Below are 72,089 nucleotides of genomic sequence, written 5' to 3' on the forward strand. Positions count from 1 at the left end.
AGTCGGTGAGGATATAGTTTATTCCCGCGGTGCGACGACCATCGTTGTTGCCTGGGTGCATGTTCCGGGGTAGCGGGGCAACTTTAATGCAAGCGCGTAGTAGGGGGCAAGACGTGCCAGGTGGTGATGCTGAGTCGGGGTCGGATAGGCGAGGCGAGCTAAGGTACTACAGCCAGCGGGTGTAAGCTTGAGGCGTTGGAGTTGCGAAGTTCGTTGAGCTCGGCACAGCTCTGTCCAAGTATTATGTATTCCCAAGCGTAAAAAGAAGTCAGTAGAGGTGTTAGTCGGGAGGCCGAGTGTAGTTTTGTATGCTTGCCTAATTAAAATGTCAAGTTCCTTGTGCTCTACTGGTTTGAGGGACAGAAAAGGAGCTCCGTACGTAAGGCGACAGACGAGGAAAGCTTGAACCAGACTGGCAGTTTCAGCTTCTTTGAGACCAGTACTTGGTGGGTGATGCGCCTAACTAGTTGTGCCAATTGAGTAACTCTGCATTGAAGTGCGAGGATGGTGTTTGAGCCATTGCCATCTCTTGGGATTGTGAGTTCGAGTACCCTGAAATGGGTTACTACAGGAACGGGGCGAGTCTCAATAGTAAGATCCGGGTCTGGCGTCTGCGCCGTGTGTCTTCCACGAGTTCTCTGCTGAAGTGTTAGCAATGCGGATTTTTCCGGGGAGCAGGTCAGACCACCTTTAGCGAGATATATGGTAGTGATGTCGATGGCTCGTTGAAGCGATTCTTGTTGTTCGCCCATGGAACCTGAGTTGGTCCATATCGTTGGTCCATGTCTGAGTTGGTACATATCTATAGCGAGGTACTCGGTCGTGAGCGGGATTCGTTTGGTGTTTTTTTCACGTTTAATTGTGGCCGTCCATTCATCGAGGTTCGAATTGGCGGGTAGGTTAGCTTCGAGAGTATCGAGGAAGGCTTTCCAATCTGTGAGGCGTGCGACGCCTAGTTGGGTCTTGATTATGCCCGAAATGGTGAGGTGAACGATGCTGTGATCACTTCCGAGAGTATGGTGGAGGCATTGCCATGTGCATTGGGAGACGTTACGAAGAAATGTTAGGTCTGGGGTGGTATACCGGGTAACGCTGGAGCCGAAGCGGGTCGGGATGAGGGGCATGTTGCAAAGAGTAAAGCTGTGAGGGTGTGCTTCATCACAGAGGGTAGTTCCTGATTTCGCATGGCGCACATAAGCCCATGCAGTGTGCGGTACATTAAAGTCGCCGAGGAGTACTAATCGGTGGTACTTAGCTATATTATTGACTCCAGAGGAGTAGACGAAGTTCCTGGAGGCTGCCAGAGGGAGGGGAATAGACGTTGAGGATAAAAACACTTGGCTTCTTCTTGCTGGTTGGTAAGAGTTAAACTAGTATGCAGTCAATTGCAGTGCTCTGCGGATGATGTTGAGCGGCGTAGATATTGTGCACGAACGTGGCGGTCCGCGTCGAGTTGGGAATTTGAAATGTGGTGGTCTCAGAGAGAGGGATTAGTAAATTCTACTTCTTGTAAGGCGAGTACTGCTGGTGGTTAGGGGTGATAAGCTGGTCGAGGGACGATTTCTTCAATTCCAATGCCAAACTTGAAGGGACGCGGAGGTGGTACATTTAAGCATTGTAAACCGTTAGAGTCTTCCTCGATCGCTTCATCAAGTGGAGCGTTGGTAGGTGGAGGAAAGGTAGAACTGGGCAGGCGGTTTTTTTGCGTTTTAATTTTTCAGCTTTGCGGTCTTCTATAACCTTGATGCTGCCCGAGAGCAAGGTGACTTCTTCCTGCAGGGCCGTGAAATTGGTTTGAAAAAGTCGCTTGATGTCATCCAGGGCACAGAAAAGGTGTGGCAGTGCCGAATTGTTGCGCTTTGGTGGATTTCTGGTGGTGAGGGTGGGACGAAGAGATTGGGTGATTGTGGCAGAAGAGTCTTAGGCTCCGAGAGCTGTTGCTGGATGCTAGCAATTTTCTTGACGTTTTCGGCTAATTGTGCTCTTAGTTGTGCATTTTCTTGTTTTATGCTTTATGCTTGTGGATTTAGGAATCCCGCTCAATGTTTTAGGTACTGTGCCTGCAGCCGAGAAAAATAATAACCTTTTGAGCCTATATAATGATGTTAAAGCACAGTTCTGTTAGGCAGATTGCAAAGACTATTTTTGGTTTTCTTTTCTCGTGTGTGGAGGGTAATGAAGCCACAGCAATGAATTGTTTAGTACACTATGGCAATTGTAGACTTCACCCTTTCAAACACTCCGGCGTCAGCGTGCACAGTGATTTCAAGGTTTGGGAGCTTTCCATTTAACAATTTTATACTACCTTTTTGCCTGTTCTTGTGTAGGCCTGGGTCTATATTTTTCCACATTAGGCGGGCTTTTATGTACATCCGCAAGATTGGTCACATGTTCTTAATATGTTGAAGCCCTTTTCTCTCTTTAGGTGCGGCATATATTCCATAGGATGGCTGGTACTATTTTTTCCGCAGAGTCTATCTTTTTCCTGGGATTGTGCCCTGGCAGATAAATTCAAAGTTATTTCAAGATAATGTCGGATTTGTGCAGTGATATAAAAGTTTAAGTGCAGGCGCAGCGGCTGCCCTAAATGTGATATTGGTTCTTATTTGGCTTTCTTCTGTGCGGGTATGTTTCCGTCACTGCAGCCTGTCGGATATCCCAGTCGTGATGTCTGCGGACAAGTTTTTTCGTTTCTTATTTTATTCCTGCGGTCTCCTAAATCGACGTTATACAATGTAAGCCTAATGTTTCAACAATAATAATTGTATTTTTGCAAATGTGTGATCCGCTGGCCCACTCCTCTCTATGGGCATGCCAATGAGTCTTGAGTGACTGTTTTATGAGATCACATGCGCACCCAATAACATTCAATCAATTGCTTTGTATTTCAAGACACTGGCCTTATGACGCTGCTCTAGTTTAAACTATACAGTCCTGACATTTGTTCCTGTGACATGTGATCTGTGAAAAGCATTTTCAGGACACTTTTGTTTGTGCATTTAGGTAGATTGCCCAGGGTGTTAGTAAAGCATGGTGTTGTAAATAATGCAGCACAAAACGCAATATTTTGAGAGATATGGACGCAGGTGCGTTGATTTACAAGCCCGGGTGTATCACTGCAGCTACCGCCCTGTGACGTGTATGGCGGGTACCCAGACGGCTACACTTCAACCAACACTTGCTACACAAACTGCACTGCACGGAACAATTGCTAGTAAGCGTGCTTTTCAGATCACAGATAACTCCAATATCACCTCTGCTGCCTAAACAAGGGTACACAGCAGGTGCAAACAAGTTGATTTTCGGTCGGGCACTTCGAATAGAGAAACATATATTTGCGAGCGATGAAACATGCCAAACATTTTACTAATATATAGACCTTCTCAAAAAGGTAGAGTATTTTCATGCATCTTTACGAATGTTTGCGTCCCTGGAAAAGAAGTAAAAATTGGGTGTATCCTGTTGCACCAAATTGTTTGGTGGGCCCATTGAAACAGAGCGGCGGGACAGAACGTCAATTATAAGCAAAAAATACGAGACGGGATTAGGCGCGCTGGCCCGTTGCATGTGTTTATATAGTTGTCTCCGTGCTACCCGCCTGAACAAATAACACTGCGCGGATCCCTCACTCAAAGATTCTACCAAGCCCAGTGACCGGTTGACATCTTAAACACAGGCTTCCTCTGTTTAAGCCATAATTCGCGCGGCCGCCTTTATAGCCCACATCATTGCAGTATATTTCAGAAAAAGGCAATGACCCTAATGGAGAAGTTGCAGTACCGAAATCTTCTCACTCATTAAGATAAGTGCTCCGATAGAGAAGAGCAAATGAAGTAAAGCATTACGTTGTGCACGGCAGTCAACTGCACAAATTCCAGAGCCACGCAGATGCACCTCGATACCATGCTGCTCTGGTCCCAGGCAACACAGACCATGGCAGACTCTGTGGTCCTGCCCTCGCCAACATCACTCAGCATAAAGCTGCAATCCGTGGCTCCAATGCCCCTCTAGCTCCAGCCTGCATGCGCCTCATCGCCTGTGCTAGCCAATCACAGAGACTCTGTCAGAGCAAATACCGAGTCTGAAGGTGAGCTGCAGCAGCTGAGCTAGCTCATCATCTTTAAAAGCTGATCTACATCTTTAGAGTTGCTTCTTTGGATACTTAACCTTATTGCCCCTACACACAATACCCCCCCAGAAAAAAATTACGAATCAATGGCAAGCCCCCAAACTACTCGAAAATATTAACATTTTTACGGACACCAGACTTCTGGGAACGATAAGGCACATGCCATTAAATTATTTATCTGCAGCCTTTACCATGCAGACACAGAATTTTTTTGCTCTAAGCTGGGGGCTCGGGGAATCCTTCGTCATCTTGTCCTGATGTCTTGTGCAAGACTGCCACGTTGTGCAGAATGAGGAAACACTCTGTGGCAGCGTTTTTGAGTTCGTGCCATAAATTCCTTAATAAATAAATGCATCGAGCACTGTTTCCGTGGGCGCACATTGTGCCGATAAAAGCGATAAGTGTGAGGTTTTATTCTTGTTCTGTGCTTACGATTTTAATTACTTCGTACTCCAGGGCAGTAATACGCTAGAAGTATTGGCAGTGCTGGTAAGAGAAACCGCCAGGTGAAGTTTCTCTGTTCAAAGTTGTGGAGTTGCCTATACTAAAGAGATATGTGGTGTGCCTGCCCAGCCGGCCATACTGCTTATTCTCCAGCCCTGTCTATACCATACCACAAAGAGGCCCTCAACACTGCACATTGCCTGCTACTTGCATTGACCATTCTCCAGAGCAGGCCTTCGAAGCTCACAACAAGCGCAAGCTGATTGTGTTCGATAGCAAGCTCTGCCACCTGTGCTCCCTGCCAGGGCTGCCTCTAGCCTTTGCTGGTCCTATTCAACGTGAAGGAATCGATACAGCAAGTGAACGGCCGTGTTTTGGTACCCATATGATCATCTCAAAGAGCTATCCACTTCTCAATCAAACACCGCCTGGAAACGCACTCCTGGCAGCAGCACTGAGATTTGCTGTGTGCAGTGTGGCCTCCTGTTTCCAAGCTTCCCAGAGAATTCACCTGCTAGCTATTTCTAGGACCACTGTCTACAATTACCCGTAGACTAGTTTGGTGCCTGCTGTATGAAGGCAAACTTTTGCATGTAATTTGAGGATATTTACACAATTGATTGCTATTATAAGAACTCGACAGAGGCTCCAGACGAACTTTAAAATACCGAGACTCCAGTTAGTTCAAAAAAATATTAAAAACATTGCCATTCTCACGCAACGCATCTCCCACCTTGATTTCTTTCAGAAGGAAGAGGAACTCAAAAGAGAATTGCAGATGTTGGTGGGGATCTCAAACAGCATGCCAATTTAGAAACTGTTTACTTAGGTCGCAATGGCGCCGACGTCAGTACAGAACGCGGTCGTGTTCTTGGCCTTAAAATTTAAATTTTATTGACGAATGAGGACCACGTACAAAGTTTTTTTCAAAAATACTGAATTAATTTGTATAATAAATTTTCTCTTTGAATGATCCGGCAATTTTTGGCGGTAATTTTCTGTAAATTTACGAGGACCGGCACACCCCTGCTAATTTACTGGAAATTTCCGTTGAGCGACCTAAATATAGAGAGAGTGGAGCCACTGGAGTGTACACATTTTACTAGCACCTGCCATTTCTATATGCACACAATTCAGCCATTGTGAAAAGAGTAGCATGTACTTTAGCAATGCACGTGCAGGTTTGGCTATTGCTGCAGCTATGAATACTGGAACTCAATGTTGTCGTTTCGTTTTTTTAGCCTGAAAGCATGGACGAGAAGTTCTATGATCCATACATTGAAGTATAGCCAATGTATGACGTGCATACACCAAAAGGTGGGTAGTCGAATAAAAAATTCTGCACTGTCGTAGTTGCGGACCTGTGGCCACTGCCGAAAGTGTTGCGGTGATGGTGCTGATTGAACACAAGACTAAAAAGTTAGTTCAGAAACGTAAGGCATGCACGAGATATACAAACCTACCAAGATTACTAAATATGCTGCACTTACCAGTCCTATTAATAACTAGAACACCCACCGCCCAATGTGCATTTAGTGCAATTAGATAGCACAGGACCTGGCGACGGTAATATTCACGTCTGTCTTCAAGGCAGGTGGTACTAAGTTAGGGGGGTAGATATATTAAAGCATGCTTCAGAAGTTATCTATGTGCCCATAGTCTCTTGAACGAGCTCACTGAAATTTGGAGTGTATCTTAGATGCAAAGCAGCTGATGGTCGAGCCTCTGCCCTACGCCGTTGTGTGGGAGCCGTTGTGCGGAGGTCTTGCAGCAGCACACCGTGCTGCGACGCCACCCACCCACCGGGAAAGTTGCGCGCAGAGGTCTATGTGCGCGCCACCCTCAACAGTACTCCTGTTGACCTGGCCCCAGTTGCTGACGGCCCAATGGAGTGTGCCGCGGTGACAGTACGCATGGGGACAACGGACACTACCGTGCCCAGCGTCTACATCTGGCCGCAGAAACCATGGGACGCCGTGGCGCTGTGCCGGCTGCGCGCAAACCTGTGCTCGGACGCTGTACTGTGCGGCGACGTGAATGCACATCACCCTCCCTGGTGGAGTCATCGAGCCACCCGAAGGGGACGAGAGCTGTTAGACGCCATCACCACCTGTGGACTGCACGTGGCCAACTTTCGTCCGTCCTACTTTCGTCCGTCCTACTTTCGTCCTACTTTTGTCCGTCCTTGTCGTCGCAGTGGCACGGTCCAGCAATCATGCATCGACCTAACCCTGGTGACGCGGCGGAGCGCCTATTCCTGGGAGACCGCCGCCAGCACATGGGGTTCTGACCACTACCCCATACTGGTCACCCCCGGGAACCACCGCAATTGAGACGACACAAGGGCTTACGCAGTCACCAGCTGGGTCGACTTCCGCAAGGAAATGACCAAATGCACCGAGGATCCTGAATTCGACTTCCTCGCAGCAGTCGTGCGGAGCGCCAACAAGGCAACGGTACGGGGATAGGTACCTCTCTGCACGCCACTCCGGGACATGCAGCTGCTACGGCTTCGGGCCCGCCGCAACCAGCTATCGAGGAAGGCTTTGCGAAGCAAGCGCCCAGAGGATTGGACGAAGTACCGGCGGGCGGATGCCCAATGCCGCCGACGGGCATGGCAGCCTCGCAGACAGGGCTGGGAGTCGCTGTGTTCGTCCATGGACTCTCACAAGGACCCGGGCAGATCCTGGCGTATCCTTAAGGCTCTGCTGGGGCCTACCACCACCAGCCGTCGTCCCCTGCATGCGGTCGCTATATCCCTGGGCATCACAGAAGGGGCCCTGGTGGAGCTGTTCGCTGACCAGTTTGCCAAGGCCGCTCAAACCCCGCCTCCAGTTCCTGTGGCATCACCCGACGCGGCGCCAGCCGCACCACACGACCAGAAAGTTGTGACCCTCTGCTCCACGGACATCATGCTCCGTGAGCCACAGGCCATACTGAATCGATGCCCCAAGTGGCGGAGCGCTCCTGGTATGGACGGGGTTACGTACCAGATGCTGCGGAACCTGGACGTGACTCAGAGCCGCTTCTGCGACTGTTCAATCGTGTCTGGCGGACTAGTGTCCTCCCGCCACCCTGGCTTGTGGGGCTCATCTCGCCAATTCTCAAGGTCGGCAAGCCTCCGACGGTGCCAGAGTCCTACCGTCCCGTGTCCCTGACGTCGGATGCTGGTAAGGTCATGGAGAGTGCAGCCCTGGCCCGTCTCGAGTGGATTGCGGAACACAGCGGCGTCTTCCGGAAGCAACAAAGCGGCTTCCGGCGGCACTGCTGCATGGCTGACGTCATCTTCATGCTGGAACAGTCCCGCCATGACAAGGAGGTGGCCTTCCTGCTCCTGCTGGACATACGGTCATCATTCGACACGGTTGCCCACGGGGCCATCCTGGAGACCCTGGACGGCATGGGCGTTGTGGGGCGCCTAGGAGGCTTCATCTGGGCGTTCCTGCGTGACCGGACCCTGCGGTGGAAGGTATGCCGGGCGACCAGCAGTCCTCGAAACGTCCGCTCCGGGGTGCCCAAGGGAAGCGTGCTGAGCCCGTTTCTTTTCAACTTGGTGCTGGCTCCTCTCCCCGACTGCATCCCTCCAAGCTTGCGACACCCAGTAGAGGTGGCGGTGTTTGCTGACGACGTGGCACTCTGTACCCATGGCCCCACCAAAGACTGCCACATAGTCAAGGCGTGCCTCCAGGATGCTCTGGGCGCAGTTGCAGTCTTTCTCGAGAGCAGTGGCCTGCAGCTCTCGGAGGCCAAAACGCAGGCCCGTATGCTGCCCTCCGGAGGATACAGGGCTCGACGTGCAACACCGCCCATCACATTCAACGGGCGACCTCTTCCCTGGCGGGTGACCGTGAAGTACCTGGGGCTGCTCATTGACTGCCGGCTTACATGGATGCCAGCTGTCAAGGCCATCCGGGCACGCAGCGCACAAGTGCTCCAAGGGGTGCGGCATCTTCTGTCACGAGGCAATGGCTGCTCACACCAAGTGGCGCAGCGCGTGTTCCACGGCATGGCCTCCGCAGCTGTGATGTGCGCGCTTCCACTCACCTACCTGGGACCACGACGCTTGCCGGAGCTTGAGATCGACCAACGCCACGCCATCCGCCTCTGCCTGGGCCTTCCCTCCACGTCACCAGTTGCGGGAACTTACACCGAGGCTGGCACCTGGCCCATCGAGATGCGGGCCTTGCAGACGGGGCTGCGCCCCATCCAGCGTCTGCTGGCCGTACGTGATGGGGCTCCGCTCCTGCAGAGATTTCGTAGCCGGCCCAACTCACACATGGGAGCGCTGGTCACTATCTTCAAGAAGGGTATCGAGGTTCCGAACCGACCCTGTCTGGAGCCACCACAACCAGACACCGGGGAAGCCCTGCAGATCACCACGACCCTCCGCGGTGACCGCAACAAGAGGACCACACCACCCCACGCCATCCGCCAAGAGGCGGCCGTCCTGCGGCAGGAAGAGCCGAACAGCTACCTGCATCTCTTCTCGGAGGGCTCCGTCAAGCACTGCAAGTGCGAGGGGGCGGCTGCGTGCGTGGTGCCTGAGCTGGGAGCCAGCCAGAGCTGCCGCCTGCCCTTCCCTACTTCCTCCACACGGGCGGAGCTGGCAGCGCTGCACCTGGCCGCCGACCTCCTCCTCGAGAGGGGGCCCCATAACCACCCCGGGGCGCTCATCCTCACGGACTCCAGGACTGCCCTGCTGCGGCGGCACGCGGCCGATCAACCCACCAACAAAAGCCGCTACCCTGAGCACTCCCTTGAAACCAAGCTGCGCACGGTGGCCTCCCGAGGCTGCGACCTGCGGCTCCACTGGCTGCCGGGCCACAGTGGCATCCGGGGCAACGAAGACGCCCCCGCCCACGCCAGGGAGGCCCACCAGGAGGGCACCCCAGTCTACCAAGACGTCACCGCATTTGACGAGGCCCGCACTGCCCTGGCCCGCATGGTGCAGACGATGCACCCCGACCCTCGGGTCGTGAGCGGCCTGGAGCCCAGACCGTTGCCCACACGCATCAGCAGGGACACCCGCTGCCTGATTCTCCGCATGCGGCTCAATTGCTGCAATGTGGCGGAGCGTCTGCACTGACACTGGCGCAAGGACTCCCCTACATGTGCAGACTGTTCCGAACTGGAGACGCTCGAGCACCTACTCTGCTTCTGCCCCCACCACGTGGGCCCGAGAGCAGAGCTCCACCGAGCGCTGCAGCGTCGAGGCCTTCCCAGCGCCGACATGGAGGACCTTCTGTTCGAGAAGGAACCTGCGGCAACCCAACGGGAAGTCTTCACTTATCTGCTTCATTTCCTGCAGACGACGGGCCTTACACAGTGGCTGTAGCCCGGAGTGCAGTGATTAACCTGGGTGCCCGGACGGACAGCGTTCTAGGACTGACAGCTCTCTTTATACCTTTCTCTCTCTCTTTCTACTTTATCCTATCACTCCCCCTCTACTTCCCTTCCCGTGCACTGGGTTGTATGCAGGTGAGCTTCCTGCCGAGCTCAAAATATCCCCAGAGAATTTTCTTCCATTTTCCCGTCGCAAACCACAACCCCCAAACCCCCAACTGCGCATGCCTGGCCAGGCACCGTTGATGATGATTGTGGCAGGATGCCCCTAGGGATTGGCCAACCGAAGAATTCATCGCGAGATAGCTTCGCTTTGAACCACCATCGTCATCTTCGTAGGGTAACCCTGAGTAGTATGCGAGGCATTCCTCTTCTCCTCTCCGACGCTCCTCTCCTCTCTGGCATTCCTTCTGTCCTCTCCATAGCTGCCGTCCGCTCCGTGATTCTGTGACAAATGGCGGCACCTGCGGCTCCGCACTCGATACTGCGAAGCAGCTTAGGGTTACAGACGCGACGGTAGCCGCTACGTACTCAGTTGGAGGGCCACTGTAGCTCCGCGGTATATATGACAGGCGCGCGCGCTCCGCTCCTCTCATTCTTCTCCGGCAACGCCGCGATCGAAATGAAAACTAATGGGAACTTGAGTCGAACACATGGCTGCTTCGCATACTACTCAGGGTTGCCCTACCGGAAGATGGTGAGTTTTTTAGGTGCGAAGCATCTCAAGCTTGGGGCTGTGTCTGTCCCTCCGTCGTTGTCGTTGTGTTGTCCGCCGTCCGCACTCTACTGCGCATGCGCGTCTCTTCAGTGTCCATCACGGTTTCGGCTGACGTCAGCGCAGTCCACTATCAAAAGAAATAGTTAGGCGGCGCCCGCTTTCGATCCCGCGATTCTCTGGCCGCAACGGGAGGTACGTGGCGCTCTTCCCAATGAGCTACAAACCGAGACGGCAGCTTGTGCTACGAACGCGTCTTATGTCCTTCACTCATTCAAACTAAGTTAACAAGCTACTGATACAACGAAGGCACACGAAGCTGAACGTCAACGGAAACGACGAACTAAAAACTAATGTGAACTTCAGTCGACCTCATGGATGCTTCGCAACCTATTCAGGGTTCCGGTACGGGAAGATTGTGTAATTTTTTGTTACTCATTTTTTTTGTTTTTTTTTGCGGGGAGTGATTTTATTAGATGGCATGTTCCCATAAAAAACAGGGGAACAATGTTAAAGAAGCTAAATGAAGTAAAACATGACAAGAAGATAAAAATTCCAAACAAGGACGCAGTAAAAAGATATAAAATTAACAGCTGTCAATACTCTGTGAACCAGAAAGGCATACCAAGTATCTGAGAAGACCATCGTGTAACTTTACACGGCAAAAAAGGGCTGTACCTTGTGCTATAAGGAGCACATGTTTTGTTCATCCGTCCCTAAATTACTATGGGAATACATCTCAGCTGATGAAAAATTCTGATGTAGCAGTCACAAGTGCAGGTATAGACAGTTTTGTATAGCAAACTCGACACCTCGTTGAACAAGACTAAAATGATTTTCGAAAAGAAAAAAATGCAAGGAAACATTGCACAGAGCATTTTGGCAGAACAAATGGATTCGACTGCTTTCCTTACGACAGCCTGTCCACTGTGTGCTCAGCTTTTCCAGGAGATGCAAGCCAAGCCTATGCAAAGTGTGGTGGGAACTGCGGTGGCATTGGCTGTGGATGGACGGTACGACTCGCCAGGGCACAGTGTAAAATATATCCCGTGTGCGCTCTAAGCGGCGCAGGTGGGCTGCATTCGGCACTTTGAGAATGCCACAGTAAACCAAGTAAGCAGTACAAGAATGCTTGAAATGACTCAAACACGAACTGCAAGCTATAACTGGCAAATTTTTATGCGGTCATCTGTAGTACCCAACAGTGTAGCTATGGAGTAAGAGGGTCTTTCCAATTTTATTGAAGCTTCGAAGCAGCAGGGCATCAGTGTACAACCCCTGACGACAGGAAGAGTGCGACATAACAGTTCGCGAAATTTCCTGGCCATGAGCAAACCTTTTTCTAGATGTAAAGATTGCAATTCCTGCGTGTTTTTGCCTTTTGTCTTTGAAGGCGTCGCTATACAATGTCACAATTTTTCCTTGTTTTGGTGCTACAGACCATAATCCCGCCATCAGGAGATTCTGCAGGAAAAAGAGGCCCAGCATGAAGCCCTATTTTAACACCTGGCATACAAAAGGTAAGTGCAGACATACACCTTCACGTTACCCGCATTTCACTTTCTTGACACTGTCTTGCTCAGGTATGTCAAAGCAGTATAGGGATGCCTGCTAGAGCCACAGCTGTGCAACCATACAGGCCTGGATTCATTGCATCAAAAACCCCCTCCACTGCGTTTTTACAATGGGCGAAGGCGATGCAGACCTCATCGTGAGTGTGTCAATGAGCGTGGTCAACCGCATCCGCGACAAGAATGATGGCCACGAGGGAACATTCGCCGAGTTCCTGCATTAGCCGCTTGGGGAACGAAAACGGCTGACAGAGGGCGACGTGTTTGTGGCAGTGATGTAGAATTATGCAATCACCGCGTTGTACATAAGCTTTTTGTATTCCACAACTAAAGCAAGAAAACCATGTCGCATCTTTTCTCCAATTTAACGAAATACGTACCAACTTCGAAGAAGCATTTGCCGGTGGTTCAAGCAATTGATTACGTAAAAATTACCCTTTATTGGGGCTGATCTAATTGCATAAAATAAATCAACTGCTCGGATAAGCTGACTTAGGTTAAAGTCTAACACTCGAAAGTGGAAGCACAAAAAATCTTCTTATTTAACCCCCTATGCCACCTCTGTGCCGCATCCACGCTTTCTTTTCACCATGGTGTATGCTACAACTAGAAATGCGGGATTGGAAAGGGGCTGCTGTAGGTTAAGCAAGAGCCACCTTCAATTCTGGAAACCATGTTGTCGGCGTAAACGATGATATTTATCCTAACAACTCCTACACATTTCCAGATATTTTAATGGGAATGTGTTAGTGCAGAATTTATTTTAACAGGTTCTCTAGCCATTTTCAACTCCAGTCCATCGTTGAGAACCCTAGCCTGCTGCGTGATATTTGTCAGCTGTATCCGAAGGTGCAGACATACTCACTAGATTCCTTCAACCGCTTGTTGATCCGCTTTACTCCTAAATCCACCACCTTTAGGGGCAGCAATGAAAGCTAGGTAGAGCTGTCATGGCAAGCAACAATGGCAGGCTGAGCCCTACTTTGTTCATTCTTATGGATAAGTTACTGTCATGCATTCTCATAATAAATTCTTGAAGGGAGCGACCAGTGACCAAGTCAGGAAACGGGCAGTACAGGGTGAAAGTGACCCAAACCAAGGAAGTGTGTCGTTTGCCCGAACACGACACCCCCAACTTTTGGTAAGCACACAAGCGTACTAAAATTAGAACTCTCTCATTCATTATGATTAACCTAACCAATCCCAGGACTGAAAATATATGCCTCCAGGGAGGCCTGTAGGGGCGCCACTGAAATCCTTCTAGTGGCCCGTTTTGGAAGCAGGCGCGGGACTTTTCGGCCCGCTCCCCATTGTGGCCGCTGCAATCGCTCAACATTCACGAATGAGATTTTTTGTCAGCGTGCGTTCGAAATACATACTAATGTGGATCAGTCACTCTGTACAAATGTGGTGTGTGAAAAATAGAGTAAGCGTTTAAGACGGAATCTTAGTGGTTGCCACATGTGTCAACCAGCAGCGCAAACGGAAACGGGGCAGGCTTACCAAATAGAATAATGACAAAGCAAAGACAACCTCGAAATAGAAAAAAAACGAGCAAACAAATTACGCACAAGGAAAAGAGGGGTAATAAAAAATAGAGAACCATGTTCTGAGGTCTTTTGAATAGTCGCATCTCATATTACACAAGGGCCCACACCAAGAGTCCATAAACAAGCCTTCCCAATGGAAAGCGTTCAGTGGCTGTGAAGAGGTTTAAAAGGTAGTCGTTTTGTCGTCTCGATATCGTGCGAACGGCGGGGTGCGACTGGGGTGATGAGCGTTGCCGTATTGGAGTTTTGAGGTGCCTCCGTAGAGGAGCACGACGATGGGATGCCGGTTCCCGAATACACGCGTAAGTCGACGCTTCAGTTGGCAAGGCGTGGGCTGGCAGAGCGTCGGGAGACCAGAGCCGATGCGTAGTCGGGCCGTTTCCGCCCAAGCTTGTCTGGCGACGTCGGTGCCTTGGGTGGCGTCAGTCTTGGCTGTTCCCGAGCCCATGGTCCTCCCGCTGCACCTGCATTGATCTCTATCCTTCCTTTTCTTCTACCTCATCCTGGGCGAAATGTCGGGAATAGCCCTTGATTCTCTACAGTGAGGTACATTTCTCACATCGCCAGAGAGCAGTGTTGCGAAGCGCGCATGTGCATGCAGCTGATTGTTATTCAACCGCCCTAAAGTTTGCTCACAGAGTTTCCTCAAGCAGTGTTTCATCTTATGTTCGCCCTACCGTGATGCTATGGTGTAAATCAGCTTTGTGCGCCAGCGAACACTTCTTCAAAACATTACCATATCACACAGGGATCCTGTAGAATCTAGGACGAATTAAAATCAAATGGCCTTATCAGATACGACTCCTCTCACACCTTTTTTCATTTGTGAACTGCCTACCCTGCCTACTTGGAAATGAATCCGCTGAAGTCGAGTGAATTGGAAGTCAATTAACAAAACAAAAACTGATAAACAAAAGGATTAACAAAAAAAACAAGTGTGAAGGTGGTTGGAACGCAAAACTTTAAACGACACCCAGAACAACTGCCCATGGGACGTCACTTGAATTCACACACATGGCTCTACAAAGAGTGAAGCAGAGATTCTCCCTCGCGCACCCTAAAATTCGCAGGGGCGGCGGCGAGGAGCGTCATTTGAAGGTTCCCACAAAGAACCTTCGCCATCCTGATGTGCTAGCTTGGTTTTATATCACCTTGGGGCACAAGCGCGGACACCGAAACAATTCTGTATGTGAGGTTATTGGATCTAATTTATACTGATTTAAACTGGTTAATTTAGTAACTGAGAGAAAGTTGAAAGAACTTTTAAAATCGCCTTTTATCAGAACAAGTTGCTCCTCTCGCCTTTTGCAATGCCTGTTAAAACACAACCGAATTGGTATTGACCAATTTTGAAAAAGGATTCCGATTCGTGGCAAGCAGTCTGTTTCTCTAGCGTTTCTCTACCAGCCAGATGTCTGTATGCTGGCTATATATATTGTTTTCCCGCCGTGGAAACCAACCCTTAACGTTGCTTTGCTGTTACACCATATACTCCGTCCGGGCGGGATGGCTCAGGAGGTGCTGTCGAACAAGTTAATCAAGCCGTGCGAAGGAAGTGGGCGACGTACTCCACGCTGCTCCACAACAGGACTAAAACCACCGTCCCTAAAGAAGACGACGAAGCCGACTGAATGGTCCTGCCGACGCGACCGCCGAAGTGAGCAGCTCCGGCGCGTAGGGAACGCTGGGTAAACAAATTTGCAGTGGCATCTACATTGTGCTAAGTAACTGAAACACTTCGCTACCCCCTCCCAAGTCCCACCCCCCTACCCCGAAGAGCAAAATCCGCCGCGTTGGGCGTTGGAAGGATTGCTTTAAAATGAAGTCGCCAAACAAAAAAAGTGAATGCACAGATTGTGTGTGAATAATAAAATGATGATTCCTTGATGTAATTCTGCATTCGGACACAATTTTAGTTAACGTGCCGCTCCCCTCCGCATGTCTTGTGGAATGGCAGTGTGTGTTTCGCATCTAGTTGGGTCTGCGGAGTCCTGTCGGGCTTAACTTTAGACGAAAGTCTTTACACTGCCGAAGCTGCACTGTATTTTTGTTCATTTCCGTGAGAGCTATTCTGTTTCCTCCCGACTTCAAAACCGTTTAATATGACATGGTTTCTTGAAGTTTCTATTGTACTTGCTATATGTGTCAGTTTGCACATATTTCCCGACGCAGAGCCTTGCACTATGCACAACGTTATCGCGGGGCTTTAATTTCCTCAAGAGAAACAAGTTGTTTCCAGACATTGAGAAAATCGGATCCCCGAGGCAGGTTTTGTATGACGTGGGTGTCCCAGCTATCCTGCACCAAGATTTAAAAAAAGAGCAATTGCCTTACTCGAAGAAAACCTAGTGCATAATGTTTCTAGAGCAGTGTACTAGTGGGCAGTAATTTTTTCGTTAATGAGATTTCGATAATTAATTTTAATTAATTATCTAACTCGACAAATACTGTCCTAATCATCAAGGTGTCAATGAGGCACTTGTGGTTACGGACGAGAAGAATCTAACTGCGGTATTTTCAGCGACGAACTAATTGCGTACTCATTTATTCTGACTGATAAAGAAACCCCGCGAAATATGAAAAATACCACGTGACGGCGCTCCCACCTGCATCGTAAAGTAGCGCCCTCGAACAACGTTTCTCTTAGTTAGCCAAGCCAGAATGAAATAAATGAAAGAAAGAAAGAAAGAAAAAATCGCGAACGAGTGTTTGCTTTATCTGCCTCATCTGCCCCAGCGGAAGCAACGCGTCGCGTATAATGCTATTTTAAAATGAGATGTGATAACGGTTATCTTAGCGTAGGTTGAGTGCACGGATGGTTCGTTTTTTCGCCCCAGAACCTGTTCCAACAAAAAAGAATTGAAGAAATCAGCTCGAAAGTTTAAAGGGGCGTTTTGCATTGCCCCAGTCGCGATGCGTTTTTCTAATGAGCAGAAGGCCAACATGATCCTTGCCTTGGGAGCGGCAAATGGCAATAAGAGAAAGGCCTCAAAGATTTATCAGTCGTGGAAGTTTGGCGGTAAACCCAACGCATCGACCATCATCAGAAATTATGAAATCTTGAGACAAACCGGATCTTTTGAACAACAGCGGCAGAGGACTCCGTCTGTGAGTACAAGCCTACGCACGGATGTTCTTGCATTTATGGCTGCAAACCCTCAAGCTAGCGTGCGAGACGTGGCCGCCCAGGCACCAATTTCCAAGTCGACAGTCTGGAGGATTCTGAGGGACTCGGACTTTCACCCGTACCACGTTAGCCTGCACCAATGCTTGGAAGACAGGGACTTTCAGAATCGTCTAGATTTTTCAAATTGGATCCTGACAAAATCTGAAGAGTCACCAGATTTTCTTAGCAACGTAATGTGGACAGATGAAGCCAATTTTTGCAGAAACGGCCAGGTAAATCTGCACAATGCACACTATTGGAGCGACTCCAATCCACACTGGGTAAAACGCACTCGGCACCAGTACCAGTGGTCATTTAATGTGTGGTGCGGAATTTACGCCGGTACTATAATAGGCCCAATCTTCTTCGACCAGACGTTGACTGGACAGCGGTACGTGAACGAAATTCTGGAAGGAACGGTTGATCGCTGCCTCAGCGAAGTCCCGCTGTCACGTCTTCCACTGATGTGGTATCAGCAAGACGGGGCACCAGCACACAGCAGCAGCCGAGCACGAAACTGGCTTGATGCGACTTTCCAAGCACAATGGATTGGACGGCACGGGCCTGTAAATTGGCCGGCTAGGTCACCCGATCTTTCTCCACTGGATTTCTTTCTTTGGGGCTTTGTGAAAGATCGTGTTTACACGAGCGAGACGAAGACATCTGATGAGCTCAAAGCCAAGATAACGGATGTCTGCAGCACAATTCCTCCATCCATCATCAAGAAAGCCACTGAAGATGTGATTAAGCGGGCTCAGTACTGCGTAGCTGCAGAAGGAGACCTGTTCGAACACGCCCTCTAGGAGGTAGCGAACGACAACCAGTGCAAACGCATGCACCAGTTATGAAGAAACACTAAAATCTGATGTATTGCCTTGTTTTGTGCAGGCCTCCCTATGGCCAAATCGGCACGTTTTTAAGTGGTATGCATTAAATTTATTCAACACAATGTTTTTTGCCTTTTCTCTAGAGTGTACGTGGGTGGATTCCCCGTCTGTTTATTTTGTTTTATTTTTGTCGTAAAAGTGTTTTACAGCACGCATACCCGAAACATAAGGCCCTCGTTGTAGTTTGGCTTTGGGCTGAAGCATGTTACTGCCACGAAATATTAGCGCGCGTGCACTCTTTCTATGTGGTGGGAGCAGAGCCGGGATAAATATTGTATGTCTATTTCATTGCTTTTCGCGTTTCCACTTTGGTTACAGCAGCGCGTCGACTGCTTTAGCGAGGGCCTTTTTTTATCAAGAGGATCTCGGCCTTAAGAAAGAGAAGAGCGGTGCATAATTGATAAGAACAAACCGCTCCTAAGCCGCCAAAACTTGATGTTGCTACACCTTCCACGCCACTATCAAGGGGATGCGCTGTCCTTTCGGGTATGTGACAGGCAAAACAGTTGCTTTCAATTAGCTAGTTTGAGGGCGATACTTTACGATGCAGGTGGGAGCGCTGTCACGTGGTATTTTTCATATTTCGCGGGGTTTCTTTATCAGTGAGAATAAATGAATACGCGATTAGTTCGTCGCTGAAAATACCGCAGTTAGATTCCTCTCGTCCGTACCCACAAGTGCCTCATTGACACCTTGATGATTAGGACAGTATTTGTCGAGTTATATAATTAATTAAAATTAATTATCTTAATCTCATTACGAAAAAATTACTGCCCAGTAGTACACTGCACTAGAAACATTATGCACTAGGTTTCCTTCGAGTAAGGCAATTGCTCTTTTTTTAAATCTTGGTGCATGATAGCTGGGACACCCTGTATATTCGGAACAAAGCCGCATTCGTTGTCAGCGCAGCAAGATGACCTCAAACTCTCACTCTGCCAGTATCACATCTAAACAAGGCTGCACCTAGCTGTGGCTCACGTATACTGCGTGACCCGGGTGATATGCTGCTGCCGTCGCCGATGCCTGCAACATTATCCAAGAAGGGCACGGAACTGCACCACCGGATATCTCTTGTTGGCGATCAAGCTCTCTGGCAATACGCTTCAGTTTTCGGAAGTGCCTTAAAATACCTTTTTGATTTCAGACATCAGAAGAATGAGTTGTTTAGGGTGTTGAAAGGTTAAAACAAGTAAACGAGAACAAAACCATTGCCTTAGCGCCTATACGCAAGTCACTGCTCATCCCATTTTAGCCGCGAAAAGAAAGCGGCAGGCGACACAGCCATCGCGAAGCACGAGGCATATGCACAGGCCTGCTATGCCCCAGCCTTGACAGTGCTGAAAATAGGAGAGCGAAACGTGTGGAAGATAATTAATGACATGGTCGTAAGTGATAGTTATGCAAGGCCGGTCGAGAAGCACGAGAAAAATCAGTAGTCTCCGTCCACCTGCACAGGCGGTAGGGGGATAGCTACAAAAGCTGGCACAACTGGGTTTCGGCGCATACAGCTTGGAAGTGTTTGCTCGATCCGTAGATTCCTTGCCAGGGGGTCGAAATAGCTTCTAAAAATGCTTCTAAACACTGACCTGCTAATGCAGAATTTCCAGTGTGTCAAACAACACAGCATTTTTCCAAGGTTGTCGACCATGTGATGTGAGTAGACGACGCGAGGCCTGCTCGCACAGAGAGAGACTTACCATGGCCAATAGTGTACCTTAGCCAAAACACCACATGATTTTAAACTGCCCCCAGCCACCCTAGGAACCGCTCATTCAAGACCCGCAGTCGCGGTTCCGTTTGCCGCACCACCTCTGAACCAAGTGGCACAATGCCTGGCAGTCTCCACGCAAGCACCAAGACCAACAAGAAGGAACAATAAAGACCTTTAATGGCTACCCCAAGCTTTTCATTCACCCAAAATTTGATCAGCCAGTAGTCTCCTTGTATGCCGCTTTCAAGAGCGCTTGTGCTCATTCAGTTGTTTTACCTATTGTTCGGTGGCTCCGTAAATAATGTAAAATAACCATTTAGATGCATGTTCTCTTCTCAGATATTTTTACCTCTAAAACAAGTGTAGGAAAAAGGTTTACATCACAGATGTAGCCGCGGAAGGACTACTGACAGGACTAAGAAAAAATTACGTCCACCTCCCCTCGCGGGAAGCTTAGTGTGATGCGACGCTGAGGGGGTTCAATCGCAAGCGCAGAGCAACCGTCTACTGCAAGGCCGCGGGAGAGCGACACACCGGTTATATTCGCAGCGCGCCCGAAGAAGAGGAGACCACGGAAGAGAGAGTACTGCACATGCGCCAGCGCCAGTGTCTCTGCCGGGGCTATGACGCAACACAATCCAACACAATCCGCTTTATTCCAATCCAATCCAAGTCTAATCCAATCCAAGCCAAGCCATGCCAAGCCAATTCATTCGAATCTGTAGGCGGCCGATGAGGCGGAGCGGCCGAGCCCACGTTTATTGCGGTTGCGCTGGCTGCGCCATGGTCGGAATCGAGCGAGTAGAACCAGAGTGCCGTTCCAGAGGGGTCCGGGTGCCGAGTGTGTTCCGTGCCAGCTGGCTAGACTCCGATGATCATGGTGGCGCTGAAGGCGATGATGATAGTGGCGCTACAGGTGGCTGTGCCATGGACACGACGAGGTGCGTAGAACGCGGGTGCCGTTCCACAGGTGTGCCGGGTGCCGAGTGTGTTCCGTGCCAGCTGGCTAGACTCCGATGATCATGGTGGCGCTGAAGACGATGATGATAGTGGCGCTACAAATCTAATCCAATGCCCCTCGCGAGAGAGGAGCATCGGAGAGGAGAGGGGGGCGGCGGAGATCACAGCTCGCGCGGCGAGGAGAATGGGGGATGGGCGGACGCCGACAACGCCGACGACGCTGCATGGGCAAGGCCAGTGAATGAGATGCAGTCGCATCTAAAACTTGACCTCATTACAATTGGCAAAGACGAGGCATCAAGACCGGAACACCTCTACATCCGAACATACAATGACAACCCATCTGCAGGTATCCCAAAATATCGCATTGTAAGAAATACCGAACCCTCATATACGGTCAGATATGTTTTTGCTACCGCCGATAATCAAAGAAACTAGAGGCGCCTAAGAAAGCTTTTTATGGTGAACAAATTGATTAGGCACACCTTGCACTGGCATAAAATGCCCTTTTATGGACGCTTGTCCTAATTTTAGACGTTATTGTACAATAAAACAAAATTTTGAGATTCGCAGAAACTATAAGTACTAGAAACATCTCCGTGCCTACCCAACGACGACAAAACATGCCATCTGATTTCCCGCCTCCAACTGTATAACCCCTATTCAAAAAATTTACCATTGGTGTCAAACTATCTGAAACCATTGTGTCTCAAACCACTGTTCTCTCCGGAGCTTACTCAGCAATCATAGATTTCTGCATAATAATTTTCAGGCCCACGGTTGTACTCCGCTTGCACAGCGTGGTAAGTATGGTTAGAGTTCATCCCCCGAGTTATTTAGTAAGGCCATGTCATAAGCAAATCGTAGGTTACTCAGGTAATCGACATCAAACCTTACACCCACCTCTTCTCAATTCAATGTTCCGAATAACCCGTGTAAACATGTTGTGCATAACATTGGAGAGGTTGTGTCTCCCTGTCTGACACTCTTCCTTATAGGTATTTTAATTATATTATTATGCAGGACAATAGCAGCTGTGGACGCATTGTAGATACCTCTAGTATTCGTACGTGATGGTGGTCTACACTATGGCACCGCAATGCCTGAAGGACTCCTAAGGTTTTGACCACGTCAAATGCTTTCTCATTCTCTATCAAGAATATATATAGGGGTTCAGTATACTCCGGGTAAACATCCGTCAGTTCATTGATCGTGTGTATACGGTACATTGTTGAATAGCGTTTACGAAACGCCGTTTGTTCAGTAGGTTGACTGAAACCTACGCTGGCAGAAATTGTGTTAGCGATTACCTTGGGAAGTACCTTGTACACGACTGAGAGTAACCTGAACAGCCTATATTTTTTCAATCCTTTATATATCCGCTCCTATGAATTAGGATGATGATCGCGTTCTTCAAATACTCCGGTACGCTTGTGGTCGTTTGGAATTGCGTATACAGCTTTCCAAGTTTTTCTAGTACACTTTGCCCGCCATCATTCAAGAGGTCTGCTGTTATGTGATCCTCACTACGTGTTTTCCGCCTGGCATTTCTTTCAAGCCTTCTTTACTTCTAGTTACTGGTTTGGTAAGTATTTCCTCTGAACTACTTCCGCGTTCAGTATTACCCTGGACGTTGCGGCTGCTGTTCATATCAATATTTACTGCTCGGCTTCCTTAACTATTTTATCCGTATTTGGGATGACGTTTGATCTTTTGATACGTCTCTTAACTGCTTTCTTGCTCTCTCCACTAAAGAGCATGCTCGATACACTCCAAAAACGCGCCCGATCATCTCTATATTATACTTCCGTATCTCCGCTGTCCTACGTTATTAACTTGAAAAGCTCTGCTAGTTGCATTCTGTCAGCTGCGGTGGAGGTTGCCATGCTTTGCCAATTCCTAATTAAAGCTTTCCTCTTCTGGGAAAGTTTACCAGTATCCTGTCTAGCCAACGTACCTCCGAATTCTATTGCATACTCCGTGATAATTCGTACAAGATTGTCGCTGGCTTCCTCAGTCCTAAACTCTGCTTCCCCGGTTAGAGCTAAATATTACTTCAGCCACGCGATCCTGAATTCTCAACCTTCCGTCTTACTTCTACCTCATTGATCGCCTTCTTTCGTACTAGCTTGTTGTGATTACACCTCAAATCTAACCCAATTCGAGGTCTTACCGTATACGGTGGTCAATACACGTCATCTTTTCGAGCACTTCTACATCGTCAACGACGGCAAGGGTTATTGCACAGCTTGAAGTATATTTTCAAGCTGTGCTTGAAGCACAGCTTGAAGTATATCCCCTTCTCGCTCTTCCATGTCCACTTCGAGCTTTCCAGTTGCCAAAAGTATTCATAATGCGTAGATTACTCCGTTCTGCGATCTCGACTAATCGCCCCCTGTGTTATTTCTGCAACCCAGACCGTTGTTCTAAACTTCCACGTCTACAGCCTGGTTATTGCTTATTCTAACATTGAAGTCTCCCATAACTACAGTATACTGTGTTGTTACTTTAACCATTGCCGATTCTACATCTTCATAAAAGCGTTCAACTTCCAGGTCGTCGTGGCTCGATGTAGGCACGTAGCTGTGTACCACCTTGGATTTGTACCTCACCTTCATTATAGTTCATTAAAGTTCACCTTGAATATAGCTACGGTATTCCTCTATGTTGTCAGCTATATTTTCATTGACTACAATTACCACTCTCATTTCACTTCGGTTCACTATGCCGCGGTAATATAAGACGTGTCCATTTTTTAGCACTGTAAAGACTTCATCTCTCTTTCTATCCTCGCTACGCCCTTGTACATCCGATTCAATGCCATTTAACTACGCGAACAAGGTCTCTATACTCGGCTCAGCAATACTATAAAGCTGAATTACCTGAATACTCTGCTTTCCGGTCAAGCCCCTGGTTGATACCAACAGGTCATATACTCGGGTACAAGTTAAGAACTGCAAAAGCTCGTGTAGTATTACTCCGTAGAAGTGAAGGGCACTGATGTCAACTCGCGTTCACGTTGGAACGAGTATTCTTTTTCACCTCTAGACTTTTTGCAGTCGACGCGGCGATTGAAACGCAGTTTAGATATAGGAAGTCACGCAAATTACTCGATCCAAGTTAAAATACTTGCAGTAGGTTCTTTTGCCGCGCGCGGAGTAATAGCCAACTGCGGTGATTGTGATCAAGCGCATAAGCAGCTTCCCTTGTCCTTTTTATGTTGTCCCGACTATACAACCCTGGCATACCCTGCTGTACAACACACCTTCGGATGTCGTGCTCCTGCGGCGGGGGCAGCTGATGACCGTGGTGTTTCAGAATGTCAAATCTAACACGAGCTGCAACAAGCATTGAAAAAGTTTTATCCGGTACTCAATGGTTGAACGCAATCAAAGTGACTTTTTCATCGCAGTCAATTCCACTGTGCGATAGATATTGAGCCGCCCTCAATCTGTCATTTTTTATTCTATTGGCCACACTAAGTTATAAATATAGGTTACATGTGTGCATTTTGGAAAGCACATGTAATATCCAAATTGTCATAAAATGTCTGTTTAGGGCGTCGTAGACTCTTTTCTTCTACCTCACAAAGCGGCCCCAACAACACGAACACTTGGTGGTTTACCCCTACGTATCAACCAGCAAGCAAAATATTACACTTAATTTAAAAAGTGCATTACATGTGAGGGAACAATATGCCACTAAACTTCAATTCCAGGTGGTTGGGTCCGTGTTGGTCCAGTCAACGACTATAGAAAAAAAAACAATGCCAACCATGCCATGCATGACAAGCAAGTGCCCATTGGTACCATCTGAGTATGTTGTTAAGCACTGCTCAGGCATTTAGCTAGCAACGACTGTTATTGAAGTTAGTGATTCAATCAACAATGCACCGCCCAGTAACATGCATTGGTACTTTTGCAGAAGTCAGAGTCGGGTACTGGAATCTTACGTAGCGTACCGACGGTACTCCTTGCGGATCCGTGGAATAGCGCAGGCAGGCAGCGGAACCCTGTCCCTTACCAGTAAAGAGCCGGTAGGCCGTATGCAGGTACTAACTGAAACTATTGTTAGGAAATAACAAAGCACGGCAGCCTTGAAAATCACTAGGTATTTTTATACAGTGGCCAGTAATTTGGTATTCTTGCCACCTTGACTTTCTGGGGCAAATAGTGTTGAAACAATAACTGGTATATTGGTCCTCTGGTGTTGTGGTACCCTACCTGCTTTCAAATGGGAAGACACGTGTTTGAATCGAGCACAGGGCAGCTATTTTGTTTTAAACTTCTTAAACTTTACTAGTTTTTATTCATGGGTCCTTTGCTAGCGACTTCCTTAAGTTCGGTGAGTGAAATCATAAAGGGCTCGCAGTACGTGGCCATCCATGCAAAACAGAGTTTTTATGCATGGGTCCTTTGCTAGTGACTTCCTTAAGTTCGGTGAATCAAATCATAAAGGGCTCGCAGTACGTGGCCATCCATGCAAAACAGAGGTAATTTCAGGCGTGCATGGTTTACCTGAGGTAATCTCCGCAAGCCAATTTGCCGCGTGAGGGTCATTTGTGCTAGCTCGTGAGAAATTTCCGACTCACATTGTCATTGGTTTTGTAAGTTTCTAATTGGATAGTCACAACTTGTATTAGGTGGGTCTACGCCGAGCTCGGAGGAAAGGAGACACGCTGAGGCGGGCGAAACACATTAAGAATTAGTTTAATAGGGTGCCTCAGTGGTGCCGGCTTCCTCACCAGGTTGGGCGGAATCATTCGGGTTGCAGGGGTGGTCCATCGAAGACGGGACGCTGACGGGCCAAGTGAGTCTAGGGGCCGGGAGAAGGAGGCAGTGCGGGGCCGGTGGCCCGAAAGGTCTGCGTGGTGAACCCGAGGGCAGGAACGGGAGGCAGTAACGGACCGGTAGTTCGGTGAGCTCGGACTGCAGGCTGCGGTCAGGAAGGGGAGTCAGGGCGGGACCGGTAGCTCTGCGGGCTCGAGAAGTAGACCGGGGCAGGAAGCGCAGGTGGCGTGCCGGCTCTTGGGAGGAACACGCTTTCGGATTGCACCTACGGCTGCGTCCGAATGGCAACAGACGGTCGCCCCAAGTCTAATCTCAATTCCGTCCGTTCGCTCCTCTTTATCTCCTCGTCCTCCTACGTCCGAGTACCGGGGGGGGGGGTAAACGGGGGAAAAGGGCCGGCGGCATCAAGGGGCGGTGGACGACGTGGCTGTATACCCACCCGCCAATAACGCGTCGAGCGAAGGGAAGCCTGGGTTGCCCCGAGGCAAAGAGGAACCATGTGTCCTTTGCGAAGCGGCTGCGCGTTCCCACGGGCAAACGTCCTGCGGCCAAAGTTCTTCCATCTGGTTCGGAGTAGCCAGGGCACACACACGACATCACATCCGCCCACTCTAGGAGAAGAGTTTTGCCACTGCTAAAGTCTTGAATTGCACCCGTGTAGGCATACACATTATCAAACCGCAAAGTCCAGTAGTGGAGCACGGCACAGTTTGCAGGTTGGGCAATTAAGACACGGCAAGAGGCACACCTAAAGCACATAACAAGGCGCATTGTCGCCTCTATAAACTTGACCAAGCGATCGTTGCGGAAACTTCAACTGTACAAGCACAAAAAAATAACGGGTCGCATGAGCTCGGAAATCTGCCCCAGAAGCATCACCCACCATCGCGTGTTAGGGAGGGTACGGTGCACCACTCTGCTTGGCAAGGCATAATCGTGCAATGGCCGAGGGCGGCCGCCTCCCGCGGCAGGAAGGAACGATTTGATGTAATTCTTAAAATTTTCACCGATAACAGCTTCTGGCAGCATGTCCCCGAACAGGCTCGCAGTTGGGCTACTGCATTCAGGGGACGGGAGTCGTGGCCGGTCTCCGTCAGCCACTGTTCACGGCTCTTGCTCATTTCCGGTTTCACACACAGCAATTTTGATTTTGTTTACGTTCACAATTTTCCCCTCTCTTGTTTAGATCCCACGGATTCGGCACGTGACGTCAGAGAGCTTCTCGACCACGCGGAATGGACCCTTCCATTTCGGCGAAAGATTTTTGGTCAGTCCGGGCGTCCGGAATTCTACCTTCACGAAAACTTTGTTGCCTACCTCAAAACAGCTCAGTTGGCTTTTTAGGTCTAAGCGCGCCTTTCTCTTTTCTGCTGTTTTGATGAGAGCCTCGACCGCCAGCCGGTGTGATATCAAGACTCGTGGAGCCAGTTCCGCGCGGTAGTCCTTTATGGTGCTGTAATGAACCTTAGCCGCCTCATCCTCGACGCTCGGCGTCATTGCATCGCGCCCTGGAGGAGGAAAAGGGGGGTTTCGCTGGTGCCCTCATGGACTACGGTGTTTTAAGCGAACATCACGAAAGAAAGCCCATGATCCCAATCTCGTTGGTCATGAGTGAAAAAATGAGGCAACATGCCCACCGACCTTTCGTTCAACCTTTCTATGGCGCCATTACATTCAGGATGATACGCCGTCGCTTGTAGCTTCTTTATACCTAAGAGATCGTAGACCTCTTTCTTACCCGGGAGACCAAGTTTGTACCCTAATCGGGTAGGAGCTGTTCAGGCACACCGTGTCGTAGTGCTACCTTTTCTACAAATGCTCTGTTCTCGCGACCGTTTCAGCTTTCTGGTCAAATAAAGCAACACGTTGGGCGTAGCGGCCCGAATGGTCTGCGAAAACGAATATGTACTTGCTCCCCGCTGAGGTAATCGGCAGTGGACCCACTATGTTCATCGCCATGCGCTTAAATTTGTTTCTAAGCCTCTCAAACACCTGTAAAGGAGAACGCTTCTGATTCTTGGGGGTTTTGTGAACAGCGCAGAAGAGGCATTTACGACAGTACTCCACAACGTCTCGTCGCATCCCGGGCAAAAAATACGCCCTGCTAATCTTTTGACGCGTCTTACAGGCCTCTTGGTGACCCGTGCACGGAGCATCATGGTGAAGTCGTAACAGCTCGCCTCTCTTGGAGGAGGGTACGACAAGACGCCCTTTAGTATCGTCTGGTTTGTCTCTGAACCGGAGTAGTCCTCTGTCATCCACATTGTACCCAGACACACTCATCCCGCTCGCTGCCTTCGCCAGATGCCAGTCTCGTGAGCTCGGCTTCTGCATACGTAACAAGGTATTTCCACCGGCTGTACTGTCGATGTTTGGAGGCCTTCCTACATCACGGAAGATTGGTTTCACTGTGTGTGCAACCGCCACAGCCGAGTGGCAGGAGAGAAGCCGCTTCTTCAAAGAGTACCTGTTCCAGCGCCTGCACAGAGGAGGGGAAGGTCACCGTGCCTCAGCTCGGTGGCGAGAAAATGTGCGTATCCTGGACACTACAACTGAGTGTTGGTTCAGCGCTTGTCCTGTCTTCTCTTCCTTGTGTCGTCATGTTTATGCGCTGTCAACCCTTTATGATGCGACACCAACTACCCACCAAGCCATCCTCGTGAACTATATTTCGACTTCTTTGCGCTCTTCCAACAGTTCGTCAACGACCCAGACACACTCATCTCGCTCACTGCCTTCGCCAGATGCCAGTCTAGTAAGCTCGGCTTCTGCACACGTAACACGGCACTTCCACCGGCTGTACTGTCGATGTTTGGAGGCTTTCCTACATCACGGAAGAGTGGTTTCATTGTCTGTGCAACTGCCAGAGCGGAGTGGCAGGAGAGGAGCCGCTTCTTCAAAGAGTGCCTGTTCCAGCGCCTGCACAGAGGAGTGGAGGCTCACCGCGCCTAAGCTCGGTGGCGAGAATGTGTGGGTATCCTGGACACTACAGCTGAGTGCTGGTTCAGCGTTTATCCTGTCTTCTCTTCCTTGTGTCGCGGTGTTTATGCGCTGTCAAGCCTTTATGATGCTACACCAACTAGCCCACCAAGCCATCCTCGATACTAGGTTCGCTTTCTGTTCTACCCGCCTAAGTTTCTGCTTCCAGTCCGGCATAGCTTCATGAGATCGCTATGTCTTAAAAGGCTGACCTTGGAAACAGTGTCTATTAGGCATTTCAACATAGCTTCATTCAAGCCGCTATCTACAACCGGGCTTACCTCCAAACAAATTTTTATAACAGCAGTCTGAGCGCCCCCTTCGTTTTCCGCCGCCACGTGTTTATTTAAAGAAGGGGGCCCAAAAGTTTCCCTGCTTAGTATTGGAAGCGCTTGTGTTTGGGTTCCCGCCGGCTCGGGTGCCACCGTCGGCGCGCCTGTTACCTTTATAGTTCCTGTTAAAGTGCCCGTACTTCCCGCAGTTGTAACAGGCCCCCCGTCGCGGAGCACTCCCCCTCCGACTGTCGCAGTTCGCGCATTTGTTTATTTTGAAGTTCGACCCTAGCCTCCAAAAGGTGCTCAACCCTTTCAAGGCGCGCACGCAGCTCGTCCGTCACCCTTTCGCCTTCCCGAACGCTGCGTTCGGGCGCATGACCGCTATTCACCGCTCTTGCATTCCTCTCCTCTCGTACGGCTGCTTCGACCGCCTCATCCAGGGTCTTGGGGTCTCAGGAGAGCGTTAACATTTTATACGAATCTGTTAGCCCGTTCAAGAACTGGGTTCGGAGTTCCTCGTACGCCCATAGCCGCGGCACCCAACGTGCAGAGCCTCGCCTTGAACGGTTGCACGTCCTCAGCACCTTTTTTGCTGGCGCACATAAATTTGCGCAACTTTACGTACTCGGGCTCAGTGTCGACCACTTTTGGGCCCGTTCCTTGAACTCAGGGTAGGATATAGCCGTGGCCGCGGCCTCATCATGCCATGCAAAGTCATATGCTGCGCCAACCATTTTACAGCGTGCAATTCCTACCAAGTGCGTGTCAGACCACCCGCCAAGACGTTCCACTGCCTCCAGGACATGCAAAAAGTCGACGATGTTGACCCCGTGTCCATCGCCCGTGAAAACCGGAACCATGCCACCCAATGCCATAAACTTGCGCCTATCATGCTCGCGTGGGTCATACTAGCCTCGGTTATGGTGCCTGGTTTCCTCCTAGCGTGAGGGTGAGATCTCACGTTTAAGCTCTGCGATTTAGCTCACGTGAATCCCAGCGCTGCCGCCATGTGTGGCGCTCGTTAATTGGTTAGTCACAACTTATGTCAAGGTGGGTCGACGCAGAACTTGGAGGAAAGGAGACACACTTAGGCGGGCGAAAAGCATAAAAAATTAGCTTAATGGTGTGCCCCAGTGGTACCGGCTTCCTCACCAGGTTGGGCGGAATCGTTCAGGTTTCAGGGGAGCTCAATCGACGACGGGATGCCGACGGGCCAAGTGGGTCTCGAGGCGAGGAGATGGAGGCAGTGCGGGGCCGCTGGCTCAAAAAGTCTGCGTGGTGAACCCGAGGGCAGGAATGGGAGGCAGTACCGGACCGGTAGTTCGGAAAGCGCGGACTGCAGGCTGCGGTCAAGAAGGGGAGGCCGGGCAGGACCTGTAGCTCGGCGGGCTTGAGAAGTAGACAGGGGCAGGAAACGCAGGCAACGTGCGGGATCTTGGGAGGGACGCGCTTTCGGGTTGCTCCTACTACAGTGGCTAGAATAGAAGAGTGTTATTAGCGGCATGCAGCCCCTATGAGGCGCCTTGAAGCCGCCGATAGGGATCCGCGAGGGGTCGGGCGCGGTTGTTTACACGGTGCCTGGTGAGGCGCGCCCGGATCGTCTGCAATGCGATTGCTGCTTTGACCAGAGAGGAGCACCTCTTATTTCCTGTGCCATAGCAGGATTAACTGCCTCCAAAGCAGAGCCAGAATTTTGTGACGGGCCGCTTTACGGTGTACAAGTCCTGCAAAAAGAAATTGTCGTTGTTTGGCGTTCCGCAAAACGAGTGTCTATATTGGCGCAGTGGCGACGAGCAATACCACGTACTGAGAAGCGGCTCGAGGAAAACACCACTATGTGCGAGCTACACTTCGACGTAAGGTAAATCTCACGGCACATTGAATATACCGTGAACGGAGAAGTTGTCTCAATCTACAGGGGCAGGCATCGCTTGCCCACGGAAGCCGTGCCCACGCAATTTCCCAATCTTCCGATGTACCAACCGAAGCAAGTTCCCCTAGCCAAATGTGTCAAGCGAGTACGGCCCCACCCAGAGATAAAAATGCTAAAGATGGTGACTCCTGTGTGAGTGCAGAGTTTGAAGAACCCCATGCTCCTTTTCTGTGAAGAACTTGACCTTCGGCAACATGGGAGAAACTAGTGTCACTAAATGAGGTTTTATTTAGTGACGCTAGGGGAAACTACACGCTGGTCGAGTGTTTCGCACTTCACAGTGGCTTACAGCGTGTGTCGCATTGCGCAGGATAAAGCCAAAGCCCGTACACGTACCCTACCAAACATTAGAAGCATTTACGAAGCAATTGACATACTGAAGAAGTCTGCCACTCTCCCCGTCCATGGTTATCAAATTCCTTTTGGTCCTCTAACTGAACTTTATTGACACGTAGACATTGAAAAAGGAGATGGCATGCGTTGTCGTGAAAGAAAGAAGCTATTAAAGCTCAACTGCCTCACGTAACAGCAAAATCGAAGGTAGAAAACACTTTTCCGAAGACAATTCGAGATAAAATGCTTGGATTTGTTCACACACAAAAAGAAGAACTACATGGTGACTAAACAGCGCAGAAGACGAAACACAGAGAAGAGCAAAAACAGGACGAGTTGGTGTTGCGACATGGTGTTTAGTCACCATGTCGCAACACCAACTCGCCCAACTTTCCATCCTGCTGCAGTTCATTTCTTTTTCAACGGGCTCTTTTCAGTGTTTAACCTTCGATCCCTCTAACAGCGCTCGTCCTGTTTTTGCTCTTCTCTGTGTTTCGTCTTCTGCGCTGTTTAGTCACCATGTCGCAACACCAACTCGCCCAACTTTCCATCCTGCCAAAGAAGAACTAGCAGCGAAAGGCAAGGCCCATTGATCAAAGAATGTTGATGGATTCGAGACATTGTATTTTAAACAAATCATGAGCAATTCATCAAAAGTGAGAAGTTTTTGTCTGTCTGTAACGAGCACGTGGAAAATAAAATGCGTATTTACCAGTTACCAGTCCCCAATTGTCTGATTTGCGTTTCATAAGTGTCCAAGCCAGCCGGCTATATTCGGCTGTCAAAGCGCTTCCAGTCGGTTGTAAATTTCGATTGTAGTAGTCCTTAAAGAAACGACATTCATTGCATCTCAAATTTCGCGAGCACGTTGAAAAGCTCTCAAAGAGGCATTCTCGGTGTGGTGCTGCACGCGAATACATTAGTACTCTATATTCCGCCACCGTCGCGACGAACGTGTAAGCGTGTGACAGCGCCACCTGGAATATCCTCCAAAAGCGGCACGCGATAGTGGGCACGGTCATCACACTTTCTTATTCTAGCCACTGTACTCCTACGGCTGTGTCCGAATGGCAAGACGGTCACCCCAAGTCTAACCTCGATCCCCTCCGTTCACTCCTCGTTATCTCCTGCTTCTCCTACGTCCGAGCAGCAGCGGTGAACAGGGGAGAAGGGCCGGCTTCAAGCGGCGGTGGACGACGTGGCTGTCTGCCCACCCGCCAATGACGCGTCGAGCGGAAGGAAGCCTGGCTAGCCCCGAGACAAAGGGGAACCATGTGTCCTTAGGGAAACGGGCGCGTGTTCTTACGGGAAAATTTCCTGCAGCCAAAGTCCTTCCATCAGGTTTGGAGTAGCCGGGGCACACACAGGACCGTCACACCACCATGACAACACAAGGAGAAAGGTAATTATATCAAACCTTTGCGATCCACATTGATTGTTCCTTGGTGCATTACTTCTGCTCCGCTGTCCACCAGTTCCGCTTCACCACCTCGAAGACGGCGGTGTTCAGGCACAGGCTCGTAAAGTGCTGGTGATTTTTATATAGGAGTTATGTCTTTGGCAACAGCTTCGGATATAGACACGCACCAGTTGTTTTTCAGTGCTATTTCGCTGGCCACGCACAGTCTACACCGGCACCTGCGTTCACAGCGGAAAAGAGATGTATGAAGGCCGTGTAAAAGATCCCCCACGCGACAAGCGTGGCCGTCTGATCCTGCCACGGGGATACCCGCACTTATTGGGCGAAGCAATGTGCAAAGAATGGTAAGAAAGAAATAAAAAAAAGTGCTGTGTAGTTGTGAAGACTTTGAGAAACTATCTACACTGTTAATGTAACAGGATAACGTCCACAACAATTCGTATCCGAATCCAACGCTTAAGGCATTGGAAAGAATAGAAGGACTCTCCATGTTCGGAGCGCCTGGGACTAACGAGACTAACGGCGTATACATTTATTCTTAATGCGTCGCTCGGTAACTACGTTCATTGGTTGCCCAAAGTACGTATTCGTAACGCATTACGGATGTGCACGCTGAAACTAGTTGAGTAACCTTGCATTGCTCGCATGCCTTCGTCGCACGAGTGAACCGAAGACGGTTGTCAATACGTACCAACTATTGTCACCCCCGCCTGCTCGGGATGGAGACGGTGGTGGCTGAGGCGGATTGCAGTCGCCGCGATCCCTGCGTCCCCTTTTCCTCAGTGGCGCGTAGTTACAGTGATTTATGCCAATGTCGGCCATCTTTTTCACCAGATGAATACGGAGATTCGGGTTCATGATGGCGAAGGCGATAGCAAAGAACCCCCCCGAAGCACAGCGACTCCAGCATAGTGCTTCCAGTGCTGGTGGGAGTACGTAGGAGCCGGAAGCTGGTGGGAGGAGAATCCGCACCGAGTGCTAAAAAATTGGCTGCGTATCAGCTCCTTTTGTTGCAAATGTCTACAGAACAGGATTGTCTTTATCGTCTTTGGCCAACAAAATGCCTCCCTTGGCTTTCCCGCTCAGCTCTAATATTGTTTCTGTTGCGTCGCGCTCCTTCCAAGGTAAAGACGCCAAAGGTTTGCTTAAATCATTTTATATTTACAACGTTTTTATATTATATTAAATCATTTTATATTTACCCGATGCCAATGCCTTCATACGGCGAAGACGCGCGTGAATCGAGGTGTCCTACTAGGGAAAACCACGTTTCCCTACTACACGTGCGTTCCAAGCAGAACGTGGAACCTATCTAGTGAACCTTTCGTAACTGTTGCCGGTTGATTTCTTAAAATGTCGCCAAAAGCTATAGTGGCGTGGGCGACAGCAGGCGATGGCGGAGGGAAAATTTTCTGCGGTTGACGAAGTATTTTATATCACAGAAATCAAGCACGTACGATTTTTATAAATAAACACTAGAAATATCACTCCTGTATTAGTTTTGCGTCCTATATTTGTGTAATGTTTTGTTCTTCGTCAACAATGTTGACAAGTATGAACATTACACCAGACTCAGACGGACACATTTAGCTGTGAATATATAACACAATTGCGCAGGCCGTGTCTTACTTTGACCGGGTGGCTGTATCGAGTCACAGACAGACATACCGAGATACAGACAGACCAAACTTTCTGGAATTAGGTAACCCAAGAAAGACTATAGCCTTTCAAATGCGCGCGCACTGCTAGGCGCAGCCAACGACTGCGCGTATATCAAGGAGGGTGAAGCCGTGTCCTCTTTCTCTAGATGTTCTTGCATCGGGTTGATGAATTGTTAGCGTTCACCGTGTTTTGGAGGGTGATTAGATGACAGGGGTTTTACGTCTTATGGCTGGCCCTTTTTATTGAGCTACAACTCGGCAAGTACTTAACGCACTTAAGCACGTTTGGCGGGAGGGAGTAGCTTGGGTAGTACTCCAGCGATTGGGCACGCAAGATTGCAATATTCGGCTGCCGATTTAGGGTCGCTTTAAGATGAGGTTATAGTTACAGATGATCATGAAATGCCCCATCAAAAACATGTTTTTTTTCTTTCTTGCCTGAAAATACTGATTTCTTCACTTTTGCATACGCTTATCGGAAAAGATAAGTGGCGGACCAAGAAAGAAAGCATTCTAGAATATCTGGAACGTTGTCTTGACAACTTCAGTGAATCCGGTACTTCTGAATAATGGCATATATTCAATAGTATATGCCGCTATTGTTTAGATCAGATCGCTCTCACCAGAATAAAAACAGCTGCTAAGGTGAATCTCTGAACTACACGAGTATTTCGCACCTGGAAAGTACGGAGTAAGTACCATTAAGGCAGCTAAGCGGGCCTTACAACGTGCTCTGCCTAACGACAGTATTTTCAGCTTACTCAGATTACCCTTTAGAACACCAAGTGTGTCTACTAATGAAGCAGAAAAAAAGGTGTGCTTCTTGCCTCTTCTCTTCCTAAGCTTATTTTATCCAGTTCTTAGGTATAATATAAACCCTTAGTTTGAATAAACGAGTGAAAAATAATGCTCGTCCGCCATCCGTAACACATTTTTTGAGACGTAGACGGCATTGAGCACATGATTACGCTAGGCTGCTTGCTTTTATCTCAAAATACCGCCAAAAATAGATTACAAGGGTTCAGTATGAGTCCTTACAAATCATAATATTAATCCCCTTTACATGATCCAACATAATGCACTCCGGTTCATATATTCAATATATTGTGCAATTACCTGATGAAAAAAAAAACAAAATTTCTGCACTCTAAACTTGAAGGAAAATGCTCAAGCCAAAGTTTCTCGTTTTAACTAAAAAAAAAACAACCTATTTCTACAATATGACTCCTACATCATGCCATCCACAGTTGGGCTCCTCAAATCACCCACCATCCTCTACGCGAGAACATATATCTCCAAATACTCATTTTTTTCATGAACCAGAACCGATTGCATCCAGATAGCACTTTCTAACATTGCAACCTTAACTAATATCCACGAAAATGTTTGCTGAGATATATTGCTATTCACATGTGGATGTTTGTGCGCCTCCCGGCTGCCCATACATATAAGACCACAGCATGTTTAAAATAATATTTAGAAAATAAAGTAAAGAAATAAACAAAAATAAATAAAAAATAAGTGTATAATAATACCAAAATAAATAACTAAGTAAACAAATAAATAAATAACGAGGGTGCCTCGCTCGACGTGCGCACGCAGCGCACCTGTTACGAGATAACGCCACAGGATCGCGGGCCATCGTATGTTCTCTAATGACGTGGCCACTTCCGTAGACAAGTGCGGCACGAGCATAAGCCCAGTTCCGGAGGCGGCAACTTTAATAGGTTGGCGCCGCCGTAGCAAAGGCTATGCACCGTCTCCGTAGAACATTCTGCAGTTGGCTGTAGAGACAAAGGTTCTATTCCAAATATTGCGTTTTCAGCTAAATAATTACAAAAGCGAAGCTTTCTATGCCACACTAGTTTGTCCAAAGTTACCCCAAAGGTACTCAAGGGAAGCAAACATATACAAGCACTTTAAAAAAGCTGCGGAATCAAACCAGGCAAGAGGGCGGGTGAATTCTTGGTCGTGTTAGTCTTGAAAATTTATGTTCTCTATTTATTGTGACGGTTTGGGTGGTGCAAAGCCTCTTACCAACGACGTACACAGATGGCAACGTGATACCTCAATCGTGCATTATAACGTTTCTCTTGTTCAAACGGTACACTTTGGGACGAGCATCAATTGGAGAAAACTGGGAACAGCACTCCTGGGTCTCACGCGTTTTTAATCCGATGTCTATCCGACTGAACAATTACAAAATGGTCGAAGCAGTCTAAAATATCTACTTCGACTTTGACTCAGCATGCAAGACAGAAGATTTCGCATCGTAAACATCATTCTCCCGAGAAGCTGACTTTGATTTTTTTATTAGGGGGCTTTTATTCACTCTAAAATAACAATGTTTCACTAAGCTGCCCCCTGTCGACCGGGACGAAAGCCTTTGTTAGAAGAAGAGAATAAGTAGAGGGAAGATACAATAGCTTTGACTGTTGGTAATTAACTTAACGTGTGGAACCTAAAGTACCACCGGTAATTCATCGAACATACGTAAGCTAACATACGTAAGCCCGCTATTGGCCTTACCTACCTAAGATTGGAAGTGGTGGTAATTAGGATTACCTATATGTGCATGTAATATCAAGATAGAGGGAGATTGGGCAACAGTTGTTGAATGCTCAGCTAACGGATGCAAAGTTTGGCTTCACGAATGTGTTTCAAATAAATCGATTGTTCTAGTATAGGTGGACACCACACGGCGAGTGATGTGGAAGTATCTTTGAATGCATTCGGCGCTCGGCCTCTTAGCTTCGCAAAGCTAACATTTTATCAGGACGGAGACACTTGAAGGAGTCTTTTATAAGGTCTAAATGAAGGGTGATAAGCAACAAATTTCCTAGTACATATACGCAGTGGGTAATACTCAGGTGTCAAAGAAAGGGATCTATCTATGTTACGGCAACCCATTCCCTTCACCATTTTTTGTATCCCAGTAGACGTGACCTTTTTCACTATTAACAATTCGTCAGCTAAGACAAACATCTTTACGAGCTTTTTTGCTTTTCAGCAGTGGTCCTTATCTACACAAAGTCTTAAGCATCTTCACCTATTAGGTGATTTGTCTTTGTCATAAAGAGCTCAGATTTATGTAATTATGTTGCTGCCCTGTTGAATTGGAAGTCCTTATTTGAACCGAAGAGCTGGTTCATGCACAACACACATAGTCGCCCAATAACCTTCTCAAGTGGTCGTGTTTTAATAAGAGATCGATCCCTAAATACCTAAAATACCCAACACAAGTAAAGGTAAGCCTTTCGAGCTTTTTTTGCAGCATCGATACTGCAGAAATACCATTTACTTGTTCCGTTCAAGACAATGATTACTTATATAGTTTCATTTCAACTGAGCCACTCACACGTAACTTAAAACTCTCTAACTTTGCTTCTGAGTGCTTGTATAAGTTACTCTGGAAAATAGCTTTGAATATTGTGCGGGCTTATCGGGTCGACAATACACAGGCGATGATGCACGCCAGAGCAGAGGGCTTAAGAATATTTTGACTGACTGGGGTTGATTACACTCCGCCAAAACCTGGGAAACACAGTCGGTTTTGCTTTTCGCCATCACGAGAAAGGCGGCCGCTGGAGCCTGGTATTGAACCTGCATTCTTCGACCCAGTCAAACGACGCCACAGCCCCCCAGTCCCCCCAGAACGCACGTAAATAACGTCGGCAATAAATTGCGCGCACACGTCTGGCTCCTCGTTTGCACGTTGTCATTTGTGGGCGTGTTTTATGCACACCCGGCCACACACAATTAAGTCATTACACACACGAACGTCCACAGCATTAAGATACCGGTAAAATTCGGTAGATGGCTCCAGTTTTAACAAACTCTCTGGATGCTTCTTTTAGCAAACTGAGGCAGTCCACTGTAAGGTTACAATGCATGACACATGAATATGTATTTCCTGTGCGGGCTGGTAAAATGTACAGCTTCGCACGTTCATCGTTCCCAACAAGTAAGGTTAACATTGCCTCAGAGAAACCTCGAAAAATTCCGTCAGAAAATAAAACGATGTACGAAGTGTTTAAAAACACATAGGCTGAGCAACGATCCCATGACAAAATAGTGTACGTGTTACTGAAGTGGTGAGCGAATGTATCTACTTATGCGAAGTAGTAAACCAAGATCTCCACCATAAGTCAGATATAATTAAAACGATAGGAAAGGGGTTGAGCGCATTCGCCTGGAATTTTCAGATAATGAATGACAGCCTGCCATTGTACTCCAAGAAGAAATTGTGACAGCTGCATCTACCGGTACTGACATACGGGGCAGAAATTTCGAGGCTCACTAAAAGGGGGTAACTGAAATGGAGCACGACTCAGAGAGCAATTGAACGGAAAATGGTAGGCGTAACATTAAGAGACGAGAAGAGATGCGGTCGTCATAGAACAAACGCGTGTTAAGGACACGTCAACCGAAAATAAGAAAAAAAATGGTGTGTGCCTGGCATGCTATATAAACGCAAGGTAACCGTTGGTCATTAGCGGCACAGAGTACATCCTTGGAGAAGGCAAGCCTTGCCGGTCGGGAACACCACTGTCCTAACGAAACAGCTGCTGAAATATTCAAGAAGTTTGTTACATTCCTTGGGTGAATGACGTGGTTATCAGACAAAGTAGTTTATACAAATCACTGCCCAAATCACTTCAGACTTGGGCAAATGTTTAATATTGTGTTCCTTCACGAGTTTTGCTTAATAAACTTTGCTTCACTATCATCGAAGTTCTCTTCCAATCGGCCTGAACTGCACAGCTTATGAATTCCTTAGTCTTAATGCAGCGAAAAAGTTTGCGTGTTTGTGGTCAAACGCTTTTGTGTTTCCGTCCATGCGCCGAAATTACCTCAGAAAATCTATGCGCAATCTGCAAACACTCTTTAAACTGTTTACGCAGCATACAACATGGTATTCGTTTTCAAACAAGAGTATTCAATAAAGCACCGGACCTACGTAGCTACTTAGGCGCTCCCGCTGCTTGTGATAACGTTGCTGACCACGTAGCTCACAACGCCAGCCTTTTCCTGTGTAATCATCAAAGTACCATTAGTATGCGAAAGACATGGTGTTCTGTGCATGCCTAATGTGGACAATATTTCTGTTACGCGGTTGCGGTAGTGGCAGCAGAGGAAAGGAGTGACTTCAGAAGTACTAAATACATAATAAAACACCGGAGACTACTACAATCACGTGAATTGGGATTTAAGCAGGAAAGCGTGCGACAGTGGGCATTGTTGAATTTGTGCATTTATAGCAACATAGTGAAGAAGATGACGACTTGGTTTTGATACGTTACGGTTCGTAGATGAGATTTTTGGTGAACCTTGTGGTTCGTCTTGGAACACTGATCGCGACAGTGTTATTTGGCCCAGTTTACATCACATGACAACTTTCGCATGTGCAAACAGTCCGCTCTTTCTTGCGCTGCATCGATTGAGGAATCTGTCGCGTTCTTTTAGGTCTGCGTTCTCCAGAACCGCAGAATAATTGAAACTGCGGGAAAAACAAAACACTCTGTGGTGTTCTTGTTTTCTGAAGTGTGCTCAACGCCACTGACTGCTCACGGCACTGCTACCGCTTCAGTGCGCTCACAAGCGATGTATTTCCAGGTGCTGTTGCTTACCCTTCTTGGTCGACCTTCTTCAACTACGTTGGTGCCGGTGGTGGCGCTTCCCCTCACGAAACGCAGCGCCATCCCCTTCAAGTTCGTGGGTTTATGCAGCTGGTCTTCGGCATTTTTGGACGCGCCGGACGATTTCCCCTCAAAGCTGGATCCTTCCAGATTCGGCATCTGGCAACCTGGTGTGACATCAGCGCTATCTACCCGGTCAACCGCTGAAAAGCACGCCCACTTCGTCGACGCTTCGGGCCACGGCACTGCTGCCGTTTCAGTGCGCTCACAAGCGATGTATTTCCAGGTTAGTTATTACAAGTGTCATTCTTACCGTAGTGATAATGTTTGCCTCGTGGCAGTGTCGTGGCCCACTGGTTTTGGCTGTTTTGACCGTTTGAAGCGCACCTGTGATGTCGCATTATACCTTTGTGGTATCCTGCTACTTAGCGGTGACATAGAAGACAGCCCGGGACCTATCACCAAGGCTTAAGAAGACAAGTTAAACTTCGTGTCTGATTCAGTTACACGACTCGAATCAAACCTTACAGCCCTCCTTGAATCTCTTAATAAAATCTTGCAGAATCATATCACTATGAAGAATGACATAGAATTACTAAGTAAGGGAGTTCTGGCGCTCGAGTCAAGAACTGGAGCAGATGCGTCCACGCATCAAACACAAAACTATGACCAAAACCTTTCCTTTATGCAGTCTAAAACTGACGACTTGGAGAACCGGTCACGGCGCACTAATGTGTTATTCTTCAGCATTCATTTATTCATTTATTTATTTATTCACAATACCCCTAAAGGCCCCCGTGAGGGGGTATTACATAGGGGGGCTACATAGCACACGTGTTGTATTAGCGCAGTAAAGCGGAAAAAGTAAACAAAAAGAAGCATGAATGTTCACACTGCAAACGCAAATAAATACACATTGTAAACTTGAAAATAGTGATAACGCAGTAATCAAATCATTATAGCAAACAAAAAAGACAGGAATATAATACAGATGATTCAAATTCGAGCACGACACGATGTACAACCTATCAGAACAACAAGAACAAAAATAAAATACAGAGCAAAAATAAAAATGTTCAGTGCACAATTTCAAATACGGAAAAAAATCCCAAAAGGAGAGGAAAGTGTTAGGTTAGCTGTTGAATTATTTCCTGAAATTTCGTGTTGTCTTTTTGAGAAGCGATATGAGATGGTACATTATTCCATTCGACTATGGTACGTGGAATGAAAGACCGGGCAAAAGCAGATGAGTGGCAATTTGTGCGTTTAACTTTGGAGGAGTATCATTGTCATTGTCAGTGTCATTGATGACACTGACAAAACTGAATCTTAGGATGTGTCTGAAGAACTCGTTAAAACGTTTTGTGCTGATAAACTGGAGATCACCGTAACATCCGTCGTCAGAGCGCACAGGTTGGGAATGTTTTCTGCGGACAAAAGGCTTCCGATTATGGCGAAATTTTTCAACAAGGAAGACGTGGAAACTGTTTTAGGCCATGGTACTAAATAAAGGACACAACGTTTGGAATCTCGCGTGACTATTCTGTAGCCGTTCGTGACGTACGCCGTAAGCTTCTTCAATTTTCAAAAACAGTTAAAAAACAGGGTGACCGTGTTCGACTCGTATTCACCAAATTTTGGATTAACGACGACACCTATGTTTGGGATGCTGGTAAAGGCCAGGCGTTGGTTTAAACCAAATGAAATGCATGAAGTTAACTTCGAAGCATCTCCGCCCACGGGGGAATGACATGACAATCTCGGTAGTTCTGTTCCAACTCGTTCACAGGTGTTATCAACATAAAATCGCCTGTATTTTACTACCGGTGTTTCTTTTCTGCACACTAACATTCGGAGTGTCTTATAAAAATATGTCGTTCTTTCTTCTCTTCTTGATTCCTGTTGCGCAGCTGTACTAGTTTTAACAGAAACGTGGTTCAAGGACACCGTCCCTGATAGCAGCATTCTTGTCAGTGGATCCGACTTCAACTTTTTTCGCTGTGACAGACTAAACCGTAGGGGAGGGGGGGTTCTCATAGCTGTCAAAAAAGAATTCTTTGCCGCTCCTATTGTATTCAATTCTCTTCTTGAAAGTGGTTTTGTTTCCATCAAATGCAACGCGTTTCATGTCATAATTGTATTTACCGCCCTCCTGATATGTCACCCTCATTCACAGCTGAATTTCGTAAAATCCTCGATGAAGCTACCATGCGTTTTCCTTATTCAGTTTTATAAATTTGTGGCGATTTCAACTTCCCGAGCGTTCTCCAAGTCGGTCCTCCAAGTCATTCTCCAAGTCGTCAATTCAGGTCTTCACTTCTGTAGCATCCAATGAAATCGAGGCAAACTCTTTTCTTCAGACCTGCCTGGACTTCTCGGTAACTCAACTAATTACTCCCCAACTCGTCTTTCAGCGACGTCTGCAAATATGCTTGACCTAATACTTACCAATCATCCCGACCTTTGTTCCAATATTGCTATTTTAGACGGCCTCTCGGATCATGCCATTATAATTAGTAGCAATCTTCATCCCTTTATTCCAGAAAAACCACTAGTAAAAACATTAGGTGCTACGCCAGAGCCGATTTTGATGCCATGAACACTCAACTGTGTCGTTTCTCTGAGCAGTTCTTGAATGCTTACCATTCACTCTCCACTGAAGAAAATTGGCTCACTTTCAAAAAAAGCATTTATTACGCGATTGAGTCATGCATTCCGGTCTTAACCATTAAAAACAGCTGTGCAGTGCCTTGGTTCACTCGCGCACTTCGCCGCCTAAACAATAAGAAAAAGCGTCTTTACAGGCAAGTAGATAAAAACAGACACTCGGTATCTTGGCTGCGTCATAAAGAGTGTGACAACCAGTATCAATCCCTTCCTAAATCTACTTGTCGAAATTTCTACAGTAACAACTTAACATTCATGAAAAGTAACAACCCTAGGAAATTCTGGCGCGTAATCAATCCTAAAAGCCACCCTGACATATCTATTGCAGATCATAACGGCCCAACTCTTCGGGAATCAGAATGCGCGCAGATACTTACCAACTCATTCGCGTCGGTTTTTACTACTTGCGAAAAAGTATCTTCATTACCGAACACAACTGGTTTCATAGAGGGCATGATGCCTGAAATCGTCTTTACTGAGGGGGGAATCTTATCTTTACTCAATAAACTTAAAATTTCATCAACATGTGATCATATGGGTATTTACAATACAGTTCTAAAAAATACTTTCTTAAGCATTGCTCCAGTACTAGCAGCACTTTTCACTCAGTCCTTATCAGAGGGTTCAGTCCCGCATGACTGGCGTATAGGAAAAATTGCACCCTTCTTCAAATCCGGCGGTCGTTCTTCACCACTAAACTACCAACCCATTTCTCATACTAGCACCATTTTTAAAATTATTGAGCATATCATATATTCTCAAGTTATTAAGTACCTAGAAGATCATAACGCTATTTTTAAATTCCGACATGGTTTCCGCCAAGGTTACTCGTGTGAGACCCAATTGGCCGGATTTACTAATGATTTACATACTTCAGTAGACTCCGGGTTGCAAGTTGATGCAGTCTTCCTTGATTTCTCTAAAGCCTTCCATCGCGTTCCTCGCCATAGACTACTCCTCAAGCTGTCGAAATGTAATCTACATCCTGATGTTCTAGCTTAAATGAAACATTTCCTTACTTCTAGACTTCAGTTTACATATGTTAACAATCACGCATCTGCTTTCGCTCAAGTAACATCAGGGATTCCTCAAGCTAGCGTATTTGGCCTATTACTTTTTTCTAGTCTACATTAACGACCTACCCTCTTGTGTATCATCCCGTGTTCACCTAGTTGCCGATGACCTTGTATTTACCGTACCATTTTTTTCTGATTCCGACCGTTGCAGTCTCGAATCTGACCTTGATACTAATAACGCTTGGTGCTTAATATGGTTGATGCCCCTTAATTTATCTAAAAGAAAGCAAATGTCTTTTTCAGGTGGAACCCTCCATTTTGCAAGTTCTTATACTATAAGTCATAATGTAATAGAGGTAACGAACACGTATAAATATCTTGGTCTTCACTTCAGAAATGATTTAAAATGGCAGCACCATATTAACGTCATCTTTGCCTCAGCAAACCTCTCTTTCGGACTACTCAGGCGTAATCTGAAACAACACCCATCTCTTGTAAAAAGACTTGCATACGTCAGCCTTATTCGTCCAAAAATACAACATGCCTCTGCAATCTGGGATCCTCATCAAGAATATCTGACAAATAACCTCGAGTCTTTACAGAATCGTGCTGTTCGCTTCACCTTTTCTCATTATTTTACATTTTCAAGCGTCACAGCATTAAAACAGCTTGCTTAACTGGATAAGTTTTGCGTTCGTCGCACATATTCTCGCCTGTCTCTTTTCCGTAACATCTACTTCCACCCAACAATTCACACCGATTTCTTTCAGCCTCCATCAGCCATTTTTCCACGCAGGGATCATCCCAACAAAGTTAAACGCCCACTATGTCACTCTTTCTTGTAAGCAAATTCATTCCTACCCCACACCATATCTGACTGGAACGATTTACCCCCATATATAGCAACTCAAACTGACATAACTAAATTTCAATAATTGCTTCGCCAATTGTGACGATTTGATTTGTATTCTTCCTTGAAATGTAATACCGTGCACCCACCGATCTTCTCTTTTTTTGCCCTTTAACGTTTTTGTGTTTATCACTGTATTTATCTAGTTCCGTAGACCAATTTTCTTGTCATCTGTCAGTGCCTTCTCACGCAATCGGTTTGTGTTATTTTTCCTAATACACATTGCATTCCTGCCATGTTTTGTAGTACTTAAATTTTCTTTTTTCGTTCTTGTCTATCTGTCTTCTTTTTTTTTTCCACCGACGTTTTCTTGTTTCCTTCTTCACTATCGATTTTCCCCTTTTTTATTTTTTTTGAACATGTGTATTTTAAGTGTCTGTATGCCCCCCCCCCCATATGTAATACCCTCCATTGAAGGTATTTAGGGGTACTGTGAAATAAATTAATAATAAATACCGTGATACCGCTGACGTAAACCTACGAACTATATCTGAAGTTGATTATAAAGGAGGAAATTTCACTGGGGCACGTAGATCTTGTAAGGTGTTTTGAAGACGAATGAATAATGATTATCTGTGACTTTTTTACTGCCGCGGCATATATATTTTCGGGTCTTTGTTTTTTTGTGTGTCATTCGGCGCAAATGACAGCTAAAGCCTGACGGGCCCCGGTTTGGGCATTGCTTGCTCGAATCAAAGCTCTCAGTGGCGGGCGTTTATCTGCTCGACTTACTTCTCACGCTCACAGGTTACGCAACACACGCCGGAGTAATTCTTGTTACGTTATTATCAAGACGCCGACTTGGAAGAGCAGTAGCGCACGGAGAAGCTAATTTTAAACCCTGGTTTAAAAAGTCACGCAAACGAAAATACGTTTTTTTTTAAATTTTATATGAAAACAGCAACTGTTTGGCCAGCAGCTTCCGCCCTAATGCGTGTACACCAGTCGTTGCGTAAACGCCTTACGGTCTTAGGGTTTTCGGTGTACGCCACTCGGTGGCATTACCATATTTTTTATCTTGCTTATTGACACAGAGAATTCTGGCCTATGTGGGGCACATAGTCATTAACAATAGTTATTAAAACTGTATCACCAGTATCTGCGTTTTTCTTCACCTTTTTCTTGAGAAGAATCTCACTGCTTTCAATTATTTAGTTCCTCCATTTGCTCACGTCGGTATGGTTAACAATTCAAAAACACAAAAGCAAAACTTTGGAAGCAAGATATTTACAGTGGTCATGTTCATGAATTGGATAGCGGCGTCCGAAAACATAAAGTACAAAGCATTTTTAGCAAAAATAGAAAAAAAAACCCTATACGTGGATTGCCTCTCAAAATGACCAATGTTTACCTGTAAACCACTAGCAACAGGTATTAATGAGTGACCCTTCCTCACAAACAATATGGATTGTAGGTTTTAACACGATTATGTCACGCAGGCGATGAGGCGCGTCGTAGTTTAGGGCTCCAGATCTATTTTGACGTTGTGGGAATCTTAAAGGTCAGCCGAAATCTGATACACATGGGCGTATCTGCTTTTCGCCTCCATTAAAAAGGCAGCCGGCCCGTGCTCCTAGTTATCAGTAGCACAAAGCCTTAGCCACTCGCCCGGTCCCAAACAATTATTACAAATACAGGTGTACCACAGGGATGCACTAAAGGCCCTCTAATTATTCTGTGCTATATCAATAATTTGCTTTTGAATTTGGAAGTACAACGGCGGTTTCTTTTACTAAGATAATACTAACATTGCTCATACAGCCAGAAATAAATCACGCCTCAATAACAAAAGGTATTCGCGTCGTTTTATTTTCCCTAAAATTTTAATACAACGGCAATATTTCAAATGTTACAATGAACAAGTACAGTTCTGCTTCACAAAATAACAGCCTTTACTTGTAACTGTGGCCAGCCTGAGAGTTTTACGCTCAAAATACAAAAAATATTAGAAGTACACGGACGACAAACTTAGTCGACAAACTTCTATGGCGCAAGAATGTGAAAGAAACTAAACAAATGATTTAGCAAAACTCTCCCGAGTTTGTAAAGCCTCCCATGTAATAACTCTTTAAACAATTATTATGCAATACCATAGCATTAAAACTTCTAACAGTACTCTGGCACTCAGTGTATTTGGATTAACCTATCGTACTACTCTTGTACCTCTAGATTTGTCCGAAATTCAGGTCTTCGCGCAATGCTGTTCATACATTGAAATGAATTTGTTAAAATTGCATTTTTAATATTTTCATGTAAAGGGGTCCTAAAAAGAATTTCAAAGCAGACAATTTTCGTGCGCAATTGCCGGAGCGCACTATCCAAGAAAAGTTCCACGGACAAAATCGCTTGAAAGTGCTTGAAAGTGTTCAGTAGGGCCCGAAATATCGTTCAATAAACGGCGCCAGCAATGAGGCCTGTACGTTTCGCCTATCTCTGCGCCTACGAAACACTATGGAAGCTACGAGTGTGCCTTCCATGCACCAGACCACCTTGACCCACATGATAAGGCTCTTGTTTATCTCTGACATCGACAACCACTAGCTCGGCTCAGTGGTACTGCACGCTGTTTTTAGCAGCCGGGGATATGCTCCTGCTACTACATGCAGCTCCGACAGGGCACCGCCGGTCGGCGCACTTGCACTTAAGGGTTGCTGGGGTTTTTGTGTCATACGTGCCTCCGTTGGTACATCAGTATTAGAATCGGAGAAAAGAGTGTTTGAATGCCGGACTTGGTGAAACCAAACAGAACATGATCGCTCACAATAATAATTGATGACTACCACGAACGACAAGGGGCCAGATTCACTTATATGCATGCAGCGCTCTCGGGGCTAACTGGTCCCGTCGAGGCAGAGGCGGTAGAAAAGGTGTATCAACGCCGCTGGTATTCAGTCTCCGCTTTCTGATGCCGCGCCGACGACTATCCGTAGCGCGATTTGTACCCCACTATCACCATACCCGGCATCTTTAAACTGATTATCAACAATATCCTACTCTGGCATGTGGTGACAAGTTTTAGCTGCTGCGCTCTATGCAGAATCATGCATACCCACCGCACAGTAGGCTAATTGCCCACCTTGCAGGCGGCTGCTCGTCGGAGTCCGCGCATCGCACCGTTTCCACCTGCAGAAACAGTCCATGTTTTCAGCGTTATTAATACGTGGAAACGACGTGTTACATTTAAAAACTCACCTCAGCTTGTAAGATGGATGGCCACTATCGACATTCGTCTCTAGAAAGTTCTGTCGTTCCGGAATGTCGAACTTATTACCCGCCTCCGGAAGAACCGCGACGTGCACTGGCGTCTTTCCCAGGTGTGAGAAACGTTTCCCAGTGGCAGCTTTTAAGGAAACCTGTCAATTGCAGCGCCTTCGTTTTCAGCTCCAGCTGCATCGAACGGGCTACGTCATACCCGTAAAGGGCGGTCAATGCGCTCTTAAAAAGCGTAGATGATTCACAGAAAACAAGAAATGAAAAAATAATATTTTTGTTGTTTGTATGGCCCGGGTACTGTGCAGAGTTGTTATGCTTGGTATATGTTGTCGTGAAGACATATTGGAGCTATTTCGCGCTTGAAATCGCGACCTTCGAAGTCTACTTTGTGCCCTTTTGAAGCCTTGAATCAAATGTATTGTCCTCAAGCTCCTGTATAACAAAACGCGCACATTATTAACTCTCCTTCGATTAGAGTTACACTGATCTGCGAAATACTCCCTTACAACCATGTGCTCAACGACATAGGGGTACTTGAGATTAAATGGAATAATTCATCATTTTTATTTTTTAGGGCATCACGCTTATAAAAAAACTTTAAGAGAGCAACTTCTCCTCATTAGAGCTTGATCTTGTTAAAACAATAAGACAGTTTTTTTTCACTAGTGCAGTGGTTTACCTATTTTAGTAGTGTTCATATGACCAATGTTTCGCCTTTATTACAATTTTTTTGCACCTTTGCTTTATAAAAATGTTCTTTTTTTTCTGCAGTCTTTTCTTCTCTACTCTCCTTCCAATATTTTTTTCAGCGGCCAATAATGTTTTTTCTGCTTTATGACTGTATAGAATGCATAGAACTCTTTGGCGGGTGCCCCCATAGCCTGGAACGTGTAACGCCCTTCATTGCCACAAAAATGCACATATCTCAGAGGTTCGATCTTTAATAGTTTTATAGTGAAGAAGAAGACAATTGGTAGGAAACAAATGCGAAAAAAATAGAAATGCATAGAGAAATACTGAAAATGGCAAAACGTCGAATGCCCTGTAGTTCCACAGAAAGACATATTTCGCGCAAGTTTCAATTTTTTTTGTTTCAATAGCGCAAAGATACATGATTGGCATGACAAATTTTAGGAAACTCCAAAAATATAAAATAAAAAAATCGCGGAAATAGCAAGTTGCATGACCTTCCCATACACAAAAATGCCGTTAGCGGAAATAACGCCTGTAATCTTTATAGTAAAGCGTAATTAGAGGTAACTGGGCGGAACTTTTTTTGAAAGGCCTAAGAATACAAATCACAAAAAGAAAACAATGGTGAACTGTGTAAAGCCCTTCGGTTTCACAAAAATGCAGACTTGGCCCAAAAATAACCAGCAATCGCTGTATTAGCATAAACACATATATTTGTGAGCCCGAATTTAGAACGACCAAATAGTATGGCTGTGAGAACTCACACTGCAGACAGGTGTCTTAGGGTTGCCTCGCATTAGAAGCCAATTCTCATACTTATTCGAGATTTTTTGTTTATAATGCTCAAAAGTTTGTTTTGTTGTTTCTAGCTAATAAAGGCTGGAAACGCCCACAACTTTGGATGCGTTACGAGGCACCTCTGACTGTTCTACAAGCAGCCACAATTTATGAAGCGCAAACTACCGATAGCTAACAATCTCAAAACGGTGTAATGATGCTGAAGGCAAGTTTCGGTGGTTTAACTTGTTAGGTTATGGCATTGAGCATTGCCCTGAGAAAGAGTGGGCTTCCCCGGAACAGAGAATATTCAATTTCTCTTGTTTCAGTCCTGTATAGACTGCACACAATATTCAGTTCGATCGTGTGAATGGGTAGGGTTAGTGTGACACCAATCATAGTATACCCAAGATCACGATTGGTTTCCCATTAAGATTTTCCTTTCAGCTTTGTTCAGGACAAACACAACATTATAACCTCGGCGTACACACCTAAAGGGTCGATGTTTTTATTCACAGAAATTTACCCTTCCCAACCTGCCTTTTCTAAGATCTTTCACCAGACATTGAAGCTATCAGCGGACCGAACGCGCGCGAGGGAAGAAACACCACAGATACATCCCTACAACTGATACTGTAATCAATCAACTAAAGAATTGTCGTCACTATCGGTTTTCTACACCAACATTAGCAGCTTAATTCCTAAGCGCCAGCAATGATTTTCTTGCCTGTACGATAAAACAGGGACATCTTGGTGCAAACTGAGGTGAGGCTTTATATGCTGTGTTTTGACATTACTGGCAAAGAACATGAAACAAGACAAGCTTCGGTGTTTTCAGTTAAGATAGAACACACATAATGGAATGTAGTATTTTAATTACAGATAAAAACGGTATCGTCATGATTTCTTAAAATAAACGCCTTTAAATATGTCTCTTCGGCTGCCTGCGGGACGGCTGCCGTCAACGTCTTAAGAGGGGCCTGCTACCACCAAGTGTCTCCAATCTATCTTTCCTCGAGGAACTGCGTAAAAGAATATTGATGAGTTTGGAGCAATGTCCCGGTGATATTAAATGAATTTACAGACTTTAATTTCACTCCGTTAGATTGTTAGCTCCAATCAGCCCCCTGGCATGGTTCAACTAATTTTATAAACATACCTTAAACATCAACCTGTTGGGAGGTATAAGCGAACAGACTCATGCTTCTAACAGCTTGTATCTGGTAGTAACCACATCCCTTAAAATCACATGATCCGTGTAAAAGTATGTCGAGGAGTTTGGACCAACGTCCCGCTGATATAGAATGCAGTTACAAAGACTTGAATTTCACTTCGTTAGATTCTTATCTCCAATCAGGCCCCTAGCACGTTTCAATAATTTTATAAACATAACTTGAACTTCATTTTGTTGAAAGATATAAGCGCACAGACTCAAGGTTCTAACAGCTTGTATTTGGTAGTAACCACATTAATTAAAATCATAGGATCCGTGTCATACTTAAACGGTTCCAGTAAACATAGGATGCGGCATTTTGCCTCCCACGCTCCTTTACCTTTTTCCGCAGTCGACAATAAATATTACGTCGTTATAAGGAAGCTAATTAAACAGACATGAAGCACATTGGATGATTACTTAAAAAAGTGTTTACGCTCCTTAAGTTCAAAGTGCATAAATGACCTCTCGGTGATTTCTAAGAACACGTACCCGAATTGGTTGAAAAACATGTATATTTTAGCAAACAACTCGGACAACTATGACACCCACGGAAACGTTGTGTATGCCTACATGGCTGCCTGTAGGGATGCCACTGAAATCCCCGTTGCCGCCCATTCCAAAACCAGCCGTGGGAGGCTGCGGCCTGCTCCACACTGTTCCCACTGAACCTGCGGCGCGTTCACGACTGAACTTAACCGTTTGCGTGCGTTCAAAACACATATAATGTGAAATGGTCACCCTGTTCGCAAATATGATGCATTTAGTAAATTGTAACTGTTTCTCCCTCGGTCTTAGTGGGATACATTCGGTCGGTATGAGCGGTCAGGTGTGTGTCACAGATTAGTGTCGCGAAGCCCGTATATGCATGGAACTGATTGCAATTCAACTGCAGGGAAATGTTCTAACAGTGCTCTCACAAGCAGCGTTTCCTCTGGTGGTCATGTCTATGGCTCTACACTACGATGTAAACCGGTTTGTGTGCCCAGGTACTCAGCGGAGCCCTCATACCTGACAGCACACCAGTTTCGCTTGCCAATACAATACCTCGGATATTGTTCACTACCCTGTAGAAGCAATGTAGCATAAATTTAACGAACATTCAATAAAAGACGTGCGGTGCAAAGTACAATATTATACCCGAGAATAGGTACCCAAGGAAGATTTTTTTACTGGGTTATCTTCTCCTTAGGTAAGCCGCCGCAAACGTTCATTGTCTTCTGCGTGTATCCTAACTGTCCCTATTCTAACTGTCCCCTCTGTGACTCCCTTTACGCAATAAGCCACGGCATCTGGCCTGTCCTCTTAGCCCATTCCACGCCATCTCCAGCGTCGAGCAGTGGGAGGACGCGCTCGCCTGCTCGCAACCGGGGGTGCAGCGACTTCTGGTTGACCGAACCACCGCTGCCGCCGCCAGCCTTTGGCCGGCAGCCACCACGCGTTCCTACTACACTTGCTTGGAAAATACAGTGATTTCTCTTTCTTTCTCTATCCCTTCGTCGGAGACCCGGCTCTGGCACCTGACATAGATTTTCTAGCTTGCTCCTGAAAGCTCTCCATGAGTGGCAAGCTGAGATCGTTTCGTCCGTTGGCCTAAACATATTTAAAAAGGTAGCACGTTCTCAAAACAGCGGCTACCGGGATCGCGAAATCGACGTCTGCAGCGCGAGCTGCTTGGGGCTGTATACTTCCGGTGCGAGCGTACGTGAACTGGTGAGTAGAACAACACACTAGAGATCACCTCACAAACGCTGGGCAGGGTGTTCTAGAAGGGCAAGTTGGATGACGCCGGGTGCTCGTCCCGAGGCGCATGCTCACGTGCACTCGGTAATTTTATTTCTTTTTTGAGTGCCCCTCACGTGCGTAAGCCCACGCCCAAGCCTAGATGCTGCCGGGCGCTCCTCACGTGATTCACGCTCACATGCTGTTGTATTTTCTGCTCTCAGTATTTTCTTTCTTGTGAGCCAATGACGTGGCGGAAGCAAACAAAAGCCTGTATGAAGCCGTGCGCTCTTCACGAAATGCACGCTTACATGCGCGCCGAATTTGTTATTTTTTCTGTTCCAATCAAGAGCTTAAGGAACAGCCCGGCAGTGTAAAGATCCGGAATTTTCGTAAAACATATTAACAGGCATTTTTCGTGTCCATCAATGTTTTTCTGTAAGAAAACGCTTTGCCATGTTTTAAAAGTAATTCTAGCAACCCCCAGCCGAACATATGTCCTCGAAGGCACGTGAAATACTCTGTTTGAAAAAGGCATCGCTGAATTTAAAAATTAACAGAACTTCAAGGTTGGCAGGTACTTTATGATTTTGTAACTTCAGAAAAGTTATGATTAGTTGGAGATAGTTTAAATCCTTCGCTTTACTATCCCACTTCTGGAGCATCACAATTATTACCACAACTTTGGAAAGGTCATTGTCCATGAAATTGTTCTGTGTGAGTTTTAAAGTTTTTCAGCAGTGCACCACTGTTCAGCTTGCTTCAAATATTAAAATATTTTTCGAAACAAACTGGAATGGTCACTCACTAAAGTGTTCAAGCAAACATTTTACTGTATGTGATCTCAAGATGGCATGCAATCAATCCATTGTGCTCGGCTATTTAACATGGCTTAGTAAAAGCCTATGCTGCCACAAAAAAAAATAGGAGTGTCCATGTGTGTCTCGCCAAAATCTTGCACCTTTTGTGCTTTTGCGCCTTAATAGTCAGTAGAAAAATACTACATTCTTAAGCATCATACACCTTTGTTTCACAAATTCTAAATGAAAAATGAGCCGTTATTGAAGCTAGCCCAACTTCCCTGAAAAAGAAACCGTGTGCAGCAGTCGGGATCGTTCGCGAGGCCTAAGAAGCTGCTGGGATACAAAATAGACGTTCCTAGTGTTGGTCTACGAAGTTAAACGTTCCCGTTATGGGTTATATTTTCAATTTAGGCTTATAAATACATAATGTCTTCAGATATCAAACATACATCCTGCGCGTTTTTGATAATGTTGCTTGAATTTCACGCCATTTGCGTATGTTGGGCTACTCGAATTACCAATGCTAGATTTAGGCAGATAAATCATCTTTAGTTTATTTTATTCAGCAAAATTATTTATCAAGAACGAATTTTATTGGAGGCTCCAGGTTCGCGGCCAACAAAGTTCTTTTATTGTATCAGAGCCATGAGCACCGTCTGCTTCATTATACCTGCAATGCCCAAAGTGGGGGATGAATTGCTCCCGTTAAGGTAAAAACTCGATAAAACACACAAAATGCCAATAACGCTACAGTTTGAACTGTTGGAAAGATCATTCTTTGATATGTTGTTTTGAGGCCGCAAAATAAGGATGTTGCTATAAAGCCAGGTCATATGAGCCAATCCAATCCACTGGTCATGACCTTCGGCGTGCAACAAGTGCAACTGTCGGACGCGTGCTGCGCCATTCAGTTTAAACGTCTATCAGGATGTGAGCCTTGAATATTACTCAAATGCCTACTGTTGCTACTGTGAATGAATGAAGACTGTGTGCAGCCGGGTGAATTGTATTGTCAACGCAATTCGTCTGCAAGAGCTCTGCGAGTCGAAAGCGCGACGACAGTTGTCAAGGATGCAACGCTATTTTGACCATGGCCATTGCGACTTTGTTCATTGCCTTCAATTTGTGAGTATTGTGCACCTCAACGTCATTACTAGTAAAATATCACGCTTTATCAGTTTTGCCTGCATATCTGTGAAGAGGCATTTAAGCTGTTCTTTGTTCCTGGCGTTATGTGAAACGTGCCTTCGAAATAAAGTGTTGGCGTTAGAGATGGCACGGAGCAATAAGTAGATAACCAGTTGCGCTTTCTTTTATATTAAAGATTTTTTGTACAGCGCTTGTTGCCGTTGCGTACGCTAAAAGATAAATTTTTGCTTCCCGCTACGTAAACACCGCGAGGGGAGTTTTAGTACAGCGTCTCATCAGTTTTACGTAGCGACCCGCTAATGCACACGGCGCCTTCTCTCGAATGTGTTGCGAAATGACCCTCCAGCTGATCTGCTGGTAGCAGAGTACCGGAGTGCTTAGACATTTTACGACTATTCAAACAAGTGCAAACAAATAATGTCCCGTTCGTGTTGAATGCAACAGGGCCACAGCACGACATAAATATTGCCTGAGTACTTTCTATAAAGAAAGTGTTGAAGCTTAGCGGAACATCTTTGGTGCAATCGCACAGACCGCCCTGAACCGAATGCCCGGGTTCGACTCGTACATTTTAATAAACTTCAAAACAATCCAGAGTTGCGATTTGAACGAACACAACGTCACGAAATGTGTTGGAAGTTGGAACCACGATTGACCGGCGAACGGTTGCCTCCTCCTGCCCGTCGCAAATTTGGCACTCACTTGGTGCGCGGTTTGCGGGGTCCAACAGCCAGTCACTTAAATCTGGCGCGGAAGCCAAGAAAGCTTTTAGCCACGTACACTGTACATACACGATGTGAGGTTGAGTCGTACGTGGCTCGAGAAAGATAATCCAGAGCATGGGAAGCAATGGCCACCGCAGAAGCACAACGTTGCATCTCATCGCGAACGCTCCCACAGCAAACACACTCACACACCGCTTCGTTCGCTGGCCTGGCTACAAAGCTTCCTTTCGTTTCGACAGTCAGCGATGTCACGACGATACAGAGGTACGCGAGGGAGATGTGCTAAACACGCAACGTTTTAAAAATGTAGGATCCAGGAACTTTGGCCATCGGGAGCAAATTACTGTCGACAGAAAAGCGGAACCGTGGTTGGTTTTTGCGCTACATGCCGCCATGTTGGAAAGGCAAGCGGCCTTACGTACGCACGCTATTTCACTGAAAGTGCGTCCGCTCGTCTTTCGTTCGCTAAACGCAGAAACAGCTTAACGTATGGCGCATGCGCAGTGAGAACCATGCAAAGAAGAAGCGTTCGATACCTGTTTGCGTAAGGTTGCGTACGTTATCTTAAAACTCTGTAGTTTCCGCCCCATCCGCTCCGTTGGCTCCCGCCTTCTCTCAAAGCAACCAGCCGAAGGTCGGGACCTTGTGGAGCGTGCTTCAACAAAAACCGTTGTTGGCGATGCGATCTTCATTGGATTAACGGCACCCGTAGCCAAGTACATAACAAGAATAGAAGATAGGACAAAGCGCTGAACTGTAACAGAGTTTTAATCAGGCAAGAAGACGTTAACCGCGACACATCTGATAGGAATGGTAACACCACCTAACGTAAACATCATCTCGCGCACTACCACCTATACCCATTACTCCTACTTGCTCCGCAATGCTGATTTGCCACACTATCCTAGCTGTGTGGATGTTTTGTTCATATTCTTTAGCGCAGCCTCATTTTCCACTCGAAAATAAAGGCACAACACTTTAGTAGTGTCTTTGGGATTTGTTTGTGTTCGCAGCATAAAAGGCTCCTTCTGTACCGTCAGTAAAAAAAACAGAACAAGAGATTGTTCACCAGAACAAGGAAACCCTGATGTGTGGCAGTGATGTAATGAACACGAGTAGCAGCGATTTTCATTTTTACATCCTGTGTGTACATAATGCTGCGATTTGGGCGTAGAAACAGTAGAATGAAAAAAATTGTGGGATGGTACTCAACACGCAATGGAATTCAAGGGCCCAACCACTAAGCCCGCAATGGAATGGAAGGTGACAGGTATAACATAAAGCGACAAGAAGAGAGCGGAGTGGATCAGAGAAAGAACGCGTGTTAAGGACATATTAGTAGAAATTAAGAAAAAATTGACGTGGGCAGGGCGTGTAATGCGAAGACAAAATTATCATTGGTCATTAATGGTAACGAGTGGATCCCTTGAGAAGGCAAGTGTTGCAGGGGGTGTCAGAAATTAAGTTAGATGGGCAGATGAGATCAACAAGTTTGCGGTGGTAAATTGATCACAGTTAGAGCAGGACCGGGGCAATTGACGATCTATGGGAGAGGCGTTTGCCCTGCAGTGGGCAGTCCATTGGCTGGTGATGATTATGACTCACTTTCAGTCCTTCAGCATTTTAAGCATAAGCAGCTTAAAAGAATGCAATTGTGACATTTCTATTTTTACCACACCATTCTGCTGAATATAGCAACCTTGTTTTGGCACAAGTTGATGTCTCTTTTATATCTAGCGTTGAACACCAAATGCAACAGCACACTCGTAACAAGGCTGACTGCCAACTTGCACTTGGGGAAGACCTACCCCGAATAGCATGCTATACAGTCCAGTCATCCCACATATCCAACAAACAAAGCCTGGTGTATGCCGTAAAATTAAGCCAGTGTCAATTGCAGATTGCGTGTATCATGTTTTACTTAACGTGCATATTGTTTGCGTCCCGATTATTCCGTTGGCCAGTCATGTTTGCTGCCTAAATGCCATCCAAGTTCTTATATATTGCGTGTGCTTCATTGCTTTCAGAAAGATTTCTTTACTTGTTTTGCCCATGCAGCTCCTGGTGCAAGCCAATGCCGTCTCATGCCCCACCCTGCACTGCATTGTAGGAATTGGGCGGTAGGTGCTTTTATCTGGCCTCATTACTGTCTATTGATGCATTGTTGAGTAGAAAAAATATTCCGCTTGCTTCGGTTCAGGGTATAGTAGGTGCAGTAGTAGCCAAATTCGGTGTGGGGATCTATAATTTTGATTTCATTCCCACCCGGCTTTTATGCAATGCCGCAGCCACCACCGTCACAAGGCCGTTGTTTAAACGCAAAGGCCACTGAAAGAACATAAACAAAATGCACTTAGGATATTGAAAGCCTGCGTAAAAAATGGACTACAATCGAATTATAACCTCGGCAATTCGAATACAGCGGCCCCTAGAAAGTTGACACAGAGTTTAAATTAAGGGAAGACTGTTGTAATGTGATTGTGGAGTAAAAAGTTCTTGCACTACTTTGATGCTTCCGGCTGTAAAACGTATACTTCAACAAAAATGTTGACCTAACCGGACAAGCGAACAGGACAAAAGGACGAGTTTTTCAGTGATGTGTTTTCGAAGGTTTAGTTATGCATATATACCAAATAGCCCACCTCGCCATTCTGCTCCAAGATGAATACGTACATGGCAGTGACACCGTTAGTGTTTGTGCATCTTTCCTTCTGCCACATTGTAAGGACATGGCTTCATCCCTGTACAAATTGCCACTTCAATAAACCAAGCAGTTAGGGTACACACAGAAAAATATTTTGCAAATTAAGATGAGACCTGTAGCGGGGCTAAAATGTCCTCAGAGTCCCCCATTCACGAACTATTGATCTACTCAATAGTGGTACCTCACATCAGCAGTCATAGTTAGTTTTAAGGTTGCCTTAGTAGTGCCCTTGCTGACTTTAAATATACCCACTCCGCTGGCTTCCTGTCTCTTGTTGTTACAGCCATAATCTAGCGTTTTATTGTCTCCTAAGTCGTCCTTATTTAAGGTAAACCCTTTTAGAGAGCCTGGAAGTTTCTGCCACGTATGTGAGTACTGGTAAAACGCAGCTGTCCTACACTGTCTTTTTTAAGGACAATAGTAGGCGGCCATTCTCTATAATACCAATCTTAGAAGCTGTATTAACAACACAGATTTCCCTGTACCCATGCCAGATTGAAGAACTGGCTTGCAAGGGAGGTGCTACTGCAACAATCTGCACGAGGCGTCTGCTCCTGTTGACGGTCCACTTGGCTCAGGAGTTCTCCTGGTTTAGGAAAAAGAGAAGCACGCTTTTGTCCAAATGCAAGTGGCATCCTGCAGGGTGTGTAGCTAGATATATTCGTGTTGTTACTGACATCAAATTTTTTCACCAGACAATGTATAGGGCCGAGATTAGCATTGTCAGTCACATACTGCGCAAATATCAGCTTTTTCGACAACCTGCGGCTTAGTTTTTATTGCTAGAAGAGGTAATGAATTTCTTTCCACCCTTGGACAATAAAAATTTTAATCACTTTCCAATCAATCCGGTCTGCAACTATTTTGGCAGTTTCTGGCACCACAACAAAGAACGCAAACTGTTCAAGAATCCCTACCATAACTGATGATGGAGGCGTGCACCATTGAACCACCATTGAAATATTTCCGTGCTTCCATGCGTTTTTATTCTGTGTTATTGTTCTTTGAGCGCATCACTTGGTGTGAACTACGTAGTCGTCTAAATCTGTCTTGTTGTAACTATTATTCCACCATTTCTCTGTTCCCTATTTTTTCGTGTGTTCCCAAATCATATCACTTTGTGAGACATATTGAAATAGTGTAACTGTGTAACTTTGTAACCAGAATTCAATTAGTTGTTTCGAAAGTTTTTTTGCTGTTTTATTGTTGTTCTGACATTTCCCTAAGTGTGAAGCATTTCATAACCTAAATGTTTACTGCTCTTGTAACCGCCGTACCGTCATTTCCGTATACACACCTTTTCTAGCGTTCATAAGCATTTCTCTAGATGTTCGTTTCTTTAAATACCTTAAATTTGTATGGCACTCAAAACCACAGCTCAACACCACTTCTGTGTTTCCAAGGTATTTTTGTTTTATTGTTCTCCAAACTTTTCACTAGATGTGAACCATTTATTTGAAATTTGCTTCGTTTTTGTAACCACCATTCAATCATTTCTTTGTTTCCACACCTTTATTGCGTTGTTTTCCATTCACTTCACTTATTAAGAGATATTTCAAGTTGCATAACTATCTTGTGCTTGTACCCTGGATTTATATGTTTCCTTTTTTTTCCTAAATTTTAGAAACCTTTCTGCTGTGTGTGACTTAATTAGAGTCATAAATATTTGTACCATTCTTGTAATTACACAATGCGTACCCTGGGAGCTAGGGCAGATAGAAATAAAAATTAAAGTGCTTGTGTTGCGAAAGCATATTACATAATTTTGAAGTCAATATAAACTGTTTTACCTGAATTCTTTTGGGTTTTATATGTACTTTGAAAGCTTTCTTACTACCAAGCTGCACTTACAACTAGCTTGGAAAGACTGTCATTTTATTAGTTTGATTTTTGAATTATTTCTACCGGAACTGTTTTGTGTTTTATGTGTACTTTGATAGCTTTCTTACTACCAAACTGCAATTACAGCTAGGTTGGCAAAACTGTCGTTTTAATTAGTTTGATTTTTGAATTGTTTCTGTCATAGTTTACTTGCAGAAGGCCTCTACAGCCGTGATGTGTGGTACAAATCGATGAGGCTACCGTGGTTGCTTTAGTGTCTAGGGCACTTGTGCTGATCAGGACTGGTTTGCTGTTATTTACTGCCAATCGTTTTCGATGCGACATTTCTTGTTTAGAGCTGTGCTTCGTGTGCTTCTGCAACAGTGTGTGGTCAGCTTGGCAGTTCACGTATGAGACTTCATGCAGTGCGTAGAACTTCAAAAATTAAAATACATTAATCTAGAAACCAGGTGTCAAGTAGCAGCAAACAGTGCTGAATAGTTAACAAGACATGTATTTGAAGTATAAATGCCCACAACACGTAGGCAACCTTGGAAAGGGGGCTGGCTAAACTCCGAAATATTGTGTAAAGAATGTAAATTTTGAGCCTACAGGTTCATCTCAACAATATCATACAAACGTACACTAGTCATGAGTATAACAAACTAATGCTTGTGCTAAAGACAGAAAAAACCATGTAGAACAGACGCCTATATACATCTTGCATGCGTACCGCTACAATATCTATAAGGTGTACCATTAAGGTAACGTCCCGTAAACAGCATATAAAAGTACCATGAGAGGTATATTCTACGTTATCCTTCGTGTGATTTGGATACGTGTTTTGCAGTTGTGGTAACGCTTAATATATGTAATATTTCCCCTACGGTACGGCTCCTGGACATCTGCAATGTCGATTGTTGACGTCTGTAGGATTTCTCCGCGATGTAACAAGGTTTTCTGGGTTACTATTGTGCAACTGTCTTTTTCAAAGACGGCGCCCAGTAGGAATGCGTGCGTTCTTTGTTCCTGCCTTTTCAATGAAAAACGAAAGTTTCTACGTTGTGGTAAGTGCAACAAGTGCGCTTCCTTTAAATGTATAACGTTGCCAGTTGAATACCTCACCTAACTAGTTCAGGCGCGCACCGCTACTTCTGCAATGCCTGCAATTCTGCTTCGTCGCCGGCTAGCCCTGCGGCGAGGCCTAACTACGACCTCAGCTACTCCCCGGCCGCGGCGGCTCTTTCGTGGACCCCTGCTCTCGTAGCCACCGCGACCCCACTCGTTGACCTTGGCGCCGAGCTGCTTTCCCTGTGGTTCCTTCTCTTCTACGCCCCGGGAAGATTTCCTTTCTCTCCGACCGGGTCGCCAATTTCGGAGAGGACAACGGGCGGCTGAGACGGGAGGACGCCACAAATGCGGATGCTTACGCCGATTTTGTGTGGACACTGTGGCAAGAGGTGCGCTCACTGCGCTCCGATGTGCCTCTGATGCGGGGGCACCTCCCTCTTTTTCCCGGCTAGCTGCTTCCAACCGCTACCAGCCGTGGTGGCCGCGGAAACACAACCCTCTTGCCCGTTGACCCCGAGCTCTGCACAGGCCGTGTCCCCGACGCCCATTGATGCCTCCACATGCCTGAAGCTGGTGCCGTCGACATCTCAGGCTTGTGCGGAGTGTCTCCCCCTTCCAAAAACGTGCTTCGGACCTGACGTGCTGTTAGGCAAGCCCATTGTTGGTGGGCGCCACTGAAGAAACGTGACGTTTCGCGGTCGACTGTCCCAAGCACAAAAAAGCAGTGTTTGTGACTAAGTTGATCCCGGCGACCACCTTGCCCCAAGTTCTACCCACTGTCAACCGTAGGATTTTTGGCGCTTCTGTGCAAACGTTTGAAAACTGGACACGACTTGTACCCACTTTGTATGTTGCCGCCGACGACGCTGGTTTCTAGCCGATGAGCAACCCCCCGTTCGGGCCTAGGCGCAGTTTGTAAAACCTTTCCGTGGAGAGCTGTATGGTAAAATGATCCATGTATATAAGCTTCCTGGTGGAAAGTAACTGCGGCTTGAATTTTTTCACCAAAATATCATTAGGCTAACCTGATGTCATTTGCTAACGTTGTGTCATTATGTTTCCCTGTTATAATTGTGACAGAGACTTAACTGTGCGCTGACATTAGTTCGTCTTCCCTTTTCCCTCAAAATTACCGTTTTCTAGCATGACCGTGATCCTTCGCACGGGAAACAAAAGGGTGGTAGTGTGCTTATTGCCCTTCATGATTCGATAAAGTGTAAGTGCCGCATCAACCTTAAAAGATACGCTGAGTAAATTAGTTAGACGTACTATGTTCCCGGAGTAAACACCTCTTGCTGTGCACGTATTACATATCACCCGAGATTCATCCCGCTATCTTTAAACAAACCCTAAATTCTATCGAAAATATTGTAACATCTCACAGTAAACACAAATTCCTGATCACTTGGGATTTCAACGTCCCCGGCATTTGATGGGGCACTCAGGTCATTAACCAGTCGTACCTTGCTATACTTCAGACGTGTGACACGCGACTCGGTTTTGTTTTGTTTACCTCATTACTGCAGTGTAACGTTAATAGAAATTCATCTGGGAATGTTTTAGACTTGTGTCTGACTAACGAAGAAGCCACCAATGTTTCAAAAGCTCCACTGGACTGAAAAAGCCTGATAAAAATTATCCTCCTCCATACATTTATGTGTGTAACGCATCTCTTCACCACAGTCCTCCTGTTCGCACACCACTAAACGGGGGTTTCAACTTCGCTAGTGTGGACTACATTGGCTGCTTTTTTAAATTTTCTCTGTGACAGTGACTGGTCGCCAGTAGCCAACCTCAATGACGCTGTAGAACAGGTTCATTTTTACTGACGTTTTACATAACGGCTTCAGTAGATTTGTGCATAAAGTAACAGAAAAGACATTATTTGCTTTACTGGTTTTTGAAAGCAGTAAAAAGCGCCTTCGGAAGGAAAGGTCGAGCTCACAGGGAGACTACTAATAAGCGGCAGGAAAACTGGAAGTGTGAGTTTCGTCAACTCAGGTCTCACTGCAAATATCTCACTGCAAATATCATTTCCTTTTCTTATAATATCACCACTCGCAGTTTTCCTCCGAAGATAATTTTCAAGCGCAACACATTTCCTTACAGGCTGATCATGCGCACAAGGTATTCCCAATTTCTGCCCGTACAGAAAAATTGAAATCATCTCTTCTTGTCCATTTAATTATTGATCAGAAACAGATACTGGGGAGTATTGTATATGCCAGAAGGCCACTTTACTCAGATACCTTCACGCGGAAAGTTGCATAATTTTTTTTTCAGGTGGTTCTTACCGAAAACTTTTGTTGAACTGTGTTGTCTGCCTTGTTTACTGTATTTGTACTTGTAATTGCACATAGTTATATGTACATATTTATATGTACACAATTGTTAATTTTTATACCGTGCAATTGGGTCTTTAACCACAACCCACCCCCTATCTAAACACCTGACGGTGCTTTAGGGCACTGAAATAAAAATGAACGTGATAGGCCTAATTACATTTCCGCAGTTGAAGTTGAAGCAACACAGGACGCTAAAGCCTTCTGGGGACACCTCCGTTCACAAGCATCAAGAAATTATTTAGGAAATGTTAACCTCCTCGATGATAAGAGGGAGAGCATGTCTGACATTTCTAATGCCTTTTCGGAACAATTCTATTCTATGTACGCCAAGAAAAGTGTAGCTGGTCGCCCTAAGTATCTGCAGAACTCTATAGGAAATGGTAATCTCAGATAGCCTTGTCTTGAAAGCTCTAAATCTAATGGGAGCGTCACTTTCATGCGGCCCTGACGGCATTCCCTCAGCAGTACCTAAGGCTTTTAGGGATCTCCTTATACCTGTGTTGACGTGTATTTTCAAACCTCCCTCAAAACGGGGCGATTTCTCTCTCGCTGGAAGACTGCGCTAGTTGTTCCACTTTTTAGGCCAGGGTTAAAATACGACTCCACGAACTTTCCGCCAATTCAATTCTACGCGCTGTTTTCAAGCTCTTTGAGACAGTATTGCATATGGTACTCACTTTCAGTATAAACATATATTGGTACCCAAGCAACATATCTCTTTAACTGGGCGATGAACCTTCTCCAATCTCGTCAATTTCTTGCCAACACAAAGGTCTCCCTGCTGTTCTTGGGCACACTAATAAACATTGGTTGATTGATTGATCATAAACATAAACTATATGCGTAATTTTTCCCGGTGGCCGCAGAATTTTTCAGTAACCCATTCAGGAATAAGGAACCTTAGGTGTTCCCTACAGCCCATTTAAAAACTGCGAGAAAGCGCATACAGAATACCCTGCCTTCTCTTTTAAATGTATTTCAGTTCACCGATTTTGATATCTATAAATGTTCCAAGCGTCAATTACGTGATATCCGTACTAAAATGTGTTAACCTTTCTATGTTTCTCATTTGCTTTCTTGTTTAACATTTTTATACCCGTTTAAAACAACGGGTATTACGTGCAACAAAAGAGTCTAATTGTTAGCGTTTATTGTTACCTTTTTCGGTTGCCTTTATAACTGTGTGTTTTCTTTCGTCGCGATGCTGCTGTCTGAGGAAAAATGAGGCTGCGGCCTCGCCAAGCTGCCAATGACAGCTTTTTTCCGCAGTTCCTTTTTCTGTATCTGTGCTTATGCATCTGTATCTGTGTTTATGGAACAAAAATAAAGTTTCTTTATATAATAATATTATTATTATTGTATATTGCAATTATTCTGGGCTCCACATAAAGTCTTAAAGCGGACCTCGTGCGGAAAGCACCTGCTCCTAGCCGCAGTCCCCGTTGAAGAACGGCATTGTGCATTTGAAGGCTGATTTTTTGCAGACTGATACACATTGCTTCCATATTCAATTGTGGAGATAATTAGGCTAAAGAATATGTTCAATAAGCATGTCTTGTCGGCGCCTTAAGACTGGTGTGGTAAAATTTGAAGTATGCGTTAAGGACTGCCGAACTTTATTTTGCGTTGCTAATTTTGTGGACTGAAAGAAGTTTATGTCAAGAAAGAAATCCAAAAGCCCCTGTTTTTATTCCACTGTCATTTCGTTTCGATTGAGCGTAAAGCACAGTTTTATTATGTTTCCTCGCTGCTTAAAATCAAAACCGAGGACCTGTTTTGAGATTGAACTGAAATCAATTTTTGATCGCCCATTTTGACAGCCTGTGGGCAAATATTTGTACGTCATTCACAAACTGCTACGTTACACGATTTGAATCTTCTCCGGATGTCTTCCACTTAAACGGAATACAATAAAAAGCGTGGCAAGGTATTTTTCAGGGATTGCACTTCGACAACAAAAGGGGGACCAAATGAATGCAACGGCCTCAGGAACGCCACTTCCTGGGGAAACGTTTTTGATAGCGAGGAAGCTGCACGAATTCTGAAAACATGGTGAGTTATGTAGCTTGTAAAACTACCACCTGCCCTCACGGGAACCCTTTTGTAGATACGACGCATAGGGGGTTCTCGTTGCAGCGTTGGACCGCGGAAGAACGGCGCTGGAACGATGGAGCGGAGCGACGCAGGCACCGTGTTTTATAGCGCGCATAACGGTGAGGGGACGTGCCGTGCCAGCGCCAGTGCGTCTGCCGCAGCTATGACGTAACACAATCCAACACAATCCACTTTAATCCAATCCAATCCAAATCTAATCCAATCCAATCCAAGCCATGTGGAGCCAATAAAATCGAATCCAATCTCTGCCCCCCGCGAGAGAGTGTTCGCTATCGGAGAGGAGAGGGGGTGAGCGGGGAAGAGCGGCGCTGGCACGCCGAGGAGAATGGGGTAGTGGCGGACGCCGACGACAACGACGTCGACGCCGGATGGAGGGACAAGGCGGGTGAGTGAGATGCGCGGCATCTAATAAAATTTAACACGTATTCGCAGATTCCAATTTTTGGTAAGTTAAGGGAAATTCGGTGGCGCCGTGTGGTTATCTTTGCCTTTTTTAAATAAAAAAAAGTGAACATACAATATTTTTTTGAAAAAAAAATTTTCTTCTTGAAATTAAAAATACAAAGATGTCGTTTGTGGAACGATTCTATGTACTACGCTAAGTATCTTTCCTTTTAAGCAGTTCCTGTCCCACGCCTGGCACCCTGTAGCAAAGAATGTATTGGAGTGCCGAAAAACTGAACGTGAAATCGCCTTCTAATCTTTTATACACGGCATGACTCGTCTGGCCGATCCAGAAATCAACACGGTTTTGGAATTGGATGCGCCTAAAACACGATTCTATTAGTGCAGGTGCACGGTTGTTATTGGCAGAAAAATGAAAACAATATTAAACCGCCAAATTTTGTAGGAGTTCATAGCAAGTGCCACCATAAAAGCAATCAGACTGATTATGGCTCTTAGCCCAAACTGACAGTACCTACATCATTGCGTTTTGGTCTCGACTCATCTTGAAAACCTAACACCGCGCTCGTAAATCTACCTCTGCAAGTTAGCTATGTTAACACTCACTTTGGTGGAATTATATAGCATCGTTGCGGAAATGCCTGAACACCCTAAACCGAAATGCTTCTATATGCAACTCCGAATTTGAAGTTTCATGTATTTAAAGAAGGTAAAACGAGGTATTGCAGCCATTGTGATTATATGCCTTCGCATTTGTGTATGATCATGGTACCTTGGTCAAGTTTTTATGCAAGGTTCGCTTCATCATCACTGTTGGATTTCGCATGTTTGCGTTTTCACTATTTTGTATACCCCTATATATGCCTGGGATTTTTCACGCCAGAACTCAATACGCATAATTCATAAAAAACGCCTGCGCCGTTTTCGTCACAACAGTAAACTGCATTAGAAGTGGCAGACTACTGTTATACTACCCGGATAATTGGAGATATATGAAATTGGCGCATGCCCTGCATTGGGCAAAGACCGGAAGATAATGATGGCGGTGATGCTGCTGATGCTGATCATGACTACCTGAAGAGCAAGCAGAAAGAGTCAAGAAATTGAAAAAATAACAACGCTATCAAGATAAGTAAGATTAGCGTCCTGCTACTACCACAGGATAGGAATAATTGGAGAACTATTTGCGTAATATCTCCCCTGCACTGGGTGACGACAGGCTGATGATGATAATGATGCTGATCATGATTGCGGTGATGACTAAATAAAGAGGAAGCAGGAAGAGTACAGAAACTATACAAAAATGTTTCCAAACAAAATAAGGTATAGCGCCCTGCCACTACCATAGCACCACGATAATTGGAGATCTATGAAAGAATCATATGCCCTGCATTGCAGAGGTACTAGATATATATTGAGTAACTCCGCTGCATCGGGCGCAGACAGGCTGATGATGACGATGATGATAATGACGACTACCTGAACAGCAAGAAGAAAAAGCAATCAATTTGAACGATCTTCATCAAAACAGCAGTGTCTTAACCTGGCACGGGCAAGTGGACAAGAAAAGCCGGATTGGCGGGAGTAGTAGTGCAAATTCAGATTACGTGAAGAACCCGCCGCGGTGGCTCAGTGACTAAGGCGTTGCGCTGCTGACCACGAGGTCGCGGGCTCGATTCCCGGCCGTGGTGGCCGCTTTTCTGATGGAGGCGAAAAGCAAAAACGCCCGTGTGTACAAGATTTCGGCGCACGTTAAAGATCCCCAGGTGGTCAAAATTAATCCGGAGCCCTCCACTACGCCGCGCCTCATCGCCAGCGTTGCGTCGGCGCGTTACACCTTACAATCAATCAAGATTACGTGAAGAAGGCGGAAGATCATTATCTTGCTGCGGCATCTGGAATAATGGAAGCACACATTATTTGGGAATGTTGTCAAATTTTTATTGCCAAAGCGCTACTGGCCCTGTTCAGCGAGTTATACCAAGAAAGTGTATTCCGCTTTGAATGGTTTCGTTACTCGCTGCAATCGCCGCAGTAGTGACTAGCGGCACCTGTCGCAAAGCTAAAGAAGTCGGAGGAGCGACTTGCTCGCGAGGCTGTGACATATAACACGAAAACCGCTGGTGCCTGGTGCCTGGTAAAGACCCCCCGCCAATACTCCATGATGTCTAGCATCTGCGACGAGCCTTTTAGGTGGGCGACTTGATAATTCGATTTCCCATGGGATATGCTGGGGTACGACCATAAACAAAACAGCTATGAACCAAGCACACGAAGGCCTACAACACGCCACAGAGATATTAGTTCTACAAACATTAACCTCTGGAACCCCTATGAAGAGAAAAAAAGTATCCATCAGCCAGAACTCGCAATAGAGCACAAAGACGTTCCAACATTCTCTATTTTTCTACTTTGGGCTTTCTGGTTCCCACAAATATTTTTGGAAAGCATGCAATAGCTCCACTCAACCGAACTCTCAGCCAGGAAATGCTTCTTAAACATCGAGTACCAAACAGAAGGATTGCCTTCCTGGCCTGCATGACGTCCTGCGTGTGAGGCATTATTTAACGAGATCGACTTGACCATTTGGAATACCACGGCATTGCGCTCATCTGGACGATCAAGAAATCAGAAATGTGTTATACATATTGGACTTGAAACGATAGGCTTCACGTGCAGCTGCATGGTTGTTCTACAGGATTACCAAACAACTGCAACCATAAATGTAACCACATGTATTCGAGGCTCTTCATACAACTTTCGAGTACCTAATTTCTGGCGTTTTGACCTAGGCTTGTCTTGGCAGCCCAACAACACGCTCGACGGTCAACCTAGGCATTGTATAAATATTTAACCTTCATTTTTCTGTAATTTCGGTGAATCGTTGCGGAGAATGTCCTAACACTGAAGTTCGAAGTGTCTTGACTTGCAATTTTAACTTTTAGGCTCCGTGTAATGCAGTATAGTGGAGCCAGGTATTGCTGACGGTGTCATTCTCGGATCTTTACTTTAGGTATACTAATTGAAATCATGGTCAAACTTTTATACATTCTTTGCCTGATTACCATTGTTATAATTTATCGCATTGTCGTTTTGGTAATGTTGTATATCTATTTGTCTGCCTAGGATTTTAGACGCCAGAACTGAACACACAAACCATTGAACAGAATACAGAATACACTGAAAACACGCACCCAATTCTAGGCTAATTCTGCAGCAATATAAGCCACGATCGGAATGTCGCTGTTGTTGTCATTTGCTTCGGTGTCAGGGAAGGAAAAAATGTGTTCCTGGAGAGAAAGCATACGAGCGAGAGAAAAATTATTAATTAATGTTTACCCAACCAAGATGACAAAACGAATGCTCCCACAATTTCACTACACCGGTGGTTTTCGGAACATTGAACGGAAGTCACCCAAACGCGCATTTACTCCGGGCGCTTGGTGCGTGCCCAAGTTACAATTCTCTTCCCGTTCTGCTTAAATTGAGGACGACACCGCGAGCAATGCAACGGAAGATGATAGGTATTATATTAAGCGACAATAGAGCATGGTGGGCCAGGGAACAAACGCTGTTAAGGACGTATTAGTAGAAATTAAGAAGGAATAGGTGCGGACAGGGCATAACAGGTGAAGGCAAGATGTCTATTGCTTGTTAATAGTAACAGAGTGCATTACTAGAGAAGGCAAGCGTGGCAGCGGTTGGCGGGAGGTTAGGTAGGCAGAGGAGATCGAGATGTTTGCGGCGAATATTTGGTCACGGTTAGCACAGAACCGGAATAAATAGATATCTATGGAAAAGGCCTTTTATCATCAGTGGACGTAGATAGGCTGATTACGGTGATGAAGTGGAAACCTACCACTTATTAAATTTAGATAAACTTCTTCACTATATGGTCCTCTATTGTTTACACAAGCCTTTTTCTGCTTGCCCTAGTGCGTGCCGTACCTATAGTGTCTAGCTACTAGTCAGTTACGAGCACGAAATTCTCTACATTGCTTTGTTTACGCCCTTGGCCCCAGATTCGTTTCCCAAGCACTCTTTTTATGCTTGGAAAAATCAATGCTTTTCGCAGCGCTTCATGCAGCCCTTCTCTAAGCTACCATAACCTGTGGTATAGACGTCTTCTGAACTCAGAGAAAAAGTGAGCCACTTGACACATCACGTATCTGTAGCCGGTTGGTCCCGCAGCTGGAATTCACTCTTCTGAATCTCCCTCGCTCAACCCACTACCAACGCGGTGTGGAACAGAGCAACTAAGCTGTCTTGTCGACGGGGATTTGATGCAGCAATAATATATGTAAACAAGAATGACCAGAGCACGCAACACTTGCACAAGCGCCGCAAACAGTCTCAAATCAGCGCCTCCGATGTTTGCCTCGCTCGATGCGGCTCCCTGGCTGTTTTTTTTACACCCTGGGGTCTTTTCCTGTGCGTGGAGTTCGACTCCCTCTAATCAGGACTCTCACCTGGCTGCAGTTTGTTCTCTAAAATAGAGGCGAAAGACTCCGTCGGACTATCCGACATGACACAGAAAGCGAAGGTGATCCAGTGGCGGCGTTTCTCGTCGTGTTGCGGCACGCCGGCCACGGGCGGCTGTTCGACAGAGGCATAAGTAGGCACAGCCACCAGAGTGTCACTTAGCGAAGTGCAGACGGTTTGCGCCGGAAACTCTGGCTGAATACACCACCCCATTGCTTGCGCGAACGCATGGCCAGGTGTGTAGTACCATACCAAGCACCGTCGCAGCAACAACCACCATTTATTTCATCAACCTCATAAACAGCAGGAAAAAGATTACTGACGTCAGTATCGGTAACATGCCAAGGACCGTCTCAGCAACAACCACGATTTATTCCGTCAGACTCAAAACTAACCGCGTAAGGTGAAACTCAAGTAACACAAGTAGGGTGAAACTCAACGGCTAAGCTAGTAATGGTCCCTGGAGAGACTTCACCATCGCCTGTACAAGCCCCAGCTAAAGAGTGTGCGAATTCAAAGAATTAAAAGATGAAAAGAGCAACTAATAAACTAATCAGAGGAACAGGGATCTCCAAGTAAAAACTAGAGCAATGCATAACTGCTGATTCATCTAGATACGATGACAAAGGGGACAGCACCTAGCGTTTTCTTTAACGGAGACCTCACTGGAGATGACACACCAGCCACCCAACGTGGAACACCAAAACAAACCCCTACACGTAGGCTTAAAAATTGGAGAATTGGTATCAAAAATAGAAAGTAACGTCATCTGGCAAAGATGAAAGACAGACAAGAAGCTATTGAGGAAGAGAAAGACCAAGATCACAGAAAAAGCGGCTAATCTTCCACAAATATTTCTTCCAATCGAATTTCAACTGATGCCGACGGATAATTTTGCCAGAGTGAGAAAACTTGGAAGTCCCCAGACTGAGCCAACCACAATATGGCAGTGATGTCCATTCGTACCGTCGGAAGAAGATTCACTATCACTCTTCGCATTTAAACACACACCGAGAATCATATATTGCCAGAAAAGGAGATAGTTTAAGAACAGCCTAAAGGATACGAAGCATATACGAACTATTGGAAAGAAATGGTGGTGTCCTCATCAAGGAAAAGCACACAGCCCTAACACATTGTCTTCCCACATCATTCGATTCTATACTCGTCAAACACATCCCAGCAAGGAAGGAACTAGGAATCTCTAGCAGCAGTGTCGTGAGTATTTGAAAGAATAATTAATCAAAATCACAAATTTAATGTCTCAGTGGTTTATGACAGATATTGCGGATTCACGGGAAGCTTTGTCAAATAGAGACGACTACGTTAAATGCATTTATATGCAGCTAGTCTGTTGCCGGAGGAAGACATTCCAGTAAATTTGTAAGACCATGTTTCACATTTTTTTTATGTTGCCTCTACATCTTAAACATATGCAGCCCTCAATCGGTACTACTCTGTCGCACCGATTTAGTATTCAAGATATTCAAATACGTACCAATTTTTATGCCTTTATAATAGCAAGAGGCTTTATTGCGTACCTTACTGCCTAGGGGTAGTCTAAAGGTAAAGCGAAAAAAGCCATCCTAAAGTACCGTTGACGTTTGTGCATTATCATGAATATCCCCCCAAGTTTTAAAAATAGTCTCTCTTAAGACACGACACTGAAATCGACGTTCACGTATAAAGACAAACACCCGATAAGGGAATGCCTGGAAGGAACCCTGGGCAGTGAGAAATACATTATGCAACTCACACGACTGCGTTACACCGCTTAATAATAAAAAGTAGGAGCATCCTGAGTAGGAGCATCCTGCATTACTGATTGGCGGAAATTCAGAGACAAAAACAGGCGCCATTGGATAAATTTAAAACTATAATTGGAGATGCTGAGAGTAGCAACATAAGAAACTAAAAAAACAAGGCTCCCGAAAAACTGCTCGGCCATGGATACCCATCCGGGCGGGGTTTTAAAAAAGCGATGGAAGAAACCCAGAATGAATCGGAAGCCCGGTATCAGTATTGCTAAACTTATATTGAAAACCACAGAATATGCAAGACAGCTCAGTCGGCAAAATTGGCGTAGGTTTCGCACGACATTCCAGAACACCACGAGAATTCGTCGCACATGTTTTGTCCTTTGCTACATAAGGGCAAACAACGAAATCAAATCAGCTATGTCTCCTCTACGCTAACGTCTAATTAGCTAATCTTACCGCACAGAGAAACGTCTTCTGTAAGAAATAAAGAAACCATGCGAAAACACTAGTGACAAGCAACACAGACTTTTTGAATGTGTAATCTCTTTCGGTGTATTTGCTGCTCAGAAAATTTTTGTTGAAACCAACAATTCTCAAAAAGGCTGCCGCTTAGGTGGGGAAGCCACACGTGACTGTAAAGGAGTTCCGAGCAAAGGCAAATGCCTACTGCATATTTAGGTCTGTTCATAACATTTATGAGACCACCCACCGTAATGGACGTAGAATAACATCGAAGTGCCTTGGCACGCCGTCAGTCTCAATGCGAAGGTAACAAGGAGATTCGTGTGAATAAAGTCGTAACAATACACCCACTTGTACGGGTGGTACACTGACGGTGATTGGAGCCGTTTGAGAGTCATGGTGGACTCAATAACTTTCTCTGATCTTTGGCCTAGTAACGCTAACATTTGGGACATTAAAGCGAATTGTAAAAGTTTTTTCAGACCATATTTCGAACTGTGAATGAAGTTGCGTGAAATATTTTCAAA

The 72,089-nt window shown here is 46.0% G+C and overlaps 1 protein-coding gene across 1 annotated transcript; it reads right to left on the reverse strand.

The window, feature by feature from the left end:
* Positions 1 to 11,860: 11,860 nt before the first annotated feature.
* Positions 11,861 to 57,117, reverse strand: LOC144139911 (uncharacterized). The gene is made up of 4 exons (XM_077672138.1): positions 57,040 to 57,117; positions 47,295 to 47,455; positions 47,179 to 47,225; positions 11,861 to 12,095 (listed from the first exon to the last, which is right to left on the reverse strand). The coding sequence occupies exons 1-4, from the start codon at positions 57,115 to 57,117 to the stop codon at positions 12,031 to 12,033; spliced, it is 351 nt and encodes a 116-aa protein (XP_077528264.1). The 3' UTR covers positions 11,861 to 12,030.
* Between the last annotated feature and the right edge of the window lie 14,972 nt (positions 57,118 to 72,089).

The sequence above is a fragment of the Haemaphysalis longicornis genome, unplaced genomic scaffold (genome assembly GCF_048455015.1).
Source record: "Haemaphysalis longicornis isolate Haplotype H1 unplaced genomic scaffold, Haemaphysalis longicornis Haplotype H1 scaffold_5, whole genome shotgun sequence".
Classification (NCBI taxonomy): domain Eukaryota; kingdom Metazoa; phylum Arthropoda; class Arachnida; order Ixodida; family Ixodidae; genus Haemaphysalis; species Haemaphysalis longicornis.

Excerpts from the sequence above, each read along its gene's own strand:
- LOC144139911 (XM_077672138.1), bottom strand. The coding sequence starts at position 57,117 with ATGTGGCAGAAGGAAAGATGCACAAACACTAACGGTGTCACTGCCATG. Across the intron at positions 47,456-57,039 it reads TCTTGGAGCAGAATGGCGAG|GTTTCCTTAAAAGCTGCCAC; the intron begins GTGGGCTATTTG and ends TGCAATTGACAG. Across the intron at positions 12,096-47,178 it reads GACGAGCAGCCGCCTGCAAG|AATCTCCTGATGGCGGGATT; the intron begins GTGGGCAATTAG and ends TTTTTCCTGCAG.